This window comes from Mus musculus, chromosome 10 (genome assembly GCF_000001635.26).
Source record: "Mus musculus strain C57BL/6J chromosome 10, GRCm38.p6 C57BL/6J".
NCBI classification, from domain to species: Eukaryota; Metazoa; Chordata; class Mammalia; order Rodentia; family Muridae; genus Mus; species Mus musculus.
This window is the reverse complement of record NC_000076.6, coordinates 115,289,371-115,360,528: the sequence shown is the minus strand read 5'-3', so window position 1 is coordinate 115,360,528 and position 71,158 is coordinate 115,289,371. Positions and strand designations below refer to the sequence as shown.

The window sequence follows — 71,158 nt, the reverse complement described above, 5'->3', positions numbered from 1 at the left end:
GCACACACATCACACATAAACATGCACACACACTGGTTTTTTTGTTTTGTTTTTGTTTTTCTGAGACAGACTGTCACTACATAGACAAGGCTGGCCTAGAACTTAAAGAGATCTGCTGGGATTAAAGGGCGTGAATGCACCACAACACTTGACACACACACAGATTTTAAGTTTTGAAGTTGTCTTAGAAGTTGCCTATGCACACAAGAGCATTCTGATATAAGTAAGTGGAACAAACTAGGATTTCTAAGCTCATCTCTTCCACTAGGACCAGACACCCAATGTAAATGAGTGAGCTATAGCTTCACTTCCCCAAATAAGGCTTTTTTTTTTCCAATCTTCTGTGGCTCAGTTGGCCCTATTAGCTCTTCGTAGTGTATGAAAATAATTTTAAGAATATTTAATAAACCAAGTTGTGGTGGTGGCACACGCTTTTAACCCCAGCACTTGGAAGATAGAGGGGCAGGCAGATCTCTGAGTTCGAAGTCAGCCTGGTTTACAGAGCAAGTTCCAAGACAGCCAGGGCTACACAGAGAAACCCCGTCTCTCGATAGATAGATAGATATATAGATAGATAGATAGATAGATAGATAGATAGATAGATAGATACATACATACATACACACACATATATACTTACATACATATACATACATAGATCCAAAACCTTTTTAGATGACCAAGCCTTCACACTGTTCTCCATGTCTGTATCTCTCCAGTGGCCACTTACAGCCTGTTTCTCTATACTTATAACTTCCTAGGTAACTTTCGGCCTGTTTCTCCGTGGCGCTGGCTGTTCTCCGTCGTCGTTCCTGTTGTGATCGCCTGTAATGGCTTTAAAAAGAAAAGTCTAGATCACAGTGGGGCTTTAGGAGGTATGTTTTCATTTTGAGTGTTTAAAATAATTTAAAATTTTTTTATTTAATCTTATGTTTTATGAATTCTGAGTATAACTGAATTTGTTTATTTATTTAAAAAAAAAAAAAAAACTTTAAGACAGCATCTCGCTATATAGTCCTGGCTGGCTTGGAACTCACTATGTACACAAGGCTGGCCTGTATTCAACTCAACTGTGTTCCTTGGAGAGATCAGCCTGTCTTTGCCTCCCTAGTACTGGGAGGAAAGACGCGTGCCACCAGGGCTATCAGTGACTGAATTTCGACTTTATGCTACTCAGTGATTCAGCATTTCCTTCTGTGGAATTGAAGGAGCAAATGCCTTTCCAGTAACAAACACATTGGACTTTGTAATTGAGGTGATTAGGTTAACCGGATTGGACCTTGACCTTGGCTCTTCTGTACTTGGGCTGGCCTCCTGCTGGCAGAATTACTGAAATACCCTTTTTAAGGTGTAAAATGGAAGAGTAAGAAAAAGAATTCTTGGAAATTGATTGCTACCAGCGGTCTCAAACCGCTCAATTCCAACCAGTTCTGGGTTACTTTTTAGGACTGAACGGGACACAGGCTTTATGTCGTTATTCTGTTTATTTGGAAATTAGTGATGGTAGAGTTTCATAAACTAGAGTAGACCTGCCCATAGGTAAGAGAGCGTGATTGCTAAAATGGGGAACCAGGAAAGCAGGCAAGGTCCATTTGAGTAATAATGGCGCCTTCTCCCTGTTTCTCGGGAGGGTTTTCAGTGTGTAACCTGGAGGATTTATCAGAAAACAAATGAAACATAAACATCAGGCATAGTCACTGGCAAAAGCGCCTTCCTGGAGCCCCGGGAAGAACCTGAGCATGTGCTGACTTGGTCCTCTAGTTTGGTAAAAATAAAAGCCTTTGATTGTCCCTACCCCTCTGCCCCGCCCCGCCCCGGGCTGACCATGAACTTCTGGGCACAGCCTTAGCTTCCCTGGTACTGGGATTACAGGCTACAGACTTGGCTACCACAAGAAGATACTTTCAGACTACTTTAATATCTATTTTTATTTTTTTTATAATTAGAAATAGAGGGAAGTGTATGTCTGTGTCCCTCTGCCAGTATGTGCAGGGCCCTGCTGAGCCCAGGGATGTAGGCGCACTATATCTCCTGGATCCAGAGTTGTCGCTGGCTGAGAGTTGCCGGATGTGGGTGCCAGGGACTGAACTCTGATCTGCTGGAAATTTTTTTTATTTGAGACCATGCCTCACGTAGCTCAAGCGGGTGTCAATAATAAACTGGACATGGTTGAAGATAATCTTCAACTTTGAAGTTCTTGCTGCCTCCACCTCTGGGATATGCCATCACAACCCGTTTATGGGACACTGGCGCGAAAACCCAGGACTCTGCCCATTCGAGGCGAACACTCGACCAACTGAGCTCTGCCCCCAGCCCCAGATTCTTTTGGTTTTAACCCCACTACTTTGGAGACTGGGGCTGATGGATCTCTTATGAGTTTCAAGACAACCTGCTCTACTTAGCAATCCAGGCCAGCCAGAGCTGCATAGTGAGACCCATCTCAAAGGAGAGAGAGAAAAAAATGGTTCTAGAGTTTATCTATCCCTGTGAAACCCAGTGACAATTAAATACAATGATAACCTGAGAGGTCTTCGCTTACTAGACAAAGCCAGTGTTTATTGGGTGTTTTCAGTTATTACTGGGTAGTGTTCCTTAACATCATACTTCTTCTCATAGTTGAGAAATATTATTTTCAGTCTGTTGGCTGCTTTCCTTCTCTAGTACTTGAGAAAGAAAGGTAACTGGGTGTGTTGACATTTTTATAAATGTTTTTATAAATATGCAATCAGTATTAGGGATGGCTATGCACTATTTGTTTAACAAAGGCAATGTCACCCTTACTATGTGGTGGGCATTTAGCACTTTGGACTACTTTTAGTGAGTAATTTAAGCAAACAGAGTTTGACGATAATACCAGTTATGTTTTGCCTTGGTATATATTATTCTTGACTTACAGCCACAAGGGTCAATTATCTTCCCCAGTCATTCATTCATTCACTCGTTCATTCATTGGTGGAGGGCATGGTGAGCACACCCATGTGGAGTTCAGAGGACAGCCTTGGAGAGTCAGTTCTCTTCCCACCAGTTCTACAGGGGTCGAGCTCAGGGCCTCAAGTGCCTGTGCCCACTGAACCACCTCGTCAGCTCTCAAGGCCTTTAAAAGTGTTTTTAACCTGCTTCCAGCAGAAGCCTTGCTGGGTCTAACGGGTCTTCCTCAGGGTGCCCTCTGAGAGTCCCCTGTCTGGCCTGACATACCCCACTGCTGGGCATCAAGGGCTGCTCACCTCTCGGTGCAACTCCGGGAGGAAGAGGCAGCCCCCAGGGCACGGCCAGCGGAGATTGCTTTCTCCTGCTTGCCTTGAGGGAATTTTGAGAATTGTATTGAATCACTGACTGACTGGCACCATTGGAGGTAAGTTCTCAGAAACATCTAACGTGGGACAGGTGGAATGGACTCCAAGCCGATTTCTTCTTCATGCCAGCACATTTTTAGGAAGAGCCCAAAGTACCACCCACCAGGGAAAGAGAAATAGAAGCAAGAGCCTCTGGAGGTTCGGGGAAAGAAGTAAGGGAAAAGAATCCTACAACCACAGGGAGAGATGACAAAGATGGAAAGAAAGACTCCAGCGCTGCCCACCCAGGGAATCAAATGGTCAAATCAGCACCTGGGACTAGGAAAAAACAGAACAAAACAAAACACCATGCCAGGATAGTTGGAGAGCTCATTGAATGCCAAGAGAGCTCTGTGATTGGCGGTATCTGAGACGTCTATACAGAAACTGCCACCAGCAGTCAGAGTTGACTCAACCAACAGACCTTTGTATGGTAACTAACTGTAGTAGCAGAGCTGGGCTGTCTGGCCAGCTTCATGATGCTGACTATCGCTGCTTGCGGGTGCTTCCTTATGGCATAAACTGAGAAATGTTTTCGGGGTATACAGACTGGATCCCTTCACCACCGTGTCCCTTCATTTTTATCATCTAACGACCTCGGGAAAGAACATTGGCAAGACCAATCTGAAAAGGATGAATGACCGTGGTGGCGCACGCCTTTAATCCCAGCACTCGGGAGGCAGAGGCAGGCGGATTTCTGAGTTCGAGGCCAGCCTGGTCTACAGAGTGAGTTCCAGGACAGCCAGGGCTACACAGAGAAACCCTGTCTCGAAAAACAAAAAAAAAAAAAAAAAAAAAAGAAAAGGATGAATGAGGTAACCTCGTTACTGTGACTGTCACTCACCATCAACCTGAACTCCTTCCAAAGGAGGTGGGGACTTCACACAGATCCTCAAGCGTGACTTGCAGCACAGTAAACCCTTCAGGTGCAATAGGAAACTGGTCCAGCTTAAACCTGCTTGGCCTGAGACACAACCGATTGTCAGCAATACCCAGATCATGGCAAATGCCGAAACTCTGTAAGTGTTGATGGGAAAGACTCCCGGACAAAAGTGTTACACCTCTGCTCCAGCTGCAGCAGGGGAAGGTTTCCCCAGAGAAAGTGTAACAGTTCTGTGACAGGGAAAGTTGCTTCTGCCAGGGAAAGTGTTACATCTCTGCTTCTGCCCTGGAAGGTTTTCCCCAGCTTTTCCCCAGCGAAAGCTCTACTCCAGTGAAAGTGACACTGAGAGGTACCCATGTTACAGCTAGGCTCTGAGAGGTACCCTGGCAGTTCGATACCAAGGAATGCCCCAGAGTCACACCTCACACAGAGATTTGTTGGGAGGGAGTGGCTGCCTCTGCTTGGGTGAGGGAACTGAGCTGAAGGCAGGGCTTATATAGGATTTCCTAAGGGCAGGGAGAGGGCTTTCCAGGGTGGAGATTTTCAGGATAGAGATTGGTAGGTTTCAATTCCTGAGTTTGAGTGAATCCTTTAGTTTTCCTGTTCAGTGATTGGTGGGTTTTCTTTGCTCTTTTATCCTAAAAACTTGAGGTAATAAAGTTAGAGAATAGTAACATTTCTACTCTACTATAAAAAAAACAGCTTGGAGAATGTACAAATGTTTCCTGTGGTTAGGGTTGCTAGGCTAAGATCACTATGTCAATACCTTTTCTGTAGCAGAGATGTATCCTTTGATAAACAGTGAAACCCACAGGATAACAGATCCAAGAGCCAGATTGACCGGATGTCTGTCTGTCCTGTGGTGGTAATAATTCAGAATGATCATTACGGAGGCTCTAGCTAGTCTTCCATTTATATATCTGATGGGTGTTCCAGCTCAGTTTCTCTCCGTTCACTCCTCAACATGAAGACAATTGAATCAACAAATCCCATATGGAATTCTCTCCAAAGCAAAAGGGTTAAGTATGCTGAGCCTGAAGGACGCAGTTAACATCACTTCCTTTGGATTTTGGACTTGGACCTGTCTGGTAGAATTGATTTTGGCCGCTCCTCTGCTCGTGAAGGTTCCAGAGGATGTGTCGGGTCTTGTTTCCCTTGAGGTTCTAATACTGGCACACAGTCCTCTAAAGGAGCTCCCCATGGTCTGGAATCCTCAGAATTGCGGGAGGTGGATCTGAGGAGACAAATTGAATTGGTTTTTTTTTTTTTTGGAGGGGTTGGGGGTGGGTCAAGATAGGGTTTCTTTATATAGTCCTGGCTGACCTAAAACTCACTCTGTAGTCCAGGCTAGCCTTGAACTCATAGAGATGAGCCTCTGCTTCCCAAGGGCTGGGATTAAAGGCATGCAGGACACTGCCTGGATGAAATCACTTATCTTAAGGACTTACAAAAATCGGTCTAGACAGACAACCAACCGCCCTTTTCCCCCGAGGCACTGGGCCTTTATGAGTCTCACACACTTGGTCTCGCTAAAGCACTAGAACTGTACTTGAGTCACACCCCAGCCTGGACAGACCTCCCTTTGAACTGGCTCTCGGCAGCAAACTGTCAGTCATGAGTATGGCATTGTTCACTCTGTCCCCTTTGTACTGTTGCCAGAGGGCCTTCCTTCTTTATTCAGGCCTTAAGATGCTGAACTCATATGCCATGAACGATTCAAACTGCTAGCTCCAAATACTGTTCAGAAATAGATTGCCATTAATGTCTTATATCTATATTATGTAGGTATTGATATAGAGCAGATTTATAAAGACTACATTATCTACTAAAGAAGAATCATAGTCATTTATATATATTTTTTATTTTATTGACAGTAGATTTTTCTTCTTACATAAATATCCTGATTATGGTTTCCCTTCCCTCTACTCCTCTAATTCCCCCCCTCCCATCCACCCCCTTCTGTCCCTTATTAGAAAAAAAACAGGCTTCTAAGACTCAAGTATAATATTAAAATATTAAATGTATTATTTTAATTTTAGTATTTAATATATCAACTCTTTAATTCTATAAAAATAAGGCTTATATAAGTTTTCTTTGTTAAATTAACCTTAATAATATTAAAATTTTAATATTTAATATATCAGCTCTTTAATTCTATAAAAATAAGGCTTATGTAAGTTTTCTTTTTAAATTAATGGCTATTTTTCTGTTATAAAATATGCCAGTTTATTTAAGGTTTTGCCAATAAATTTTGGAGTTATTCATTAATTTAAGGAACAAAGTAGAATAATTCGATAAATGTTTCTCTTAGAAAAATGTAGACCAGCCGGGCGTGGTGGCACACACCTTTAATCCCAGCACTCAGGAGGCAGATTCTGAGTTCGAGGCCAGCCTGGTCTACAAAGTGAGCTCCAGGACAGCCAGGGCTATACAGAGAAATCCTGTCTCGAAAAAAACCAAAAAAAAAAAAAAAAAAAAGAAAAGGAAAATGTAGGCCAACACTTCTGTTGTCGGGTGTTTCTAGTAGCATAGACCCTGAAGGCAGAATTTTTCTTTTATTTTGAAATTTAAGGGCTGGCAAGATAGCTCAGCAGGTAAGAGCACTGACTGCTCTTCCGAAGGTCCTGAGTTCAAATCCCAGCCACCACATGGTGGCTCATAACCATCTATAATGAGATCTGATGCCCTCTTCTTATGTGTCTGAAGTCAGTTACAGTGTACAGTGTAATAAATCTTTTTTAAAAAGAAATTTAAATTTTATATATTGTTTTTACTCAGTAAATATGATTTTTTTTGTTTGGATTTGCTCTGTTTTAATCAGTCCAATTCGGAGTTTATACCCTCCAATTTTCATCAGCTAGTTTAACTGTTTAAAGATAAGTTGATTCAAATAACAAGCTGAAAATACATCCAGAAATGTAAAATCCTATTAATTTTATTTCTCTGATGAACTGTGAAGCTAAATAGCTGACATGAATCTTTGGGTTTGGGGATATTGAGCCCTATCCTAGAGTAAATATGTTTTCTTAACTTTGGGCGGTGACTGAAACATGGTGGTAGGTTTTTGGGGTTTTTTGTGTGATAGGTTTTTGTTGTTGTTGTTGTGTGTGTGTGTTTGTTTTTCATTTCTCAAAGTTGCAGATCCACAAAAATTTGACAGAAAAATCTGGCAAATAATTTACACATGAAGACATACACACACATACACACTCATGCTATGTGTATTCATTATATCATAAACTACAGTAGGTAACTTTAAAGACATCTCCCTATTTTTGTACAATGAGACGACTGTCTTTTTCTAAAGACCCCAGTACACATATATCTTCTGGAGACTCTTCACACTGGGCTGTATTGCTGAACTAAATGCACTTTCCCCATAGGTGGGGCACGGGGCTGGAACAGTTCAGTTCAGTACTGTTGTCTTTAACTTCATCCTTTGCTGGTAGGTGGTAGTGCAGTTACAGGAAAGTGACCCGTTTTATGGACACCATTGGGAGTTCCATGCACATTATGTAAAATGTTGTCAATAATATTTAGTCTCAATCAGGGCTTCTACCCCTTCTTAGATCATTCAGTTTCCTGGGATAAAAGACAACTTTTATATTTACAATAAGCGTTAGTCAGCACTAGAGCTGGGTAGGTGTCTACCCTCTATGCTATTATAATCTATCTTCACGGATAACTCCATTTTATAATTTGCCATGTCCCCTTTGGGCAGCTCTTAACTTTAATTGGCCAGCCCTTATGGCCATATTTTCATGACTCACCTACCTTCATTGTGGCTTGCTCTTATCTCCACCCTTTTCTCTCTTCGTGGTTCTCCTCTACCCCAAGCCCAAGTCTTCTTGGGGAAGACCCGCCCATTTCAATTATGTCTTACTGTAGGCATCTTTTATTTAACTAATAGTTTTAAGGTAAGGAGCAAGGTCACATTGTACATACAGATTCTCCCATTCCTGAAGCAACCAGGCCTTGGGGACCAGTGTTTTTAGCATTACAATATATCGCAAAAGACCAAACCTCAGCAGTAAGATGTACATGTACTATTTAATAACACTTTCTTTTGCTTTACTGTCTTTTTTTTTAAAGATTTTTTTTTATTTTATGTATATGAGTACATGTAGCTGTCTTCAGACACACCAGAAGATGGGATCAGATCCCATCATAGATGGATGTGAACCACCATGTGGTTGCTGGGAATTGAACTCAGGACCTCTGGAAGAGCAGTCAGTGCTCTTAACCATTGAGCCTTCTCTCCAGCCTTACTTTACAGTCTTTACAAATAGCAAAGTGGTAAATGTGTGCCCCTTATATAGTACTTGTATCTTTCGTAGTTTGGGCCTGGGTCAGTTTAATTATTGAGGAGACTCACAGAGCAAGTACATGCTAGATAGCATCCTTAAGCACGCCTCCCACAGAGTGAATAACTGTGTATTACTATGGATATGCTTTGCTGCTTGGTTTCTTGTGTTGTCCCTGCCCCTTTGCATTTTGTGCTACACACCTCTTTTGTTTTAATTAAAACTATAATATCAAGATTTAAAAAAAAAAATGGGACCTTTGCTTTTCCTGGCACTCAAACTGAAGCTTGGGTTTGGGATAAAATCTGTTCATGACTGGCAAATTTGGAAGGAACAATTAAGAGAGGAAGACAGATAAAGATATAAAGACCCCAGAATGTTCAAATATGCTGTAAAACTACTGTCGATTTTACCAAGTAGTAGCCTTTCATGGTGTCTTTTCAGTTAAGTTTTGTTTATTAAAGGAATTTGTTACAATTCTACCTAGGTGTGTTTTTAAAAAAGTAACTCTCATATCCATGTATTTCTGTATTAAAATTACACTTGAGAGGTAACACCCTAGTATCTTTTCTTGAAAAAAAAAAAACATAGTTTCTCAACAACAACAACAAAATCTTTTGGATTCCCTCCATCTGACCTTGATAGCTTTCTTTGACATTATTCTTGCTTTCCTCAGTGAAATCAAAAGGGAAAGTGAAATGTCCCTAACTGTTATCAGATGTCCAGCATTTAGGAGAAGAAGCAGGCTGAGAACCCACTGTCAGGCCACCCTGAGGCAGCTGTGTAATACACACCACAGCATGCCAGGAGAGGGGGAAGCTCCTGTGTACTGAATGTGTCGCTCCTAAGTAGTCATTGCTTTGGCACCAGCCACTGTCAAACACAGTTACAGTGGTTTGAATGAAAATGGCCCCCATAGATCCATAGGGAGTGGCACTATTAGGAGGTGTGATCTTGTTGGAGTGGGTGTGGTCTTGTTGGAGTGGGTGTGGTCTTGTTGGGGTGGGTGTGGCTTTGTTGGAGGAAGTGCATTGTGGGGGTGAGGGGTGCTTTGAGGTTTCAAATGCTCTAGCCAGTCCCAGTATGGCACTCTGTCTTGCTGCTGTCTGCCTGCCTAGCCGGGTATAGAGCCCTCAGCTGCCTCTTCAGCACCATGTCTGTCTGTGTGCAGCCACACTTCCCAAGCCCTGAGTTTAATCTTCTCCTTTATAAGAGTTGCTATGGTCATGATCTTCGCAGCAATAGAAACCCTAACTACGACCAAAGTTGAAGGGAACCCATTCTTATTGTCTTTCTTTTTCTATCTTCTTTCTTTTTTTCTTTCCTTTTGAGATTGGATTTTATATATAGCCCAGGGAAACTTGCTGTATAGCGGAGGGTGACCTTGAACTGCTGATCCTCCATCTCCATCTCTCTAATGCTGGGATTACAGGCATGCGTGACCATGCTCAGCTTTCTATTGGAGATTGAACCCAAGACTTCATACACTTGAAGGCTGTCTTCAGCCCCATTAACTTACTTTCTTTTCAGGAGTATCTGATATTTCTAAAGTAGGGCTACAAAAGTCCGTCCATTTCTGTAGAACATTCTGGTCCTGTTGATGTGTTCCCTGGTCTGCTTGGGATAACCTTAGAAGATGATACATCCCTTGGGAGCTAACAGTTGATATCCATGACTCTTTGGATAGTGACTAGTGCAATGTAGGTGCTTAGGAAATAAGTGTCCATCGGTTTAAAAACCTTGGCTCTTTCCCTAATCTTTTTACCCCCCCTTCCCACCCCCCAGATGTTTCTGTTTGGAGCTTTCTTTCTCTAAGGATTAAAATGTAACACCAATGTGAAGTGTATCGTAATAGTTGGAAATACTTTCCTAGCGGGTGACTGTCAGTCACTTAAACTTTCCATGTTACAATTTTTCTGTCAATGGAAAGGAATAATGGTTATATCTAGCACTGAGTTACAAGGAGTTCCCTGTGTAAAATGCTTCTGGTGCCTGCCACGTTTTCATTCAGGCTGGGCAATATCATACTTTTAGTATATGCCTGAGATTAAGAGGGAAGCGTTACAGAAGATATTTAGCTATTTAGAGCCCTTGCAACCCAGAAGTACTTTAGTGTGTGGAGATGACAGAGCATAAGGTACACACTGAAAAGAAGCCTTGGTGGTGGGGAGAGAGGGACTTCAAGGAATTACTGGCCAGTCATCGTTAGCGTAGTCGTGTTCTGTCTAGCTATGGAGAGTTTATTCGGCCTTTGACTTGGTGAGTTTCAATTTAATTTCTTTGGCCTAGATAATTAGACTTAATGATTAACCATTTCTGCCTCCACTTTCAGTAACTGAGCAGTGAGGGACCATGTGCAGCAGGCACTGTTCTGGGCACGCAGGACATTGTGATATTAGGGACAGTAAACACAACGGGTTCAAATGCTATCATAGAACTTCCATTTCTACTCATGGAAGATAGATAAAGTCAAACGTGATCCCATCAGAGCCCTGCCTCTCTGGAGATATTGTGAGCAGAAGAAAAGGGCACTGGCAGGACGAGGTGCCAGGAGAGGCCAGAGGCAGTAGAATCATCCCCCAAGCTTGGCCTTACCAACTCGTCGCTATACTCAGCTCTGACTTGTCTTCCTGAGGGACAAGCCTCCATTCTGAATTGCTTAGAGCTGAGAAAAGCTGGATGCTGTCTGTCGTCATGGAGATTAATTACCACTTTATTAATCAGCCGACAGGCAGAACTACTGGGTGGATGGGAATACGTGTCACCTGTTCAGGCATGCCCGAATCTTGCAGTTAGTGGATGGGAGAAGTCGGTTAGCATGAGAAGGTGTTGGGGCACAATGAGCACAATGCCTGGGAAACATTAACATAAGTCGAGCATAAGTCTACAGGTCAGGAGTCCTCTCCCTTGGGCAGGGTTTATCGAGTATGACACCCTCCCTCCCCAGCACAACAAAAATACTAATATCACGGCTACTAGTGAGGAGAGGACGGCCATCAGATACTTTGTGATGCTCTGAGGAAACGGGTCACCCCTATGGCGTCTGGGCCAGTAGGAATATGTAACTTCAGACAGACCATCCTGATCCAGCAAACTCCTCAAGGTGAGGGGCATCTTGCATGGTTTGACTGCCTGCTTGCTTACATGAGGTCCTGGGTTACACAGACTGGTGTCAGACTCCTAGGCTCCTGACATCCTCCTTCTCCAGTCTTCTGGATAGCCAGGACAATGGGCACATGCCTAATCATCATGCCCTTTTAAAAAGTGGAGTGACTGTAATCAAGAGTGACAATGTCAAGAAAGGAAAACGTCTTCAGGAATGATTCATTGTAAGAGATACCCGTCTATTGGTGCAGGCTCTCTTCGGATCGAAGGTAGTTCTCCTTTGAACTTAGCATGTGCTTAGAGCCAGTACACCCTGATTTAGCTTCATTTGCTCACTTTGGGTGACTGTTAGCCTCATAGCTAATACCTCTTTTGGTTTTTTTTGTCTTTGTTGCTATTTTGTAGATGCCTATTTTACTCATTTACTCAAAAAAAAAAAAAAAAAAAAAGTCAACTCTCATTTTTGTAGGATTAGCTAACTGTCCTGATACAAATGAAGCTCTCTTGTTCCTTCCACCACCGGGTTCGTTTGAACCAAAATATTCTCAAAATCAATAAGCCAAACGTTTTATTATCAGGTTTTTAAAAGCCCCGTCCTGGATTTGTTTGCACTTTCCTGTGATTCCCTGGACAGACTTTGACGCCTGCCCACGCTGGGATCAGACCCTGGGTCCTGAGCTCTGCACCCTAGACAAGCATGCTTATCTGCTTTTGAATTTTCATTTTAAAAGAAAATCCCAAGGTGTAAGGGAGGAAAGGCAAAAGAAAATATAAACCTATAAAACTATAATCTCTTCTCCCCAGAAAGAGCTACTGACATGAAAAAAAAAAATCTTCAGATTAGCCTACCGTTCTGATTGCATGTGGAATGTTTATGACCTAATAATTCAATCATTCTCTTTTTCAAATTGAATATAAAAAGTTTGCCTTACATGATCTTACGTCAGTATTTGAAAGGAGATGGAAATACATTTGAAAGTTATCAGTTCAAATGGTCTTCAGTTTCCTGCTGGGGAGGGGGGGCACCTGAGTTGGCAGGGTGGCCATGTGTCAGCAGGGTCCGTCAGACCGTAACGCCGCCGCACCAAGTCTAAGTCTGTGTTTATGTTTGTCGCTTCCAGGGTTGGTGGTCGGATTCATCTTAACCATCGCAAATTTCAGCTTTTTTACTTCTTTGATGACGTTTTTCCTTTCATCTTCAAAACTCACAAAATGGAGAGGAAACATAAAGAAGCAACTGGACTCAGAGTATAAGGAAGGTAATATTGCTTACCTCTGACGTCACTCCACACCCAGGGACTGTTTCATCCTAACCCAGCTCTGATCAGAACGTGGCAGGCTGACCAGAACCGATGAATTTTATTTAAAAATTACTTCTGGAGCCTAATTCAATTCATTATTCCTTTTACCCCATTAACAAGTAATTTCAGAATTTTAGTGCAAGTCTATTGTTCATTATTCAGGTTTTACTAATAACAGTGTGTAATGTGGACAAAGATGCCTTACTGCTTTTTTAAAGCTACTGATCTTTTGTGAAACTTAAAATATATATATATATATATGTTCCTCTAACTGAATCTTTGTTCTTTCTATTTCCCATCTGCTTACCTGTGTCCAGGAGGACAGAGGAATTGGGTCCAGGTGTTCTGTAATGGCGCCGTGCCCACAGAGCTGGCCCTGCTCTACATGATAGAGAACGGCCCCGGGGAAATGCCCATAGATTTTTCCAAGCAACACACTGCTTCCTGGATGTGTTTGTCTCTCTTGGCTGCGCTGGCCAGCTCGGCTGGAGACACCTGGGCTTCTGAAGTTGCTCCAGTTCTGAGCAAAAGCTCACCTCGGCTAATAACAACCTGGGAGAAAGTTCCAGTTGGTGAGTGAGTGTGTGTGTGTGTGTCTGTGTGTGAGTGTGTGTATGAGAGAGAGAGAGTGTGTGTGTGTGTGTGTGTGTGTGTGTGTGTGTGTGTGTGAGTGTGTGTGTGTGTGTGTGTGTGTGTGTGAGAGAGAGAGAGAGAGAGAGAGAGAGTGTGTGTGTGTGTGTGTGTGTGTGTGTGTGTGTGTGTATTGCAAAGGTCAGCCTCTGGGTGTCATTTCTTAGGAAGCCATCCACTCTGTTCTTTGAGACAGTGTCTCTTGTTGGCCTAGAGCCCACCAAGTAGGTTTACTGGCTGGACAACAAGGACAAGCCTGTCTTTAACCAGTATTGGGGTTAAAGGCTTGTGTTATCACACCCAGGTTTTGACTTGGGTTCTGAGAATTGAGCCCAGGTCCTTATGCTTGCATGGCTGTTGCCTTGCTGATAGGGCCATCTTCCCAGCCCCAGCTGCTGAGTATTGACTTGAGTTTGCTAGTTACAAACTAGAAATAAACCCTCTTGAATTAATGTTTTCTTCAAGAGCCTTGTGAAGTTTGCATTTGGTCTTCTAAAGTGTAAAATTGCAATAGCTTATTAAATTGGTGATAATAAATAGTATCTATAGAGAATATTAATGAGACTTAGATACATAATTAAGGAGCATAGAGATTGACCCACAGAGCAATGGGGAGAAAAGTGGGGGGTGCAATAAAGTATTGAGGACCAACTTTGTTTTTTGGGAGGGTTTTTTTGTTTTTTGTTTTTGTTTGGTTGGGGTTTTTTTTGTTTTGTTTTTCGGGACAGGGTTTCTCTATATAGCCCTGGCTATTCTGGAACTCACTCTGTAGACCAGGCTGGCCTCGAACTCAGAAATCCGCCTGCCTCTGCCTCCCGAGTGCTGGGATTAAAGGCGTGTGCCACCACGCCCGGCCCAATTTTGTTTTTAACACAGTTTGCTCTCCAAATCTACAGATTCAGTCAACATTGGGTTAAACATATCTAAAGAAAACAGTTTTAGGGGGTTTGAGAGCAAACTCAGCAGTTAAGGGTGCTTGTTCTTGCAGAGGACTTGTTTCAGTTCCCAGCACCAACATGATGGCTCACAACCATCTGTACCTCCAATTCCAGGGGTACCTGAGCCCCACTTCTAACCTCACAGCGCCAGGTGCACACACAGTGCACAGACAGACATGCAAACAAAACACTCATAAACAAAGAATGAGTGTAAATGGAGGGGTGCTGGAGAAATAACTGAGCGCACTGGTTATTGTCCCAGAGGACTCAGGTTCAATTCCCAGCACCCACCTGCCAGCTCGCAACCGTCTATAACTCCAGTTCCAGGACATCTGATGCCCTTTCCTGGCCTCTTGGACCATCAAGCACAGGGTGGTGCACAGAAGTGCATGTAGGCAAAACACTCAAACAGAATATAACTCTTAAAAAAAAGAGAAGAATTTTGTCTCTACTGAGCTCTAACCGTCCTTTTTTTCTTATGATTGGCTGCTAAACAATATTGTATATTTCTTCCTCAACTTTCTTTTTGGCTATGGTGTTTTGCAGCAATTGAAACCCTAACTAAGACACATTGTATTAGTAATTTTCCCCACTGGACACAAGGTTTCTCTTTGTAATCTGGTAGACCAGACTCAGCTTTGAAGTCAGAAATCCACTTGCCTTTACCTCCTGAGCACTGGTATTCAAGTTGTACACCACCATGCCCAGTGTGGTGATTATTATATTGAAAGTATGTGGAAAGAAGGCTGTTAACAGGTTACATGAAATAGAATTGTCTTTTTATTTTACTCCTGTGATACCAGGGATCAAAATCCTGTACATGTTAGTGCCATAGTTTCACTTCCTATTGCCATGAAAAAATCCCTCACAAAAGAAACATAAAAGAGAAAGGGTTTGTTTGGCTGGTAGTCCCTTATTATAGTCCATCAATGCAGGGAAGAAGGGCAGCAAAGCTGCTGGTTCTGTCACATGCATAGTCTAGAACAAAGAACCAGACAGTAACACATGCCTTTGGTGTTCAGTTGGCTTTCTCTACTCTTCGACAATCCAGGGTCCCTGCCCAGGGCATTGCGCAGGCCTCTCTGCCTCAGTTACTTTATCCGAGATAAGATAATCCCAACAGATGTGCCCATGGGCCAGCCTGATCTAGATACTGTTTTATCCAGGCACTTCCCATGTGACTCTAAATATTGTTAAGTTGATAATTAAAATTAGCCATCACTCCTACCAAGTCCTACCTCCCAGCCTAGAGACGTCTTCCTAGCAGTTACAGCATCTCACTGTACACTGTCTGGTAAACTAGTTGGTCTCACAGATAGATGTTCAGGGCAGAATGGTGGTGACCTGAGGCTAGGAAGACGATTGAAAGAAGAGGAAGGGTTGACAGTGGGGACTCTGAGCAAGAGCGAGTTCTGGGAGTGTCGGCCGGAGTAGGGGGACTACTTGGGATAATGTATAAGGTTTTTTTTTTTTAAGATTTATTTAATTATTTTATGTATGTGAATACACTGATGCTGTCTTCAGACACACCAGAAGAGTGCATTAGATCCCATAACAGATAGTTGTGAGCCACCACGTGGTTGCTGGGAATTGAACCCAGGGCCTCTGGAAGAGCAGTCAGTGCTCTTAACCACTGAGCCATCTCTCCAGCCCTAATGTATAGTCTTTAACAGCTAGAAAATGGGCTTTTTAGTGCCTTCACCATGAAGAATGATGAGACTTTGAGGAGAAAAGTATGGGCTCCATGATATGGATATTAAGCAGTGTATTCAAATACCAGTGTCCTGTGTGGGAAACTTCCATGAATCAGGGTTTTGATTCTTATTTCTTAGCAGCAGAAGGTCGGGGTTGTATGGTGTATGGAGTGGGAGGTGGGGGGCCTGGAATTTGAACTCCAGACCTCATACATGCTATACACAACCTATGTTTCCAGCCCCTATGCATCAGTTGGGTTTTGTGTGTTTGATCGGTTTTTGGTTTGTTTGTTTTAAGAGAGAGTGCTCTTTAAATTTATTTGAACGAGGCATGTACCAGTGTGGGTTTTGTTTTCTTCTGTTTGCTTTCCTCGGTATCCCTCATTTGCTGCTTGACTACTAACCAGATGACTTGGCACGCCTTTCTCCTTCAGGAACCAACGGAGGAGTCACAGCAGTGGGACTTGCCTCCAGTCTCCTCGGCGGTACCTTTGTGGGCCTGGCCTACTTCCTTACACAGTTGGTGTTTGTGAACGACTTAGACATCTCTGCTCCGCAGTGGCCCATTATTGCATTTGGTGGTGTGGCTGGGTTATTTGGATCACTCGTGGACTCGTTCTTAGGGGCGACGATGCAGTTCTCTGGTAAGACAGTGTCTTATTATAACTTCCATTTTCTTTCCAGAAATGGGAAAGAAATCTGAAAAAAATGTTTTTTTTTTTTTTAAATGTACTGATGAAACCAATCCCAAGGGCTGGAAGTGACAGGAAGTCACTGCTGTAATTTTGATTTTTTTTTTTTAACTCTTTGTTGGTAAACCAATCTGGAGAGATTTCCAAGTCTTAAGAAGCAGGATTCATAATGCAAGAAACAGGCTTTGATTTTTGAACTGTCACCTAATCCTAGGAGAGCAGGAACCTTGGATCAGATCATTGAGTGGCTCTCCGACCATTGGTTTGTCAAGTGCATTTGATAATTGGTATACTAGTCTGACCACATGAATGGCCTGCTTCCCCACGGGGATTATGCAGGGTCTATTGGTGGCTTACTGTTGGCTTCCAAACCAGCACATGTCCTCCTGTGGGTAAAGAGCCCAGCAGCTTCCTCTTTTTAGAAGGTCATCAGCCCTGTTCATGAGAGAGCAGCTCCCAGGCTCTCAATACTGAACATTGATCCTTCCACTTGAGCAGATACACACACAAGGAGTCTTAACAGCCTCTTTTGCAACAACACTGAGCCAGACCCTGACATCCAGTTCTGAGACCAGATGTGATCCCAGCTGTCAGACCTCACGTGTTTGTCTCAGAGAGGGAACCACTGGGAAGCCAGGCCTTCCATTCCTAAAGGGACTCCAGAGACATGAGAAACTGCCATTGAGCTGTTATAAAGTCCACCTATGTGGGGTTGGGGGATGGGAGTGGGGGATGGGAGTGGGGGATGGGGGTGGGGGATGGGAGTGGGGGTTGGGGGATGGGGGTGGGGGATGGGAGTGGGGGTTGGGGGGGTTGTCTTTTAAAATGAAAAATTATAAACATAACACCGTATCAGTTATCCCCCAAGTCTTTGTACAAGGCACTGAGAATCTCGCAAAGATTGTCTCGTTGGAGAAGAGTGTGTACTTCGTACCAGTTACTTGTGTCTTCTACATTGTGGGGCTGCTCCTCTGTTTCAGGTCTGGATGAACGCACAGGCCTGGTGGTGAGTAGCCCGACGCAGGAGACGAAGCACATAGCGGGGAAACCGATCCTGGATAACAACGCCGTGAATCTCTTCTCCTCCGTCTTGGTGGCCCTCCTGCTCCCCACAGCCGCGTCGGGGTTTTGGCCCCGAGAGTGAACTTTCTTTTCCTTCCCAAGCAGTCGATACTGGTAAGGCCAGCCAGACTTGCAATGTGAAAGGTTTTTTTTCAGTGAATAATAAATTCAGGGACCTTGGGAATACCAGCTCCTCCCGTGTTCCATTGTGGCGGCTGCTTTCAGCTCCCTTAGCAGCTGCCGCCTTCCTGGTGGAGCGGGAAGTGCGTACAAGTTGTCCACATTTATCCACTGTGGATGAAGCTTCATGAACAACGGAGCCGCTCTTTCCCTCTGTGGCCGAACTGTAATATCAGATGTTCTCTGTAAAATATTATTGTTCAGCTTCTCAAAGCAGTGTGTTGACAATTTAGAATGGTTCCCATTTGTACAGAGACTTACCGCTATGACAGTGGCCCAAAAGTTAGACCTGCTTTAAATGACTTAACCCATACACATGGAAGCCCAAAGAAGTAACTAACTGTCTTGAACGTCACTCATTATCTTCTTAGTCACAACTGTGAAAAATGTAGGCATTGCTTCTCCACGCTCCTCGTCCTTTCTCCCAGTTAATGACGTCATTGTTTGGGTACATTTCTTATTCATCACGTTAGAAAATATATGAAAAAAATATTTTTACGAAAAGAAATCATATAAATTTGCACCATTGGGATGAAGGCATAGCTCAGTGATAGCACTTGCCTCGGGTGCACGGTACCCTGGTTTAGATGCCCTGCACTGAAAGAAAATCGCCTTACTCATTTATATCTTTGAAATACACACATATCTTTGGAATCTGGATTCCTTACTGCCGTGTGGAAGTTAATGAGTCACTGGAAAAATAATGTAATTTTTTTTTTAAATTTACTTTCGTCAACCTTTGACCTTAATTTTGTAAGTGCCTAGAAGTGCTGTGATTTCCCAGTTGTGAGCCTTCTTGGTCCTACGTTCCTCTCCTTTGGAGCCTAAGTTGGCGGTTATATCACCAGAGGACTGCCCAGTAAGACTGTTGCCTGCCCGCTGTTAGGATTCTGTGAGACAGGGGAGGAGCAGTGTGCATAGAGCATGGACGGCTCAGCTCCTGATGGAGCCCTCAAGGGTTGGCATCGGGGAAGCAGGGCAGCTGAAACCATTGGGAAAGCAGTTGATGGGAACAGAACAGCAAGTCTTGTTTTCAGCCTTTCTGATTTCTTTTGCTGTTTCTGGCAGCCATCTGTGTATGTAGGGTCCTGGCTAGAGAAATGGCAACCCCCACCTCTACTGTCGTGAAAGTCTGGAGAGCTGCCATCTTCTGACCATGCAGATTCTAGGGTCTGTTCATCTGTCTTCCTTATGTTTGACTTCATGAGCGGGTGTCATCACCATGAGAATGAACTGTCCTGGCAACCACGTCCCAGACAAATAACAACATGCCCTAAAAACCCCAAACACAGTGTGCAGCTTAATCAGCTCACCCGCTCACAGGGTATCTGGTACCTTAACTCCTGCCGGGTCTGAGTATTGTAAATACTCAAAGTAATTGTTGAATCAGTTCGGTTGACCTGGGAGTATATTCTGGGGGAAGCGCTTAAAGATGCCAGGTGGCTACCTGAATTTCTGAGTACTGTAATGATCCCAGCATTTCTCAATTGTGTGAAACAACATTCATGAGTTTGAAACCAATGAGTCAGGTACTTACTGTAGCAGGAGTGGCAGACTGGCCAAGCAGGACCCCTACCCTGTTCTCTTTTCCAGTGCAAAAGGGCCATTCTCTTCTGTTTGCCCTAGTTGTTCTCTAAAATGTTATAAATGTGGACACTTCTATTTTAAAGACTTGTTTTGTTTTTATTTATGTACCTGTGTGCACATTTCTGTGCACTTAATTGGAGACGGCAGACGAGGGCGCCTGAGTCCCGGGAGCTGGAGTTACAGGCGTGAGGAGGCGCCCTATGTGGCTGCTGGAAACTGAACTTGAGTCCTCTAGCACATTAGCAAATGCTCTTTATCACTGAGCCATTTCTCGGCCCCCTGATAGAGTCTTTTAACTGTTTTTAAAACATTGGTCTTAGAACTAAGAGGCCAGGCATGGTGGTTCACACCTTTAGTATCAGCACCCTGGAGGCAGAGGTATGTAGAACGCTCAAGTTCTAGGCCAGCTTGGTCTACCATACTGAGTGTCAGGCCAGCCAGGACTACATGGTGAGACCCTGACTCAGACAAAACAAAACAAAAAAATTCCCAAAAGATTCTTCTTTAAATAACATATTATTTTAGAGTTGTGTGCACACAGTATGTGCAGGATATGTGCTTAGAATGTTGCATTCAAACACCTTGTTATGGGTCAACATTTTCAATATATTGTCATGCCATTCTGGAAGCCAGAATTTGAATCTCATGTGCCCATTACCCAGATAGATATGTAGCTAAGCCAGTCATGTGCCGCTCACAAGTGAGGCTAATCTTTTCTCATGGGTTCACGCTCTCTCTCCTTTGCTACAGTGCTCACTGTGCCTGAATGCTTTCTTCCTCATTTCTTATCTTATGGAAATCATCTCAGTGGCACTTCTGTGGCTGAAGAGGCATCCTCAGGTCCCCCGTGTAGAATCACTGGCTCATACATTCTGCACTTTAGCTGCACAAGCGCTGACACACTTGGCTTTCATCTCCCCGTGTCCTGATGCAGATGCAGCGAGACCAGCTCCTTCAAGCTTCCGCTGCCCTGCCTGTCCCACTATGGAACTGTCCCCTCAAACAACCACGTGGTAGAAGGAGAGAACAGATTCTGGCAGGTTGTATTCTGACCTCTATGACGTTCACACTTATGAACACACACACACTCGCACACACGTACTAAATGTAAACAATAATTTTAAGACTAAAGAAACAACTAAATGCTAAATGACAGTCTTTTCCTACCAATTCTTGCCTTAAATGTAAATTTCTATTTTATTTTATTTTATTGTTTTTGTTTGTTTGTTTTGTTTTTTGTTTTTTTTTTTTTGTTTTTTTGTTTTGTTTTTTTTTTTTTTTTTTAAGACAGGGTTTCTCTGTGTAGTCCTGGCTGTCCTGGAACTCACTCTGTAGACCAGACTGGCCTCGAACTCATAAATCTGCCTGCCTCTGCCTCTCATGTGTTGAATTAATAGATTTTTTTAAAATTTTAATCATATATTTTCCATAAGAGGCTTGGTTTATCTAAGGGCTCACACAAGCTGAAAGAAAAAAGATGAAAGAAGACAATCCATATAAAGGAACAGCTGTATCAGGCAGGAGAATTTGTGTGTGTGTGTGTCTGTCTGTCTGTCTGTCTGTCTGTCCGTCTGTCTGCATCTCTGTGAACTCCCCAGAAAAAAGGACATCATGTACATGCAGCGATCAGGAGAGCTCCTAAATATAGAAGGCAAACAGCAACAGAACTGCGGGTAGAAACAGACAACACAGTAGCAGGTCTCACATCCACTTTTAATAAAATGTAACTCAGAAAGGGGGTTGAACACACACACACACACACACACACACACACACACACCCGTGGGCAAGTGCAACCTAACAGCCGTACTGAGTACTCCAGCCCAACGAAAGCAGAATACACTTTTCTCTAATGCTTTCCTGGGGAGAAACCAAGTTAGGCCACAAAATAAGTGTTGAAGGGTACACAAAGTTGAAATAGTACAAAGTATCTTTACCAAGTACAGTGGGCTAAATATCAGCCACAAAGAAATGGGGAACCAGCTGGGGTTGTACCTGGGGTAACACACTTTTAGTCTCAGCACTTGGTCTACATAATGAGATGCCTGTCTCAAAAACACAAGCTTGGGAGTACATCAATATGTAGAAACTAAGCAACACATCTTAAAAATAACTAATAGGATAAGGAGGTAAGAAAACCTGGGACAAATGGAAATAGAAAGAATGTAACCAAATCTATGGAAGTCAACAAATGTAGCCCTAAGGAAACACAAAGCTGTCAAATAGATACGAAATGCATGCAAGTGGATATAGTACCAGAGGCTACAAAATCAGACCAACAACCTACTTCTACAAAGTAGGAAAAGAACAGAAGAAGCCTAAAACAAAAGAAACCACCGGTAGTCTTTGAGGATATCAGCAAGACCAACAATGCCTCTACCTAAAGGAAAAAAAAAATGGAGAAAATACAAGTAACTAAAAATCACATTGAGAGGCAACTCACAATAAAGAGCAGCTGGAAAGATGGCTCAGTGGTTAAGAAGTGAGCACTGCTCTTCCAGAGGACCCAGGTTCAATTTCTCCCACACCTGAATTGGCCCCCAGCCACATGTAACTCCAGCTTCCGGGGACCGGACACCTCTGGCATCCGTGGGCACCACCCTCATGTGCACATATAGACACAAAAATAAAATCTAAATTCAATAGCAGTAAGTTAGAGAAATTAAAAAACATCGGAAGAGTCCTGGGGAGCATATAACAGACCAAGATTGGAATTATGAAGTGGGAAATGTCAACATTAGTAGGGAGAAGACAGAATCACTAATCACAGCCCCTCCTCCCAACCCAAGACCCCATGGTTTCACTAAAGATGTCTATCAGATGCTTACATAAAAGTTTAACATGGAGTTTTCTTAAGGTCTATCAAAAAAAAAAAAGTTGCAACTCTTCCAAGCTCAGTTTCTAAGAACTTCATCATCCTAATAGCAAATAAGAGAGATGCTGGGGGGCGGGGGGCGGGGGACACAAAACAAAACAAACAACAAAACCCAAAAAGCTATGCATCCATATTCCTGATGAACGTTGATGCAAAACAAAAACAAACAAGCAAAACCCTTCAAAACCATTAAGCAAACAAAATTCAGCAGTAGAGCAAGAGGAGCAGTCAGCGTGATCAAGCGGAATCCCTCTTGCAACGCTAGGGTGAGTTAGTGTATGAAAATCTGTCAGCACAGATTTAATAATGAAACACCCACAGGGTTATCTCGATTGCTTCAGAGAAAGCATTTGACACGTAACACTATGATAATAGGACACTCAGTCAATCAGAAAAACAAAGGTTTAACCCAAGCCAATGAGATCGATGGCTCAGTGGGCAAAGGAACTTGCTGCCAAGACTAATAGCCTGAGTTTGATCCGTGGGACTCAGACCGTGGAAGGAGAGGAACAGTCCCTCTCCCTCAGGTTGTCCTCTGACCGAGACGTAAGTACACACATACACAAATGTCCACATACACACACACACATTTGTATACACAAATGTGTGTACAAATATAGATGTACATTAATTATTTTGTGTATGTATATAAATTATTAATTAATGTACATATATATTTAAAGACGATAAGACTTCTTGTGCTCATGGATAAGAAGATTAAATATGCTTAAAGGATACTTCAGTTACATTTTGGAGGCCAATAAGGTGGCTCAGCAGATAAACGTGCTTGGCTCGCATGCATGGCAACCTGGGTTTGAGCCCTGGAGTGAGTGTGAAGGTGGAAGGAGAGAGCCACGTCCACAAGCTGTTCACTGACATCACACATGCATTGGCAGATCTCTCTCAGTCTCTGTCTCTCTCTGTGTCTCTCTCTGTCTCTCTTTCTCTCATGTACACACACTCAAACAAATGCACATACTCTCTCATACAGTGTACACAGACTCATACAATGATAATGACATTTTAAAACTTTAAATTTCTATGACACCTTTTTTTAAACAACCAAAACAGTAACATTATATGGAATCTCAACAGACTCCAAATAGTTAAAAGGATTTTTTTTTAAATGATCAAACTCAAAGAGCTTAGTGCTTCTTTATTTTGGAACACATTACAGAGCTAAGTAATCAAAGTAGGGTTGCTCTGGCACAAAGAGGCAAGCGAATCAGAGAACGAGAACAGAGGGCAGAGACAAGCGCTCACATGTGATCACATGAAGCCTCGGGAAGACGGTGGAGAATACACAAGATACACAGATAGTCTCTCCAACAAAGGGTGTTAGGGAACATGAGCATCAGCATAGATAACAAGGAAATTGGACCCCAGACTCCCATCATTTACAAAAACTAAGAAAGTAAGTCCATAGTTTCAATGGAAGTTAGATCTACAACGGTTCCTTGAATAACACTACAACCAAAGGTAACTTGTACAAACAGGAAGTTTTCCTCCTGTTGCTATGTAAAAATACCATGACCAAGAAGCAACGAAGAGGGGGGGAAATGTTTATTTAGTTTAAACTTCCACATCGCAGCCCATGGCTGATGGAAGCCAAAGTGGGACCCCGGAATCAGGAACTGAAGCAGACTATGGAGGAATGCTACTACTGTGTAGCAAAACCCTGTCTCACTTGTCTCAAAACAACTAAAATAGGATCTGGGGGTGTCGTTCAGTGGGTAGAGTGCTTGCCTGGTATGTATGAAGCACTGGAGTCGATCCTAGTACCCCATAAACCAGGCATGTGGTACATACCTGTAACCTCAGCACTCAGGAGACTGAAACAAAAGACATCCCAGGTTCAAAGTCATCCCTGGCTGCAAATTTGAGGCCAACCTGGACTCATGAGACTCCATGTTAATACTAATATCTGAGATAAAGTTCACAGAAACAAGACATTAAAATGGCAGATACCAGAGAGCTGCAGAGATGTGTCAGTTGTTAAAAATTACTTACTGCCCTTGCAAAGGCTCCAGATTCTGTTCCCAGGACCCACAAGGCAGCTCACGACTGCCTGTAACTCCAGTTCCAGGGGATCTGACACCTGGTCTGGTCTTTATGGTATGCATACATGCAGGTAAAACACTCATACACACAAAATAAAAATGACATTTTTTTTTGAGGGGCTGGAGAGATGGCTCAGCAGTTAAGTGCACTGACTGTCCTTCCAGAGGTCCTGAGTTCAATTCCTAGTAACCACATGGTGTCTCACACTCTGCTGTAATGGGATCCAATGCCCTCTTCTGGTGTGTCTGAAGACAGCGACAGTGTACTGACATAACATAAAATAAATAAACCTTACAATAGAACAACCCATTTTTTAAAAATGAAAATGATAGACACTGGTGGGGAGGAATTGCTTACTGGGTGTAGACCTCAGATGCACAAGAGGGCAAAATGTACTGAGGCCTTGCCCCAGGGGAGTGTGAATATACTAAACACTACTAAAATATAAATGGTAAATTTTATGGTTTTTTTTCTTTTAACTAAAATTCAAGTTAGTAAATGAATCAGTTAACTTATCCCTCGCTATGGTCAAAGAAAAAGACATGCAACAACAGGAGAGCCGGTAAGATGCTGGCTTTGAAGATGAAGGAGGGAGAGTGGCCTCTAGGAGCTGGAACGGATTCCTACCTGTAAGCCCTAGAGATGTAGGAAAACAGCCACACTGACACACCAATTTTTTTTTTGGCTTGGCTTATGGATCTGTAAGATACTCATTTTGTGTTGTTCTAAACCACTTGAGTTTGTGTTGCTTTGTTATAGCAGCAGCTGAGAGCTAGCTAATCCACCAAGGCACATTTGAGAAGCCGCACGATCCTAGACTACAGTTTTAAACCCTATGCCTGCCACTCCAGCTTTCTGGCCCTGTTTACTTAGCTTCTCTGTGGCTGGGACTGTTCATCCATATAAACTAGGGCTATGAATAGCACCTATCTCTTAAAGGAGGAAGCACGTTAATAGTGTCTTCTTTAATGTAAGCCACCGGTAAGTTAGTATTTGTTAGCATTTAGCAACTAAGTCTATGAAACCTCGAAATGCTCCTGCTCTTTTTATATTGATTATTCTTGCTCTGGGAAAGGAAGATGGCCTGGCCTCTTCGGTCTTTGGTTGCCCCCTCCCTCTAGCCATAGATGAGGAAACACATCTGCAAGGGAGTATGATCTTGGGAGAAACATGGACCATGGACAGACCCTCATTTCATAATAAGAACAAAGAGATTCAGATGAGCCAAGGCAGTGCAGTTTCACAACCTTGCAAAGTCAGGCATCGTTCTAGAATGGAGGTGCACTGATGGAGGACAGGTTATACACACTAACCCAAGCCCCTTGGTCCCTTTCCTCCTTGGCTTAGTAATCAGGGGAGTGCCATTCACTCTACACAGCATGCGGGGCTTCTCTTTTCTGCTGTCGTTTACACTTGTCATTTTTTGCCTGAGCTCCACGTCTTGTTTCATGAGCCACAAGTCCAGTTAGTGGTGAGCATAAATATCTGTGCATGGGTATGGGACAAAGGAACACTGGAATCCTGTCGATGGCCACATCCTCATCAAAGAAGGACTCGTCCTTCCCCAGACACTGAGCAGTCCTGATGGCACCCTTGGCACTGTTGGCTGGTTCTGAGTTAACTCTCCAGCCCCTGCCTGCAGAAGCATTACTCTGTTAATATCAGCAGACAGCAATTGGACTCAGCACTCCAAGTCCAGCCTGGGCTCAGATGTGCAGAGACTAAAAGAAGGGTGTAAGGATGACGAGAGAAACAGAGATGCTACAGGTCGCAGAGGCATGGCAAGCCTGGGCTTGGGGATGGTGAACTACCTTTGTTCTCCTTCCTTGAGGAGTCTGCCAGCTGGAGAGGAGATGTAATGTCACCTTGGAGTGATGTGCACAGATTTCTCAGCTCAGCCACTCTCTAAAGAGAGCATGAGTTAAAGACCCCACTCCTGCCTCTGCTGTTGGCATCAGCTCCAGGATCCCAGTTACAAGAATTCCAGAATCTCTGTGGAATCCCAGCCGGGTCTGAATAAGGACTTCAGTTCGGTTGCTTTGGTTTGGTTTCGGGCTTTGGTATGTGCGTGGGCTGGCTGGGCACAAAATCGTGATACATTGTCCCAGTTCCCAAGCTGGCCTGGAGCTCTTGATCTTCCTGCCAATACTTCCCAAGTAGCTAAGACTGTCAGGACTTACCACCATGCCACGCCATGTCTATGTCTCGTTTTGCTTTGTGTGTGTGTGTGTGTGTGTGTGTGTGTGTGTGTGGTCAGACTGGTTTTTTTTTTTTTCTTTTGCATAGCAAATCCTGGCGGTTTTCCACGTATCAGGCCACTGGGACCTTAGGTAGATTAGCCTCTGTGCTGTATGTTTATCTGAGGCATAAAGTGTACGTTTTCGCTTTGCTGTTGTGTCGGAGGCTCAAATTTCCCTCCATGTGTCTGTTTCTATCTTCCCTACCACTTTGCCATCTTCCTAAAGTAGGAATTAAAGCACAAAATCTAAGGCTTGCAGGTCCTTTTAGCCATAGTCTTCTGTTGTTAGGCAGAGGCCCGGTGATCTGGTTGCAAGCTATGAGAGAGGTGTCCTGTGAGTCTATAATTAGGTCTCGGGCTTAGAGTGAAACACGGTTGGGTATTTCCACACCGAAATGGCTAGAGGGTAGCTGAGCCTGGGTAATTCCCTTTCTTCTGGTCAGGTAAAATTTGGTAAAACACTAAGTGCTTAAGCATTAGGAAAAGAATTTCTTTTGAGGAAAACAAAAGTTTCAGAGCCTGTTCTCAAAAGTCCCATAGAGGGGCTTTTCTCTGTCCTCACAGAGAATGTGTGATATGGGTGCTGAAGGTGAATTTTGAGGAAATGTAGGTGTTTTCTTAATCATGGGCCCTCTCAAGAGGGTAATTCTACACTGAGGCTCAGAATGGGTCAGTTACAGTGACTTCTGCCCAGAGTTTCTCCCTGAAAACTATAATTCTATCACGTCTCTTTCCAATTTTCCGGGCAGTAATTTGTTCCATGACATCAGCTTTTGGACAGATCTAAAAAAAAGAGTCTTCAGTTTAAACTTTTGCTTTGTGTGGTTTGGGTTGGGATGGGTTTGTCTGTTTGAGACAGGATCTCATGTAATTCGGTCTGATCTCAGACTACTTATGTAGCATGGGGGTGACCCTGAACTCTGATCCAGTTCCCAAATTCTGGGATTACAGGCATGTGCCACATGCGCAGATAAATTTTCAGTGTGTCTGGCTTTATCCTCGTTCCAAGGATGGAAGTGATGACTTCTAAGTCACATGTCAGACAGGGAGTCATCAGGGTGGTTTTAATGCTGATGTTACCATTTATGAACTTTGTGGTAGTGTGAGCCTCAGGGTTGGTGTGAGTCAGACTCTTAGTCTAGCGTAGGAACCAGGGTGGAGGCGGCTGTGTTTCTTTGGTGAGGACCTGGGCATGTTACAAACCGTAGTGTAACCTAGAGCAGGCATGAGCAACCCTTCTCAGGAAAGTTAACCCGAACCTGTGCTTCCTTGGTCCTTTGCCACTTGAAAGCTAACTCAGTTCAGTTTCTAATATCTTCTGTGCTCGGCCATTTCCTGTTACTAATAGCACAACAACACACTGGCTGGATTCTAAGCAAGAGGAGTTTATTTGGCTCATGCTTCTATTTTGGTTCATTGTTCTGGATTGGTCACATCTGCCTTCTTGCTGGCAGAGTCCTGAGGAAGAGGCCTAGGTGGAAAGAGTTTGAGCGAGCTGTGTATGTATATGTGTATGCATATGTATATGTGTATGTGTATGTGTATGTGTAGTGTATGTGTATGTGTATGTGTATGTGTATGTGTATGTGTATGTGTATGTGTATGTGTATGTATATGTATATGTATATGTGTATCTTTCTGTCTCTCCTCTGTTTTATCAGCCACCAGGATCGTTTGTTTTTCTCCCTCTTCTGCACCTCCCAAAGGGCGTTCTTAACTAAACAGTCTAGTCAGACTAAGTTCCCTAGTACCTCACAATAGGGATTATATTTTACCTGATAAAGTCCTGGGCGACAAACTTCTACTATAGCCAAAGCTTCCAACTCCTAATGTTCATTTTATATAACTATGCAGTTAAAGTCATTGGTCCCTGTGATAATTGTATTAAACCTTTGTTTCTCTTACATATCGGTATTACCTTCTTTACCTTCTTGTTTTATATCTATGGTAGCAAAGAATTTAATACTAGAAAGTTCACTGGGCTGGAAAATGGAAGAAATTAGTCTAAACTCTTTCTCACCCCATTATTAATTACGTGGATAATTTTAAGCAAAGCAGTCAGCTACCAATTTCCTTATCAATAGCACAACAATCTGGACCAGATATCAAAAACTCTTTGTTATATATATATATATATATATATATATATATATGTATGTATGTATGTATGTATGTATGTATGTATGTATATATTTGTCTTGTTTTTGAAACCATTTCACTATGTAGCCCAGGCTGAACTAGAACTCCCTCTGCATCCTGAGTGCTGAGACTAAAGGTGTTGTGTGCTATCATGCCCAGCTAAATTTCAATCTCTTAATCTCTAGTCAAAATTAATGCTTAACAGTTTTTGTAATCTGGATGTAGGTCATAATTAGACATACGACATGGAGACAAGAAAAATAAAGGAAGTTTGTAAATTAGTAGGAGCTATCACACAATTAAGTAACGACATGTTTTGATAGAAACCCTGGGGTTAGCTATGATGGTCTGGATGGGAATGCCCCATCCATAGACTCCAGGATTTGAATGCTCTGCTCCTAGCTGATGGCCCTGTTGAGAAGGGTTGGGAGACACAGCCTTTGGCAGAAGTGTGTCAGTGAAAGTGGGCTCGGAGATGCTTTCTCTGCTTTCTGTTTTGGCTCAAGGTGTGAACCAGTTCCTGCAGCAACGCTTCCTGCTCCGTGCCAGGCAGCCCAGCTACGACAGACTCTTAGCCCTCTGGAACCCAAAGCCGAATAAACTCTTCATCCCATGAGTCGCTTTGATCATGGGATCTGATGCTATTTGAAAGTTATGAGTGAGAGAGAGTAGGCAAAAGGCAAGTGTGGGCTTGGGAATAGAGAAGAACGGGCAACCAAGATCCCCATCCTGTTAGGGGAACACTGAGTCTACAAAGCAGGAGAGAAGGTGGGGCACAAAGGCCAGAGTCCCAGGAGGCAAAGACCAGGTCCCCAATGAGCCTTCCTTGACTATCAGGCTTTCCAGGTCTATCTCAGAGCAACAGGAATTTACTGGAAGTTTTTTTTTTTTAATCAATTTCCTTGAACCTGAGATATAGCTCCCCTCTTTAGTATTCTCTTTAATATCTGTTCTGCAGAAGAGTGTGCCTGGGGGTGGGGTCGGGAGATCAAAGGGCAGTGGCTAATGTAGCACTAGACCAATCTGCAGGGTCATGATCAGGTTGGGGCTGCAGCAATGGCCTTCAGGACTGCCAAGGGAGTTTGGAGCTCTTACCGCCTGTTCTTCCCATTGAGAGGTTTGACCTCACTGGTGGAATAGAATGTGTGTGTGTGTGTGTGTGTGTGTGTGTGTGTGTGAGTGTGTGTAGAGAGATTCAGACGGGCAGCTGTGGTGGAGTTAGAGGCAAGCTAAACTCAGGTTGTAACAGGTATCAATCCACTACATAGACTTCCATTTTTTAGAAAAAGATTTATCTGTTTATTTTATGTATATGAGTAAGTACACTGTAGTTGTAAGGATGGTTCTGAGCCTTCATGTGGTTGTTAGGAATTGAATTTAGGACCTCTGCTCACTCCAGTGGGCCCTGCTCGCTCCAGTCAACCCCGGTCCCTCAGTCCCTGCTTGATCCGGCCCAAAGATATATTTATTATTATAAATAAGTACACTGTTGCTGCCTTCAGATGCACCAGAAGAGGGCGTCAGATCTCATTACGGGTGATTGTGAGCCACCATGTGGTTGCTGGGATTTGAGCTCAGGACCTTCAGAAGAGCAGTCAGTGCTCTTACTCCCCTGAGGCATCTCACCAGTCCTAGACTTCCATTTTTAAGAGGGAATTTTAAGAAGCAAATACAATTCCTAGGAAGTGTTTTCTATATGTAATTACTATATAACCTACAATGATCCTTGGGAAGGAAACTGATATGGGACTTTGGTTTGCTCAAGGCTCACATCACTATTTTTTTTAAAGATTTATTTATTTTATGTATATGAGTACACACTGTAGTTGTACAGATGGTTGTGAGCCTTCATGTGATTGTTGGGAATTGAATTTAGGACCTCTGCTTGCTCTGGCCAACCCCACTTGCTCCGGCCCAAAGATTTATTTATTATTATAAGTTCACTGTAGCTGTCTTCAAATGCACCAGAAGAGGGCATCAGATCTCATTATGGGTGGTTGTGAGCCACCATGTGGTTGCTGGGATTTGAACTCAGTATCTTTGGAAGAGCAGTCAGTGCTCTTACCCCCCCTGAGCCATCTCACCAGCCCTCACCTCACTATTGAACAGAAGAGCTGGAGTTTGAACTCTGGGGATCAGGCTCCAAGGCCATCCTCCTCAGACGCTTCAGTGCAAACCCTCTGCTTGTACCATTAGAGGGATGCAACAACCAGAACATTGACAAAAAAAAAAAAAAAAAAAAAAAAAAAAAAAAAAAAAAAAAAAAAAAAAAAGCAAAACAAAACTAAAACAAAACAAAATAAAAAGCAAAACAAAAAGCAAAACAAAACCAAAAACTTATTGCACTCTCCAGGACCTTCAAAAAGACAAACCTGAATCCTAATTTAAGACGAGAAAGAGGAGGAGGAGGAAGAAGAAGAAGAAAAAGATTCCAATAATTGAAGATAATCCGTATAGTAAGAGCAGGAAGAAAAATTATAAACAAAATAACCCTTCCTCAATAAGAATAACTTGAAGATCTTTGATTAAAATGTTATTAAAACCCAAAGTTCTATAAAGACAAATTGCTAGAAACATAAAAAACAATCCTCAGCTTAATGTGGGGATTGGCCAAAATGACAAAGCCGTTGATCACTGTTGTGGCTTCAGAAGAACTTTCCAGAACAGACTGTTTTTTGTTCCTCCTTCCTCAGAAAACATGATGTCCCTCAAAAATGTTCCTCAGTGAGTCAGAAATGTGGACCGCAGAGCTGGCTTCCTTTCAGGGTTCTCCAGTGGCAGCCCAGCTGGGACACACAGAAGTGAGACTCTGCTCGCCCCAGGGCAGCTTTTCTGGGCCACAGGAAACCATTTTACAGTATTTCCTATGCTTTCGTCTGCAGCTGCCTATGGTGTGAGCAGTGAATCTGTTTCTTCTAACTTGCCACGTTGATGTGTTCTCTCACCAGACTAAGGTCATTGATAAAAGCACAGCCAAGGGTGCGGTACTCAGAGGGTTTCTGAGCGCTGTTTGAAGGGGTTACGTAGCTATGATCTTGGTTATCCCTAGCCAGTGGGAGCCCCGCTTTGGATTAGTTATTAGTGACTCTGCTTCATAAAAGTGGTACAAAGAACAGGATGTAATCTGACAGTACCCTGGTACCTGTGTGAAGCAGGAAGGCGGGATTATCGCAGGGTGGAGACATCAGGGACAGGAGTCCTGGAGATATTTGATGGGGAAGAAAGAGTGGTAAGTGGACCATAGTTAACACACCCATGACTTCTACAGGTTTGTGTCTTCTGCTTACACAGGTGGAGCAACAAGAGTGAAGTGTAGAGCAGAGGAACGGTCCTCTTTGTTGGGAATGTACACGGGCAACTCCCTCACCAGGGTAGAGAGCTCAAGAAGGGGCCATTCAAGTGGAACGTCCCGCATAGACGAAGAAAAAGAGATTCTCAAGTGGTACCTGCGCATCTAGGAGGGAAACAGAGGTACAATGTGAGCCTGCACCGAAAGGGATGCTTAAGATCTAAGGACAGGAGCCGGGCGTGGTGGCACACGCCTTTAATCCCAGCACTTGGGAGACAGAGGCAGGGGGATTTTTGAGTTCGAGGCCAGCCTGGTCTACAAAGTGAGTTCCAGGACAGCCAGGGCTATACAGAGAAACCATGTCTCGAAAAAAAAAAAAAATCTAAGGACAGATATAAGCCAATACCAGGAAATAGCACGCCCGCTATTCTGGGTATCTCGGAGAGTTTAGGAGGAAGGGCAGGATATTTTGCTGTCCTGAAAGGAATGGCGCAGTTAAGGATGGGACCAACATCTCCCAGTTCCCACAGACCGCCCCAGCACTGTGCTTCTGTCACAATGAATGAAGAAAAGTAAGCCAGCGGTGTCTGGAAGCACGATGGGCCATAGTGCTTCTGAGGTTTATCAGCCTGGGAGGGGGAGGGGCTGTGGGGGCTGGCTAGGAGGAATTGGGGGGCTGCCGGGGTAGCTAGGGGGTGCTTGAGAGGTGGCTGGGGGTCTGGGGAGGCTTTTAGTTATTTCTGGTGCTGTCGACAGTGCTTCCCACCGCTGACTATTAAACATGTTGATCTCTTGGCTTCTCTGTCCTATTGCTTTACCATCCGTTTGTTTTGTTTTGTTTTGTTTTGTTTTCCTAAATGTGTGTATATGTTAGGTTATTTTATTTTTGTGTGTGTACATGGTTTTTTGTTTTGTTTTGTTTTGTTTTGAGGGTCTTTTTGTTTGTTTGTTTGTTTGTTTGTTTGTTTGATTTGTGTGTACATGTGTGGGTGCCTGGCGCCTGCAGGTGTTAGAAGAAAGTGTCAGATCCCCTAGAGCTAGTGTTTCAAGTGGTGGTGAGGCACCATGTGAGTGCTGGAAACCCAGTTCCTCTGCAAGAACGGCAAATGCTCGACCTCTGAGCCATCTCCCCAGCCCTAAACTTACTTCAGTTTTTATTACTCGTGTGTGTGTGTGTGTGTGTGTGTGTGTGTGTGTGTGTGTGTGTGTGTGTGAGGAGTTGTGAGGTGGGAGAGGGAGAAGAGAGAGTCACACACTGCAGTTTGACTTTCCAGAATTAGCTCTCTTTCCACAGTGGGTTCCAGGAACTGAGTTCAGGGCATCAGGCTGTCGAAGCTTGTGCTTTTACGTCCTGAGCCATCTCTCCAGTTTCCTGGTTCTGATCTTTTAACGAGACTTTTCATTGACTTTTAGGTCTGTGTGTCTGTATCCCAGTGGGGTCAGAAATCGTTCTCTCCTTCTGCTATGTGAGTCCTGGGGAACTCAGGTCATTAGGCTTGGTGGCAAGTACCTTCACCTACTGAGCCATATTACTGTCCCCAGAATATTCTTTTATTTCTTTAAATCAATACTGTTAAAGCCAGGTGGTGGTGGTGGGCCATAATCTCAGCACTTGGGAGGCAGAGGCAGGTGGATTTCTGAGTTCGAGGCCAGCCTGGTCTACAGAGTGAGTTCCAGGACAGCCAGGGCTACACAGAGAAACCCTGTCTCAAAAAACAAACAAACAAAAAAAAACAAAAACAAAAACAAAAACAAAATTGTCCGTATGGGTTGGGGAGATGGCTCAGCCGTTAAGAGGACCAACCGCTCTTCCAGAGGTCCTGAGTTCAATTCCCAGCAACCACATGGTGGCTCACAACTATCTGTAATGGACGGAAAGTTTGCCTTGATTGAACTTGATCTGAAGCCCCTTCAGAGGCTGGGTTGTTTTTTAGTGTTTGTAGTTGGGGGCAGGGGTAGGGGTGGGAGCTAGGGGTGGAAATGGGGGTGGGAGCTAATGCCCAGGGTTAGTCATTACCCTTCATGTGTAAAATCAACAGCTCCCGGATTCTTTTATCAGGTTGATTCGGGGTCGCAGTCTCTGATACTCTTGACCTTGGGGAGCAGCGTCTGAAAACAGGCGAGGAACGCCTCCTTCAGGAGTGTGAAGGCAGTAAGACTGTCCTGATGCTGTCAGGCCCGGCGTTGAATGATGCTCTCCTAATGGAAACCACACTGGGGATAGTTTTATAAGGCCATAAAGAAGGCAAGTTAGCTCGTTTCCTCCCCTGACTCCCGAACACAGAGCATCCCGAGGGGCTCCACTGGAGAAGAGAAGGATGGTGTAGTTTTTAGCTGAGCTTAATTTCGTTTTCATTCAGCTACAATAAATAACATAGCACATAAAACTCTGTGTCTTTGGGAGCGTATTTGTCTGAAAAAACAACAACAAATAATACGGCCATTATCAGTAAATGGCTCTCAATTATTTATTGGTTTAACGAGCTATTTTTGATGCCTACAGTATGCAGAAGGTACTATCGTAGATGCTAGTTATCAAGAATAAGGAAGAATCCACCTCTTGGTGCTGTTTAGGATGTGCAAGCAGACATACCTCTTACCTTGGTCCATTTCTACAGCTCTAATGAATGACTTTCTCTTCATGGCCTAAGGCACAGATTGTCTGTTTTACAGTGGCTGAAGCTGCAGTATAGGAAGACTGCATGCCATTCTGGGAAACCCACAGAAACATCATTTTTCTGGCTCCGAGGGGCTATCCACACACCTTGCTTCATGGTTCCCCTCCTATAGCATCCATACCTGCTGCGATGGACCACACTGCCTTCGCCTTTCCCTCGCTTTCGTCCCTGACATCTCCGGTTCTCACCTCCTCCTCCCGGAGCGGGTCGGGCACTCAGGAGGCAGAGGTAGGCAGATGTGTGAGTTCAAGGCCAGCCTGGTCTACAGAGTGAGTTCCAGGACCACCAGGGCTACCCAGAGAAACTCTGTCTCGAAAAACCAACAAGAAACCAGCAAGCCCGAGTGGTAGCATGTCCCCATAATTCCAGCATGGGGAAGCCAGGGACAGGAGGACGTCCCCCTCCCCCCAGAACTCATGGGGAGCTTCAGGTTCAGTCAGAGACATAGCCTCAGAAATAGGAGACACCCAGTGTCAACCTCTGGACTCCACGTGAATGGACCTGTACATGCACACACATGAGTGTCCACAAGCACACACACTCACACAGAGGGAAAAAATCAGAGATGCTGCGAAGAGTTTTTTGGTTGTTCAATAAGCTTCTCCAGCTACTAGTAGAGAAATGTGGATGTGGGAACGCAACGAGCTGGAAGTGGGGGAAGAGAGACAGAGACAGAGACAGACAGAGATACAGAGACAGAGGGAGAGAGACAGAGAGACAGAGAGGCAATAGATGGACTGAGGAAGACCATGCTTCATAGTTTAAGGAAAGTTTGTACAAACGTTTAAGTGCAGCTGGGCAGTGGTGACACACGCCTTTAATCCCAGCACTTGGGAGGCAGAGGCAGGTGGATTTCTGAGTTCAAGGCCAGCCTGGTCTACAAAGTGAGTTCCAGGACAGCCAGGGCTGCACAGAGAAACCCTGTCTCAAAAAACAAACAAACAAACAAACAAACAAAAAAGTTTAAGTGCATATACATTGAAAATTACTTCATGAGAAAACTGGCACTTAGAAAGTTTGGTCATTTTGGTATCTATAATATTCCAGTCATCCTGGATATAGGCTGTGAGGATGAGCCAGGTAGAGGTCTGGTCCATTGTGTCCGCTGTCAGGAATCAGAGCGAAGTGAAATCTACCCCTCAGCTCCTTTTGTCCCTCTCAGCCAGTCTGGGACCCTAGCCCGGAGAATGGTACCCAGCGCATTTAGGGTGGCTCTTCCTACCCCTGTAAAGCCAGTTTAGAAAACCCCTCCTCACAGATGTGTCCAGAGGTTGGCTCAGATGTGAGTCTAGATCTTTCGGGTTGCCAACCAATATTAACCACCATAATAGTCATTTAGGTCTAGTTTACATAGATCTCTTTAGGATTTCTAGTGTCTTATAACTACAGGAAACGGCCATGCTGCAGACTTCAGACTGACTCAGTGAGATTGTCTGAGTTCTGAACTGACTTTAGTCATTCGGAAACAGCCTGTTTGCAACACTATTACCAATAATTTGGTTACAGAATAGGCAATCCAATGTTTCTATCTAATATAACCAGATAGTTTTGATGCTCTGGTTATTTAAAAATCAATTTATTTTATTCTGTGTGTTTGTGTGTGTGTGTGTGTGTGTGTGTGTGTGTGTGTGTGTGTTTGTAAGCGCAGGTGTCCAAGGAAGCCAAGGTCAATGGGTGTCTTGGAACTGGAGTTACAAGCAGTTATTTAAAACAAACATTTTGATAGCTTTCTTTGTCTTCTCTTTTTAGCTCCTGACATATTTCATTAGAAATTGGCAAGATCTGAGAATTCTAACATTGAATACAATTCTTTCTTCGAGAAGAAATAGTTTTAAGTTTCTTGGAACATTTGCAGTGAACATCCGTCACCTTATGAACTGTAGTTTCTCCCTTCTTACGTTCCCCATGTCTCTTAGAATATTCCTGTTTTTTAAAACTCAGGGGAGAATCTTTGCCGGTAACCTTATTTTTATTGAAGAACACAGCTAACAGTCTTGGAAGGATTTGCCCTTACCTGGTAAATTTCATCGAGCTGCTGGTGCCCTCTCGTGGTCACTGCCCACACTTGCAGGTTATTTATTTTTGCTAGTGAGCCGGGAAGAGCCTCAGAGATTTAAAAAGACTAGAAACTGTAGGTTCTGAGCTTGCTCCAGAAAGGAAAGATACAGACAGGTGCTTGATTCTGTTTGGATGACCAAAGGATGTGAATTCTGGGTTGACATTGAACACCTCTACTACACCTTGTTCTAATTCTTTACCTGTTGCCTCCTACACGGGGAGAAAAATAGTCTCAAGGTCAACACAAGTTGCTGAGTAGGTGCACAAAGAAAGGAAAAACAATGTTTCCTATGGGGAGTTCGTGTTCCTTGCAGCTGCTGCCGCCTGTTGTTAATCACCCTTGCTAGGCGCATCTAATGGGGAATGCTTTAAGAAATTTTTATCTGTCAAAATCCCGTATGCCCAATCGAGTTTCTGAAATCTCATGTCCAATACACATCTTTTATACACTGGTCCTCCACTCATTGTCTTTAAATAGTGCGTACAAATGAAGCACTGCATTGCAGGACTCATAGGTCCAAACATTTGTTAGATGTGGTTCTAGCCCTGTGTCATAGTTCAGATTTCTATCGCTGCAATGAAACACTGTGACCGAAAACCAAGTTGGGGAGGGAAGGGTTTATTCAACTTACACTTCCAGATCTTAGTACTCCCTTCATGGGAGGAATTCAGGTCAGGAACTCAAGCAGGGCTGGAACTTGGAGGCAGAAGTTGATCCAGAGGCTATGGAGGGGTTCTGCTTACAGGCCTGTTTCCCATGGCTTTCTCAGTCTGCTTTCTTATAGAACCCAGGACTACCAATCCAGAGATGGCCCCACTCACAATAGACTGGGCCCCCACTCATTGATCATTAATTGAGAAAGTGCCTTACAGCTGGATCTCATGGAGGCATTTCCTCAACTGAGGATCCTTCTCTGATGACTCTAGCTTTTGCCAAGTTGGCATGCAAAACTATCCTGTACACCTTTGTATATAGCTATTTTCTCCAAATTAACTCCCCCGCCCCCACTGGTCATGGTGGCCCATGCTTTTAATCCCAGCACTCAGGAGGCAAAGGCAGGTGGCTCTGTATGAGTTTGAAGCCAGTATAGTCTACACAGTTAATTCGGGGCAGCCAGAACCACACAGTGAGAACCTGGTTTGAAAAAAAAGAAAGTAAATTTCACTTTAGAGGAGGTAGATGGAGGCTCAGGAGATTAACGGAAGTTATGAAGCTTAGGAAATGTACAGGACAGAGAGTATTCAGAAAGTTCCAAGAGTCATGAAGGGTCTCATTTATAGTAGTGAGTAATTCACAGCGGACAGCATCCATACATCTTCACCCCATGCTGGACTGGTCTTTGCAGAGCTCCACCTGCCTGAGCATCACTGCGCTCCTGCCCGTAACCCCCGCATCCGTGCGGCTGTAGGTAACCTCAGGAAAGTCACCGGCTCACCACGCTAGACTTGGTAGAATCATTCCTTTGTTCTGCTATGAGTGCCCTAGATGGGATGAAAAGACATTTTCCTTGGCTTCCTAGAAGTCAGAAGCTCCTTAAAGAAAAAGGACTGGTTTAAAGTCAAAGTCCTTGCCTTTCTGGTAACCGCCAACCTTCAGTGTGCCCTCCCCAGCCCCCTGCCAGTTGTAGAAGTGGACAGCTGTAGATGTTACGTTTCCTTTGGTTGTGGTTTTGTTCAGGTTCCTTTTTCTCCTATTGTACCCCTGTTTTAAATTCCCCTTTACCTCCTAATATTCAATTTTATCTCCCAGATGATTGCATATTAAAGTTTGTTACCCTAACTTCTTGAATTTGAAGAACTCCACAGAAACAGCCCATCTGTAAGTACTATCTCTCTAAGGAATTACAGAAATGTTTTTGAAGTCTCCTTGAGAAGAAGCCTAGTTAGAATAAAAAGGTATTGTGACACTCGCTGAAAGGACTCAATGCAGGATTAAGAAATGTCTTGGGTAGAGACTGAAGAGGCAAGCATGGGGCCTGCGTGGGTCTGTACCAGGTCCTCTGCATGTATTATGGCTGCTAGCTTGGTGCTTTTGTGGACTCCTAACAGTGGGAGTAGGTGTTTCTCTGACTCTTTGTCCTGCTGTGGGGGCTCTTCGCCTCCTATTGGGTTGCTGTGTCCAGTATCCAGATAAGGGCTTTGCCTTGTCTTACTTCTTGTTTTGTCCTGTTTGGTTGTCCTCACCTGGAGGCCTGCTCTTTCCTGAAGAGGAAATGAAGGGGGTGGGGTAGATGTGGGGGAGAAGGGAGGTGGGGGAGGGAGCTAGGAGGAGGAGAACGGTGGTATAGATATTGTATGAGATAATTAATTTTCTTTTTTTTAATGATTTATTTATTATTATATCTAAGTACACTGTAGCTGTCTTCAGACACACCAGAAGAGGGCGTCAGATCTCATTACAGATGGTTGTGAGCCACCATGTGTTTGCTGAGATTTGAACTCAGGACCTTTGGAAGAGCAGTCAGTGCTCTTAACCACTGAGCCATCTCGCCAGCCCGAGATAATTAATTTTCAATTTCAAAAAGTACCTTGAGGGCTGGTGAGATGGCTCAGCAGGTAAGAGCACTGACTGCTCTTCCAAAAGTCCTGAAGTTCAAATCCCAACAACCATGTGGTTGCTCACAACCACCCTTAATGAGATCTGATGCCCTCTTCTGGTGCATCTGAAGTCAGCTACAGTGTATAATAATAAGTAAATCTTTGGGCTGGAGTAAGCAGGGACTGAGCAAGTGGAGTTGACCAGAGCGAGCAGAGGTCCTAAAAAACATTCAATTTTCAACCACCATATGAAGGCTCACAACCATCCATACAGCTACAGCGTACTCACATACATTAAACAAACAAACAAACAAATAAATAAATCTTAAAAAAGAAAAAAGCCTTGAGGGCACAAGATTCTTCTACAGAGGGAAGCAGAACTGAGAAAGCACCGACCACGTGCATATTAATTAAATTCTTCAATGTCTTGTTCTCTCTACTGGCTGGCCTGGAATTTACTATGTAGACCAGGCTGGCTTTGAACTCACAAAGATGTGCCTGCCTCTCCCTCCTGAGTGCTGGGGTTAAAGACATGCACCACCACACCATCACCACCGTCCAGCTACTGTTTCTTCTTGTTGTCTCTAATATTTCTTTGGGGTTTATAGCTGTGGTGAACTGGAAAACATACGTACTTCCTTGGATAGAAGCAAGGTTTCTTTCTTTCTTCCTTTCTTTCTTTCTTTCTTTCTTTCTTTCTTTCTTTCTTTCTTTCTTTCTGATTTCTTTTTAATTCTTAATTATGGGGAGTTATGTGCTCGGGAGTTCAGGAGTTCAGGAGTTCAGTAGGCCGGGTAAAGGGATCCGACCCTCTGGTGCTGAAGTTGCAGAAGGCCGTGAGCTGCCCACTTGGGTGCTGGGAACGGACCTCGGGTCCTCTGAAAGAGAAGTCTGTCTTCTTAGCCATGGAGCCATCTCTCCAGCCTGAAAGCAGGGTTTCTTAATCTTGCCACTGACATTTTGATTTGAGCTGAATTGATGGCGGGTGGGGGGGAGGGGGATGGGAGGGGGGGAGTGGGGGAAAGTGTGGTGGCAGAGTGTGTCACTATGTAGGAACTCACTATATAGACTACATTGGGCTCCTTGCAGAGATCTACCTGCTTTTGCCTCCTGAGTGCCGGGATTCCTGGCATGTGCCACCATGCCTGACCTCTCTTCTTAAAGCCTTTTTACAAATTCCTTGGCGTTAAACTTCTAGTTTTCAGTTGACCTCTTTTGGAGGTTGGGTGGGGGCGGGGGGGAGGTGCTTCTCCACAGCTCCTCGTCCGTGCTTCTTTCTAACGTCAGTGTATCCTAGGCCCCTCTGAACCCCTCCCACACCATTCCTGTGTGACTTCATCTTTCTTCCTTTTTCATGCTCCTGTGTGTTGTACATGGATCCTGGAATCATCCTGACTTGCTCCTCTACCTCACTCATTGAGGCAAGGCCTCTCAGTCAACTCCAGGTATGGCCTTGTCAGAGTATGTCAGGTGTGTCACTGTGGGTGTGGGCTTTAAGACCCTCATCCTAGCTGTGTGGAAGTCAGCATTCTGCTAGCAGCCTTCAGATGAAGATTAGAACTCTCAGCTCCTCCTGTATCATGTCTGCCTGGATGCTGCCATGCTCCCACCTTGATGACAATGGACTGAACCTCTGAACCTGTAAGCCAGCCCCAATTAAATATTAGCCTTATAAGAGTTGCCTTGGTTGTATTGTCTGTCCACATAGTTTCTGTCACTGGAGAAAAACTGACACTAGTAAGGTTGGGATTACAGACTACTTTTAACATACGTGAGCCCAGCCTTTTAAAATTGTCTCATTCTTTTCTTATCTATATACTAGCCTTGTGTACTAAAACCAAACTTTGTCTCGAGCATGACCATCCAAGAATCCTGACTGTTGAAATTTGAGGGAATGCTAGAGCTGAGGAGTCAGATAGCTATTGTTTTGTTTTGTTTTGCTTTGTTTTGTTTTCAGGAAGGAGGGCTGTCAATGGTTTTTTTGTACATTTGACACTCCCTGGGCCAAGCATATACAATCCACCACAATGTATATTATTCTTCTGTGACAATTTCTCCATTTGACCTACTATGCTTGTCTAGACTTCTCTTCTTCCTCTCCTCTCTCCCTCCTTCTTTCCTTCTCTCTGTCTCCTTATTTCTTCTCTGTGTGGGAAGAGCATTGTTGGGTGCAATGGAGCTGCATGCATTTCTGCATTATTGCCCTGGTCTACTCTCTCCAGCTAGGAATCTATTCCCAGTTATCTGCTCAGGGAGAAACCCTCGAATTTTCACAGCATTTCCTATTTATGGGGGAGCTAGAGTTTCAGTTTCACTCCTTTTTTTTTTTTTTTTAGATTTATTTATTTATTTTATGTATGCTGTCCTCAGACACACCAGAAGAGGGCATCAGATCCCTTTACAGCTGGTCGTGAGCCACCACGTGGTTGCTGGGAATTGAACTCAGGACCTCTGGAAGAGCAGTCAGTGCTCTTAACCACTGAGCCATCTCCCAACCCATATTGGTTTTTCTGAGACAGGGTTTCTCTGTGTAGCCCTGGCTGTCCTGGAACTCACTTTGTAGACCAGGCTGGCCTCGAACTCAGAAATCCGCCTACCTCTGTCTCCCAAGTGCTGGGATTAAAGGCGTGCGCCACCATGCCTAGCTGGGAGCAACTATCTTGACAGTCAATGTTATTTCATTTTACAATAGTGTTTAAATAATTTTGATTAGGTGAATGCAAAGTGCTACATATAAGGTTGTTGTTTTTGTTTTTGTTGTTTTGTTTTTGAGACAGGATTTCTCTGTGTGGTCATGGTTGTCCTGGAACTCACTCTGTAGATCAGGCTGTCCTCGAACTCAGAGATCCACCTGCCTCTGCCTCCCGAATGCTGGGATTGCAGGAATGTGCCTCCACTACCTGACTTACATATAAGGTTTAAAGAAGTCCACACTGCTAAAGAACCTGTGGGATTCTTGTCATTTGAATGGCTATCTAAAGGAGGAGGGAGGAGACTGCTTAAGGAGAGAAGGGATTAACTACAGACTGTATAACCTTACTCTCAAGAACAAGTAAACATAGGCTGAGAAATGCAAATTTCAATCCATTATGAGGAATATTTTTTTAAAAGATGTATTTATTTTATGTATATGAGTACACTGTAGTTGTGAGCCTTCATATGGTTGTTGGAAATTGAATTTAGGATCTCTGCTCACTCTGGTTGGCCCTGCTTGTTTATTATTATAAATAAGACACTGTAGCTGTCTTCAGACACACCAGAAGAGGGCATCAGATCTCATTATGGGTGGTTGTGAGCCACCATGTGGTTGCTGAGATTTGAACTCAGCAGTCGGGGCTCTTACCCACTGAGCCATCTCGCCAGCCCCTATGAGGAAAGATGTAGAATAAGTCTCTTTCCAAAAGAAGGTGCTTTCTAGTTCTAGAAATGATTGTGTAAAGTCCTCGTGGTAGGTATAGAGAGGAGTGTCTTCATTCGGGTTTTAATTGCAGCACTGAAACACCATGAACAGAAAGCAAGTTGGGGAGAAAGGATTTATTTGACTTACATTCTCACATCACTGTTCATCATTGAAGGAAGTCAGGACAGGAACTTAAACAGGGCAGGAACCTGGGGGCAGGAGCTGATGCAGAGACCATGGACAGGTGCTGCTTACTTGCTCGCTCCCCATGGCTTGCTCAGCCTGCTTTCTTATAGAACCCAGGACCACCAGCCCAGGGATGGCCCCACCCACAATGGGCTGGGCCCACCCCCTTGACCACTAATTGAGAAGATGCCTTACAGCCGGATCTTATGGTGGCATTTTCTCATTTGAGGTTCGTTCCCTCCTTTCAGATAACTCTAGTTTGTATGTCAAATTGATGTAAGACTACGCAGCATAAGGAGTAGATAATATAATCTCATTTATAAAAATAATTGACAAGATAATCTTATAAATGATTGATTCTAGAGAGACATACGTAATTTTAGCCTTGTCCAATTTTCTAATTATAATTTTGTAAAAGGACCCGATAACATTCTGTACCAGGTTAAAGACTGTTTTTGAATTGATACCTTGCAAGTTACATCACAAATTCTTTTCCTATTTGCATTATTATTGTAAATATTATCATTATTATTATTACTGAAATGGTGTCTTGCTATGTAGCTCCAATTAGCTTAGAGCTCACAATTCAAAAGAGGCTGGCCTTGAACTTAAAGGTAATGTCTCTGATTTCTTGTCTGACTTCTTGTCACACGTCAATGTCGGATGCTCCTTTCTACTTCACGGCTCTCCTTTTTGCCGAAGATACTCCTAACAAAAGGCAGCTTTCTCCAGGAAGCTCTTCTAGGACGCTAACTCAGCTAGCTTCCCATGTATCTTTGTAAAACATTCTGAATTGCTTCTCCTTAAAAAGCATGCAGTGTGTAAATTGCGCATGCGTTGTTTCCTTGGTTAAAAATGTAAGCTCTCTGAGGACAGAGACATTGTATCTAATGCGACACAGAGAATGGCAAGCATTGGCTACATTCACGCCCTCGTTGAATGAACGAATGAGCTGCCTTTAAGTTGAAGTGTAAAATTAGTCTGATGAGATGAAAGTTTATTTTAAGTGACACCAAACTACAAAATTTCAGAAATACCAGGTTGCTTTCTTGGAAAGTGTATTTCATGAAATAAAATGGAAACACAGGAAGAAAAAATAAGCAATCGTCCAATAAACCAGACCCATCAAAGTGGACTCAGCATAGACAGAAATCCTGGGGAACCAGGAGTGATGACTGATGATGGGACCGCATTTATTCTTAGCCTGGGCTTTTAGGGCTGGAAACGGAGAGAAGTTAAGTCTTCTGCAATCCTTGCTCTTAAACCTACAACCGAATCGGAATTCCACCGAGTGTGGCAAGCAGCGATAAAGAAGGCGCACCATTGTTAGGAAATATCTCGGTGAGGAAGTGAGTAAGAGGGATGGAAGGATGTGGGAAGGTCTGGGTGGTCAGGGAAGCCTTTCCGGTTTAAGCTGAGACCTGGACGATGACTCGAGGACCTGGCCGTGTGGACGAACTGTAAAGTTCATGAGCCCGGATTTGTGCGCCCAGAGAAAGAGACTCAAGGGCACCTTGGCCGGACTTTGCGTGTGATGACCCCTGGTGTGATGGCTATCCGCTTTGGGACCATTCCTCGGGCCGGGCGATCATGTCCTGTATTCTATTCCATCAGAGTGGGGTCAGATCGCAAAGATCAGCTCCTTCCCACCGCAGGATTCCCGGGATGCTGAGCCGGTTCGTGCGGACGCGGAAACAGGCCCAGGCTCGCCCGCCGCCGACTCCGCCCACCGCGGTCACGTGACGAGGGGTGTGACGTAGGAGGAAGGAGACGCCATTAGAGGGAGGAGAGGCAGCTCTCCCCTAGCCTCGGGTCCCTGACGTGGTGGCCGGGGCCCTTCATTCTGGGACTTTCTCTCGGCCCTCGCAGGCCTCGCCCGCGGAAGGACGCGGCGAGCACCGGGCTCGGCGGGGCGTGAAAGAGCCGGGCCCGGGAGGAGCGGGCGCCCCGGCGGCGGCGGTGCGGGGTTCGGCGCGGCGCTGGGCTCGGGCGGCGGGGTAGCGGCGGCGGGATGGCTGCGGCCGGCGGCGGGGCGGCGGCGGCGGCGGGCCGAGCCTACTCCTTCAAGGTGGTGCTGCTCGGGGAAGGCTGCGTGGGGAAGACGTCGCTGGTGCTGCGCTACTGCGAGAACAAGTTCAACGACAAGCACATCACCACCCTGCAGGTGCAGACCCCGGGGAGCCGGGCTGGGGACCCGCGCCCGCTCCTCTGCCTCTGGCCTGTCAAACCCCCTTCCCTGCCTTCCCATTGCCTTTTGCAATCGCTTTGGGGACCCGCGGGCCTCAGCACACGGTAGATGTCAAGACCCACAGTGGGGAGGGAGAGGACCCGGAAAAGTCCCCAGTTGCCGGTGGAGGCTGCGCAGGTCGGGGAGTCCCCCGGTCTGCGTGCTGGTTTTCCCCTCTGATGGGCTTCGGCTGGGGACACCAGGTGTTTTCACTCTGTGGTCTCCGAGACCATCAGCCCTTCTTCTTTCTTCGCCAAGTAGGAACTCGGATACGGATTAGAATTTGCGAACGAGGTGGTTTGTAACTTCCAGAGCGTACTGATGACTAAGTGTTTATGCAAGTTCCATTTTGTCCTGCTTTCAAAGTAAATGGAGTGGTAAAACACCCGTCGTTGGAGGGTTTTTTTGTTTTTGTTTTAAACGACTGTTTGCTGCTTGTCGGTTACCCCGTTTCTTTGCAGCCTTCTTGTGTCCGGACGTGTGGCTTCCTTATTCTTTGGGGTTTGATCTTATCCGCGTTGAAACATCGTGTTGCGTAGTGGCCAGCAATCGGTCTTCAAACTAAAAAAAAAAAATCTAGGCACTGCTGCTACACGTTTTCTTTACTGTCAGGCCATAAAACGCTGGCTTTCTTCTACAGTTCCATTGGAAGTGTGGAAGTGTTACAATGTAATTGAAAGTGAAACCAGGCCATTGAAGGATCTGCGATCTCCCTGGTCTCCTTAAAAAAAAAAATCAGTTTGCATGTGTTCGAAGGAATTTATCTATTAACATGTCTTGATCAGACTGTCCAGAGGCTAAAAAAGCTAGTGATCTTGAGTTTGGGCGTCTGGATCCATATCCTACCCCCATTTATTTCCATAGCCCCGTGATCTTAGGTAAATTGCTTAACCGTGCATCCCTGGGTTTCTACTGCTACTGTACTCATAATGATTATATCTAGTGCACAGAGTTGTCAAGGTAAATAAGGAAACGCACTTAGCACCTGAAGTGGGGGATAAACACTTATTACCCCTCAGACTTGACAATAGATCTTAATTAACACAGATGCTACTGGAATGCATAAGCTAATGAGTGTGACATTTGATGTCGGGTGCAATTATTTAACAACTGAGTGTAGAGTGTGCAAGGATGCTCCAGTTCTGATCCCGTCCCTATTTTTACACCTGTTTTCAATCCCTTATAAAGCCTAACACCGAAAGAAATGTCAGGTGATAATGCCCACATAAACAGTATGGCGGAGCCCGCGCTTGCTCAGGCCTGGCTAGATTTGAGTCGGTATGGTTCACCGCCTCTGGAGATTAATAAACAACCCATTTCACACTTCTCTTTGTTCTACACTGGAAGAGGAAAGAAAAAGGTCTTGCAGTTGAAAGCTTAACTGGAAAATTAATTTAGCTCTTCAGCCTAAAAATGGCACTGTGGAGTCCAGCGGTGGCGGCACCTGTCTGTCCTGAACCCCAGGACTCGGGAGGCAGAGCAAGCAGATCTCTTGAGTTGGAGGCCAACTTGATCTGCAGAATAAGTTCCAGACCAGCTAGTGCTACCCAGTGAGACCCTGTCTCAAAAGAACACACAAAACAATTGTGCTCACATTATATATTTTCTAAGACGCCTCAGTGCTAAAGGTGATGAATGATTTCCAGGTCTGTGGCAAGAAGCCGGTCTGACCCACACTGGGAAGGTGGGCTATGGTGGATCTCAGGACAGGTAACATCACAGCTGAGATTTTTATGTGACTCAGTGTAGACAGTGTAAGGATTCCATTACAGAAGCCAAGGTTTTAACTAACACAAGGAAACTGCACTGGGATTCCTTCCTTGGGGGGGGGGGGGTAGCAGTTCCCCACCTCGTTCTCACCCTCCCCCCCCAGAGAAGTTTGTATCATCTGTAAGCAGATGCTGCATCAGAGGTGGGAGAGAAAATCCTTCACAAACTACTTATCCTTTTAAAGTGCTTTGTGTTCCAAGCACTTTACCGTAGTTCTGTGTTTAAAGTATTCTTTAGAGTGCTTTGTTTTCAAGACACCTCTTCAAAGTGTTCATGAAACATTAAAAGAACGATGCAGGACAGGAACCCTAGCTAGTTAGTGGCTCACTGTCCTCAGTCATGTGTGGATGCACATCCCCCACCTGACCCCTTTTAAACATCTTGGAGGTCACAGACTGGGACTATAGCTGAGTGGCAGCGAGCCTGCTTACCCTGCCAAAGGCGCTGGGTTCACTTGGAGGTGAAATGAGCTGATATCCCTGAAAACAGGAGACTTTGCCTGGAGGAGGTCCATGGCCTCCTATGTCTAGTGTCAAACAAGTTTTTCTCTTTGTAGAGCCAGAATCTGTTTTAGTCTCAGTTCTGCCCTCTGGAACTTTGGTCTCCTATGACATTCCTTGAGATGGCTCTCATGACCTCCTGAGTCTTTGTCGTCTCTTAGGTAAACAGCTCTGCCTCTTTAATTGGCTCTCTAGTGGCATTCACCATGTCTGCACTCCTCCGGTGTCAGGGCACAGCCATCCTTCCTTCTTTTCCTTTCTTTGTTTCCAGTTGTTGCCTAAGACTCTTGATCCTCCTGCCTCAGTCTCCAGAGTGGCTGGGATTACAGGTGCCCGCCCTCCTGCTGCTGCTGGCCTCCTTTGGTAGAGTGGATGCTTTGAGCTGTAGAAATGAGGGTGACTCCAGATGGGCTTGGACTGAGCAGAGAGGTGCAGGTAGTCACTTCCCCTTCTTTTGACACTGAAGTTGTAAAGATTCTGTGAGTTTCTGGGGGAAGTTGTGGCATTCGACACTACAGGGTTTGTTTTCAACGAAGCATTAATTTATCTTAGATCTTCAAGAAACGTGTATCTCCTTAAGTTCTCAATTCTTCGACTTTGTAATAAAGCATTTTTTTTCTCAACATGCTTGACCTGTTAAAGTTGGCTTTGATCTGTACCAGTGTTTAAAGCTTGTCAATTTTATTTTATTTTACTATTTTTTTTTTAAGGATGAAAAGGTTTTAGTTCATATTTTGGTGGTACAGTCATGGCAGGGGACATGGTGACAGGAACGTGAGGAAGCAGCTGGTCACATCGCATCTGCAGCCAGGAAGCTAACAAAAGTGAATTGTTACTATCCCTTTACGTCTTGATTTGGCACCCCCCCCCCAAACATTGGGCCCATTAGGCGTGCTCTGTGCTGGGTTCTGCAAAGAAGAAAGATACGGAACCTCCTGTCTAGATTAGCTGCTTTTTTAATGTCTGTACTTGATTGGTTTAGAAGTCCTTCAGTGTTCTCTTCAGTTCACAAAGACTTTGAAAAGCGATGGGCGGAAGGGGCGGCGGGGAGCAAGCTCCAGTATGCTCTGGTGATGCGTGGCCAGAGATCAGGTTTTCTTTGGCAGTGCAGTGTTTTAGAATGGAATTATATCAACATCCATGATCGCCTCCTCCTCTTGAGTGGAAAACAGTTGCTAATGTAGTTTTCCTTTTTGGGCTGCTACACAGAGTAGACACAAATCCTTTAGTGAAACTTGGCCAGTTATTCCAACTTGATGCTTTCCTACCTCGGTGCACTGGCCTTGCCCATAAGGACTGTCATGGGATGCTTTGTCAGATGTAGATAACAGAATACACTTGTGTGTGAGCAGCACCCAGCTCTACCAGGAAGTCGTGCGGTAATGGTGGAAAGAAGCAATAGGACTCTGAAGCTAGACTGAGTTATGCAATGGTTATAAAGTGGCCCGCCAGTCATGTGGGAGTGCTCTCTTCATAGCTCCTAACGCGATTACACTGCAGGCAGCCATGAAGCTCTCCATGTGTCTTAAATGCTGGTTCTGGGGATTGAACCAGGGCTGTACTAAGTTATAGCCTCATCTCTGATACACGTTTGTTTAATAGATGTCGAATGCTGCATGCTGTCTAATGAGTATCACAGTACTTAATGTATGTTTCTTTAATGATAACTCAGTCAGAAAAGTGAATGGATACCCGGAAAGTGAGTTGACTTGGATTGTGTTGAGAAGTTGTCTTTGAGTGGTCACTACATTTATAGGGTCTGGGAGGGGTGTCAGTGGGGCATGAGATTCTGCGCTTGGATCCTAACTAACACTTTCATGGTACATGCCGATCATCCCAGAGCTGGGGAGCCAGACACTAGAGGTCTTGGGCTTGCTGGACAGTCAGGCTAGCTGAATTAGTAGTCTCCAGGCTCAGTGAGAGACCAAGGTAAGGGGGAGGGGAGCAAAGGAGAGCTCTGGTGTTAAGAGCACTTTCTGACTTTGCAAGAGGGTGGGAGTTCAGTCCCGGCACCCATCAGGTGTCTCACACCTGCCTGTAACCCAGCTCCAAGGCATCTATACCCTTTTCTGGCCTCATAGCTGATTACACATCTGGGTCTCAGCATTCCAGAGGCCGAGGCAGGAAGATTATGAGTTCTAAGCCAGCCTGGGCATTAAATGAGAATCAATATCTGTCTCCCTGTGTGTGTGTTTCTATGTCTCTGTCTTTCTGTCTGTCTGTCTTTCTGTCTGTCTGCCTCTCCCCCCCCCCCCCCCCCCCAGGTTAGGACTATAGCTCCGTTGGTGTAAACCAATTGCTTTGTACACTCAAGTTCTGGCTTTCACCCCCACATAAACCAGGCATGCTATCACATGCTTGCAATCCCAGCACTGGGAAGGGTGGAGATGAGAAATTCAAGGCCATCCTCAACTACACAAGAAGATTGAGGCCAAGCCAGACTAGAGACTGTTTCTCAACTTGATTGAAAAGAAATATATGTTTTACATTTTAAAATTATTTTCATTCTGAAATTTTGACTGGGATTGACATACCTGGGATTCAGGGACTTGCTTGCTTGTGCTGTTTTTAATCGTGGTATGAGCCATGCTTCAGTGTCTTAGTGTTGCTGTCCGAGATCTGCTTCTTGGTTACTTAGCGTTGTCAAGTAATTATGTACATTCTCTGGAGCACTTGAATTCATGGAGTCTCCAAGCTTTCCTGTGTGTGTGTCTGTCTGTCTGTGTCTGTCTGTCTGTCTGTGTCTGTTTAAATGATTTGAGTCTTCAGTGAAGTTGGCATAGACTTTGGGTAAAAGAGAAAAATTATCTTTTTTTTTTTTTCCCCTATGGACTATATTAAGATAATGCCATTGACTCTGAGGAATTAAATTTAGGAATTTAAAAGGTGCGTGCGCGTGCGCGCGCATGCCTGTGCCCTTCTGGAGAGTACAACTTTCTGGAATCAGTTTTCTCATTCCACAGTGTGGATTCTGGGAGTCAGACTCGGGTCATCAGACTTGGCAGCAAGCACCTTTACTCCTGAGCCGTCTTAGCAGCTCAAGAACTGTTCTTATTTTGTACCTACTGTGTGTTAAACATTGTACTAACTGGGGATATGAAGCTGAGAAGGTACTGTACTGGCAGCCAGCTTTCTCTTCTTTTTACAGGACTCTGTCATTTCCACGGTACTCACCCGTTCCCGTGGCAATTACTTCTGCCTTGTGTGTGTCTTTGTGTCTGCACTCCTGGGTAACTCTTTTCCTTTTTTAGTTGTACCCTATGTGTCCTCACTGAAGGAACTTGGATTGTGCACCTTAAGTGACATCTATCACTCTTAACTAATCTCTAGAAAGGAGCAGTGCTTTTATTTATCATCATTTTCCCTTTTGGGTTGTTACTGTGGGATCCCACCTGTCTACCCGGACAAGTCTGGAGTGGGTGCCTGGCTTTTGACTGGCAAAGCAATGCTTAGGTTGGCTTTTCAGAGACTGACCCTGACAGGTTAGCAACTGAGACAACCAGCATCCCGCAGACGGAAATCGTGTGCTACTCTTGTTAGGCCAAGGCTGTGTCTTTGTGGTCCCTTCACCTCTGCAGTAAGCTCTGCACCTGGGCTCTGCAGCTTCATGCTTTGAATCACAGTCTCTTCTCTAGGAATCTTGTTCTTCTTGTTTCTGAGAGTGTTTAGAATGTGTGAATTGATTTTTAACTAGCTCTGAATGTCACATTAGGCTAGGTTTTAGCCAATCTGCTATAGTATCTACAGAATAGTTATACAGAATAGTTACTACCTCTTTACTGTTTTACCAGCTACATGGAGGCCATAGAAGATGGGCATTAATTAACTTATTTATTTGTTGGTGAGATGGTATTTCGCCTCATAGCCTATACCTGCCTGTAACTCACACTTGTCCTGGTTCTGCCTCTGAGTGCTGGGATTATTAAAGGTGTGCCACCAAGCCCGGGCTGGTGTCTGTGTGTTTTGTTTTTAATAAATAAGTTGGGGGCCACAGAGAAGGCTCTGCAGTGAAGAACACTGCTGTTGTCACAGGACTGTGAGCTACTCCTGGCTCCCACCTGATGGCTCACAACCGCCTATAACTTGTTCTAGGGGCCTCCCACTCCTGTGGAGTCCGTCCGTCTGTGCAGGCAAAACACTCATAAAAGAAATGACTGCTTTCTGTCTTGTGGTCAGACAATCCTAGCACATAAGGGCTTTACATCTGTCCTCCTCTGCTTTCTCTGCTTCTTAGGCACTACTGGCTTTCAGATTTTCTTCTGTTTTGAACCAGGTCCTGCTGTGTAATGAAAGTCGGCCTCAAATTTGCAGTCCTGCTTCAGTTTTAGTGCCAGGATTCTAGGTATGCGCCATGGTATCCCATAGAAGTGACTGACTTCCTACTTACCTGTGAACGTTCGCTCAGCACTCTCCTTTTGCTGTATGTGATTTGTCCTGGGTGTCTGAGACCTAACGGGTACCAAAATCTATTATCTATATATCCTATCAATCTATATCTTTCCTTCCTTTTTAAGAAAGAAAATCAAGAATGTAAAAATACTGAAGAACCCAGGTCTCTTTTCTGGTCATTTTTATTCTCTTACTACAGAAAAGTAATTATATAATTTACTTGCTTGAATTCTATCCTATCTTAAGATTGGGAGTGAGATAGTTTACACTAAGGTTTACAACCGTATTAGGGATAACAAAATAGTGCAATTAGTTCTGTGTTCAGTTCATAGTCAGCAGATAGAAACAGGATCATATTTCTTAACTCAGTACCATGCTTTCAGAAAGAAGCCTGTTCATGCTTATTGGAAAGACGTCTAGAAGTCAGTAGACAGTAAAGAACGAACGAACAGCGACTGACAGGTTGTGGAAAGATCCGCATTGGCATTTTATTTGTCCCTGTGACTTCCCGCCTACATTTGATGTTTTTTTCCTTCATCGACTAGGTTTTGGGTAGGATGTGGGGTGATAGGCGCCAGGTAAAAGTAACAACTCGAACTAATGAGATCGCTCATTTTTTGTTGTTTGCTGAGACATGGTTTCTCTGTATAGCTCTGACTGTCCTTGAACTCCCTCTATAGACTAGACTAGCCTTAAACTCAGAGATCCACCTACCTCTGCCTCCCAAGTGCTGGGATTAAAGCTGTGTGCCACCACCACCCAGCTAGAGATCTCTGATTTTTAATACCTCTAAAGTTTGGAAGACGAAATACTTGGGATTTCATGGAATATGGAGCGAGAGGGTGGGAAATATGCCATTACTTTGATCTTTGCTATGTTGTTCCTACCGTGAGATTTAGGGAGGTGACTTGGTGTCCAGGAACACTTACTGTCCAAATGGAGAGTTGCCAGGTTAAGAAACGTCTGCTTTCTTGGCTAGACAGCTCTGTGCAGTGGGAAAGGCGTTCTGGAGTCAGACAGGGTTCTGCCCACCACACCCACCCTAATTATCTGACCTGAGTCACTGTAGTTCTGTAAATCTCAAATTTATAACTATAAAATAAGGCTCATTATCTACCTCACGAGGTTGATGCAAGTATTAAAGGAGAACTGGAAAGCACAGAGCTTGACGTCCGTAACCCCACCTAGAACCTAGAACCTTCCAAGTTACTACTGTTGAATCCCCCACCCCTCCCGTCTAGCAGATGGTGCTGGCGGTTTACTGAAGAGTTACCAGCGATGTGTAATTCCCTGCAAATGTTGACATTGTTTTCAGCATAAGCATGGCTCTTTTTTTAAAAAAAAAGACTTATTTATAGGAGTACACTGTAGCTGTCTTCAGACACACCAGAAGAGGGCATCAGATCTCATTACAGATGGCTGTGAGCCACCATGTGGTTGCTGGGATTTGAACTCAGGACCTCTGGAGGAGCAGTCAATGCTCTTAACCGCTGAGCCATCTCTCCAGCCCATAAGCATGGTTCTTAAATCTGTGATTGTCTCCCCTTAGCTTTGCTACCATATAACAAACAGAATTAAGAAATACACTGACCAGATCGGAATTTTACAACCACAAAGGGTAATTTAATAATCTGGCCAAATTAAGTGCATAGTTTTGTAGAGCTGATTTAAACAGACAAATATCAGGACTTTGACTGTGTGCTACTGATGTACATCGAACCTATAATTGTATTTTAAAAACAGCGTTTGCTCTTAAAAATACTCACAACATATTGAAAATGTAAGAGTGTGGTTGAAGTGAGATAACTTATGTTACAGAGAGAAGCTTGCCACACGTGGGGGCTGACTGAAAGGGAAAACAGATCACTTGGGTACTTGTCTTAGAAGTGCGTCTCTTATTTGAATTAAGATAGTTTAGTCCATGGGTCAGTGAGGTGACCCACAGTTCAGAGCCCTGCAACCTGAATTTGCCCTCAAGAACCTAAGTAAAGGGCAGACTCTTTTGAATGAGGGCCTTGTAAAGGTACTGCTTGCCCCCCCCCCACTTCCTGTATATGCAAGTAAAAATTAATTAAAAAAAAAACTAAAGTTTTGTTTATAATGAAATTTTTCGGAGCACATTTCTTCTATGAACTCTGTTTTACCTCTTCCAGTGTCCGTAGGCATATTTATAGAGGTGTTTATCTACAGTAACGCCGTTTGTTAAGAGCCTCCTCCAATCCCTATACTAGAGCAGTTTCAGTTCAGATGTTAGTCTAGGAGGCACTGAAGTCTCATAGCCGTAAATTGTTCTTAGACGTCTGGACCATAGATCCTGCTTTGCGACTTGTGGTATGACCTTGGGCAAGACACTCTCCTTGAGTCTCGATCTCCATGCCTAAGATATTTGGGTGATAATTATTTCTGACTCACAGAGTGTTCTGAGAATTAAATAATATTTGGAAAGCTATTAAATATTGCCTATTTTATTTTAGTCTAAAAAGACTGAATAATAATAATAATAATAATAATAATAGTAAATGGAATCTAGCGTGCAGAAATTCTTATATCCTGAAAAGATACACTATAGTGCAAGACAGTCTATTTCACTTGTTGCAAGTTAGGTTTCCAGAAAGTATAGAACAGAGAAATTCAGTATAGAATGTGTGCATCATATAGGGAGGCATGGGGAAGATAACACAGTGCGGTCAGGGCAATGTCAGCTTGTAAAGAGAGACCAAGGACTGACTATCATAGAAGGCAAGGCTATCCTAGAACCCCATAGAAAATAGGAAGACTGGACTTGCCTGCGAGGCTAGTGTTTTGGGGAGGGATATTGGCTGGCAGCGAGGATGATAATTCTGAGACTCTAAACCTTGGAGAAAGCCAGGCAGTGTGGTGTGAGCCTGTAGTCATGGCCTCTGAGGACACTGAGGCAGGGGCAGCAGTTAATCACGGAGATCAATGCCAACCTGTGCCACACAGTGAGACCCTGTCCTTAAACACAATCTATGTCTCACTCAGCCACCTGCAGTAGTACGTGTCCCTGGGAGGCAGCTCTCCCGGCTTGTCTCAGCTCTGCGGTTCATCCTCCCTGTGGACACCTCAGTCCAAGGGCCGATGCCACTCTTATTGTCCTCAGTGTGCCACAGCACACTTGGGATCCACGTTTCTTCTCCTTTCCAGAAGTTATCTGTGCTCACCTTTGTGCCGCCCCGTGTTTCCTCTGTAGACGCACTGTCCCGTGACTCCTTTGCCACAGCTCCAAACTCGGGTCTTCTCCTTTTTAGAAGCATACGGATTCCGGACTCTGGGTGTATTTTCTGTTTTTAAGTTGTTTTGTTAGAGGCAGGCTCTCACTGTGTAGCCCCTGCTAATTTTGAATTTATCCTCCTGCCTTCCCAGGAACTGAGATTTCAGACACGCTCCCCCTACACTCTGTTCGTCTTGATTAGTTCTTGTCGGCCCTGTTCTCACGTTGTAGTAGAGTTCTGTTTTGCAGTCTGGTCCCATCCTTAATACAAGCTCCAACCCCACAGTCATTCTCTTAAAAGAGAAGTGTGTTTCCAGTGCTTACACCCATTAGTGATGCTCCATACCCTCACATCTCAGGGAGGAGGTTGCTTAGTTCTGTAGAGCGGAGACCCAGGAGTGAGAGAAGGTCTCAGGTGACTTAGGGGAGTGCTTGTGTAAATGCGTCTAGCCAGCCATCCTTTGACACAACTGTAGTATGTTCATGTGTATTATGGATATGTAGAAAGCAGTATGTATGATTTTCCAAATACACCTGACGTGTGGGGGGGGGGCGGGGGGTAGGTCTCGTAATTTTGGATCAGGTTTTTTTAAGACTTACAAGGAGGGTGGGGGTAGGATGCTTGAAGTCAGGGGTTTGTTAATCAGCACTAAGTCAGGGTGATTGTTGCATATATGTAATCGCAGCGCGTGGGAGATAGCGGTGGGAATCCCAGGTCATCCTTGTCTCCGTGGTAAGTTGGAGCCAGCCTGGAATACTGGAGACTCTGGTCTCAGAAGAGAAGCAGGGAAAAGTAACGGTCAGAAGATAAAGCTCATACTCTAAGATGTATTTTATTTTTAAGATTTTTTAAAAAAGTTTTATGTGTATGGGTGTTTTACTCCCATGTAAATCTGAGTACCACTTGCATGCCTGATGCCCATGGAGGTGAGAGGAAGATGCCGTATCCCTTACCGTAGGAGTTACAGGTGGGTGTGATCTGCTTTGTGGGTGCCGGGAGTAGAACCCAGGTCCTCTGTCAGAACAAACTGCTCTTAACCACTAAGCCATCTTTCCAGCCCCTTCATAGGATCTTAAAACAAATTACATGTGGGCCTTAGGGATTGACCTCAGGCTGACAGACTCTATGGTGAGCATTTTTATTTGCCGAGCTGTCTCTGAGCCACAATCCCAGGGTCTTTTAATTTAGCCTTAGCTTCTTTATGTGGTCTCACGGAGTTCCTGTGGGCAGCCTCCTGGGCTGCAGGCTCCAGCGGCTTTGTTTCTGCCTAGGAGAAACTCTACCTACTCCTAAGGGAGGGATTGTCCATCACCTTCCTCCTAGCCAGACAAGCGTTGAACTTCCTTCCTCAGCAGTTCCTTAGCGTGTCCTCGGCCAGACACCGTTCGCTGTACCTCAGTCTCCAAGCAGCTATAAGCTCCCTTGAAAGACTGGGGACTGGCCTTTCATTTCTGTGACAGAGTTACTTGTTAAACAGTTGGACTATAGGCACAGAACCATTTTCAGCAATGTGGGTATCTTAGGGATCGTCTAGATACTAATTTTAATCAGAAGTAAGGAAGATCTCATTAAATTAAATGCTCTAGGAAAAAAATCATTGCATATATGGAAAGGGAAAGGCATAAGGAAAAGCCGGGCCCATTTTCTAATGTGTTTCTATGCGTATTTTATTAGTTTTTAAGTGTGTGTGTGCACACATGACTGGGCACATGTCTTAAATTTCAGCATTTGGGAGGCAGAGGCAGGAGGATCTCTGAGTTAAATGCTAGCCTGGTCCACATGATGAGTTCTAGGTGAGCTAGGCTACACAGTGAGACCCTGTCTCAAATTCTTTCCTCTTTAGAATGCACGTTGTGTGTGTGTGTGTGTTGCACAGTGTATGTGTGGGAGTTAGAGGACAATTTAGATGTTATCCTTGACTTCTCCCTCACAGTGAGACGGTCTCTTTGTTGGTACGTACTGTGTAGCTCAGGCTAGCTAGCCAGAGAGGCCAGAATTTCCCTGTTTCTGCATCCCATCTTGCCTTAGGTGTGCTTTGACTGTAGACCCACGTGCTTCTGCTTGTGCATATGTGTAAGTGGGTTCTGGGATCAAGAATTCAGGTCATCATGCCATGTCCTCCCTCATTTACCACCGAGCCCTCTCCCAGGGTTTTACGGTGCCCTCGACCACCAAGCTCAGCCCTCAGCACTTCTTACGTTCCCTTAGAGTTTCCATAGCTTGTGTTCATAAAACAGGATAGGTTTTTCTTAGAGTATGAGTAATACTTTGTCTTTAGTGAAAATAATAGTTGACCATGAAATAAAAACTTTGTGATTGTCTTTTCTTTCAGACAGTAAGTTTGACATGGAGATCTTCACTCATTCATGTATGGTCAGGGGGGAGGACATGATTTCATTATTTTATAGGAAACATTGTTTAACACATGTTTATTTCCTTTTTTTTAGGCATCTTTCTTAACAAAGAAGTTAAATATTGGTGGAAAAAGAGTAAACCTTGCCATATGGGTAAGTGTTCAGAAATCTGTCTGTCTGTCTTTCTGTCTGTTTTGAGACAGGGTCTCACTGTATAGTTTTGGCTGTTCTGAACTCATTCTGTAAACCAGGCTGATCTGGAACTCAGAGATCCAATCTGCCCCCTCCCAGCTCGTGCTGGGATTAAAGGCGTGACTAACTCACTTGAGGAAGAGGGATTTGGATTTCATTTTTTTTTTTAAAGTAAATAAATTATTTACCCAAAACCATTTCCTTAATTAAAAAGTTCCGGGGCTGGCGAGATGGCTCAGCGAGTAAGAGCACTGACTGTTCTTTCAAAGATCCTGAGTTCAAATCCCAGCAACCATATGGTGGCTCACAACCATCCACAATGAGATCTGACGCCCTCTTCTAGTGTGTCTGAAGACAGCTACAGTATACTTACATATAATAAATAAATAAAATTAAAAAAAAAGTTCCTAAAATCTAATTGAAAAATCTATTTGGGGGAGCTGGAGAGATGATTCAGCGGTTAAGAGCACTGACTGCTCTTCCGGAGGTCCTGAGTTCAATTCCCAGCAATTCAATTCCCACATGGTGGCTCACAGCCATCTGTAATGGGATCCGCTGCCCTCTTCTGATGTATCTGAAGACAGCGACAGTGTATTCATATGTATAAAATAAATAAATAAATCTTTAAAGAAGAAAGGTGAAAGAGAAATCTATTTAGAGCACAATTTTACATCTGATATTGATGTGATAATTTTTCAGTTGCAGAAGGGTCAGGGTTGATGGGCTGTCTGGCCTGTGCTCACTTTCCTCCAAGCACCTGGGGTAGCTCGTGGAGATCAAGAAGGGTTAGCAGGTTGTCCTGATGCACTCCTCCGCTGCATTCCTAAGATCCTCAGTGTAGGGCCGAGAGTGTTGTGAGCACTGAGCACCTGAACGGGCCTGCTAGTGTGCATAGGAGACTGCCAAGGGGGGGGGGGGGGTTTATCATGTGTAGCAGTAAAGCATCAGGCGAAGCTGCTTCTCCCCCGTGCTGTGTCTTTTTGTACTGTCTTTTGGGTTCTCTGTTTAGCAGCCATGTCCTTTCCCCTTTGACCTACTAAGTAAGCATTTGTTCTTTCTTAGGACACAGCAGGTCAGGAGAGATTCCACGCACTGGGCCCAATTTACTACCGAGATTCGAACGGAGCTATTTTAGTTTATGATGTAACGGATGAAGATTCCTTTCAGAAGGTACCCTCTTCATTCTCATCGTGACTTAACTGGAAGGGCCGGGCTCACTGATTGGTTGGTTGGTTGGTTGATCTCTCATTTATGTGTCTGCATTACTAAACAGGAAGCCATACAGATTGAGCATACATGGTGACCATTATTTATCAAAATAATTAGTTCATATCGGAGTATTAATGGTTTGTTATGGCTTTCTCAAATACTAGAAAAAGGAATAAAATTGAAGTTAAGCTTCAGAAAAATGTAGAGACTTTGATTTTTATCTTTAAATTAAAACTACTTAATTTGATTCCATACATTCTGGGATCCTAAAGCTTGGTGTGTGTCTGCATGGGAGGGCTACCTCCTCCTAAGGGCCATGGAAGAGCAGTCTGAAACCTGACCCCCAGCCCAAGGGAACCCCCTGGAGGAGGAGCGAACTTTAGAAAAGTAGTGTTGAGTTTTTAAATTCTTTCCTAAGTTTTTAAATTCCCTCTTCAGATTTATACTGTAAATGTCGAATATTTCTCCTCAAGACAGGGTCTCACTATCTAGGCCCGGCTGGCTTGGAACTTGCTATGCAGACCAGCCTGGGCTCTCACAGAGAGCCCCTGCCTCTGCCTCCCAAGAACTGGGGTTAAAGGAGCAAGCCCTTCGTCAAATATAGGATTTTAAGCTTATTTGGAACCAAAAATAAGTCACCTGTGAACTTTCCCCACAGTCAGGATGAGTTCCTGTGTGACCTTCCTCGGGTCAGTAGTGGGTTGGCATGTGTGAGGGAACAGGTAATTTGCAAGTCAGAGCTTCTCTTGTCCTGAGTTACAAGACAATGCTTATTGAAATGACTTCTGATTTAGTTTTGTTTCTGTTTTTTTCTATTTACCTCTTCTTCCCCCACACCTGTCTATTTAATGACAAAAATACAAATATATAGTTTCCTTGTTAGGTTACAGCCCAGGGAATTACAATGCAGCAAGTGCTCGCTGAGCTAAGGTTTGCTTGCTCTTTAGCTATTTTGAGGCTGCTGTTTGATGCTGCCTGTTACCATTTCTGGTTTTTGTGTGTGTGTAAAGTACAGGGGCTTAAGCATTTCATGGATTGAGAGCAAGTTGAGAAAGTGGCCAGTTAGTGATACCGAGCAGAACCCCTGAAGCAGGCTGGCTAAGCACAGTAACTTACTACTTCTCATGGTTCTGGGGCTTGGCCAGCAGGTCCTCTGCTCTTTGTCATGGTGTCAGAGTCGCTCGGAGCTGTACTGAAGGGGGAATTGGATGGAGGCTGGAATGCTCAACCAGCCTGCTTCTTGTTCACAGGCCCTTTGTCCATATGCACTTGCTGGTTTCACACTGTAGCCTAAGCTTTCTGTAGGAATGTTAGATTCCTATAAAATTAGAATCCACAGGCCTGTTAACCTTGAGTCTGGAGCAGGCATAGTGTTCCCTCTGTCACATTGTTCCTGTCACATATTCTCGATCAAATGAGTTACAGCACCAGCCAAGATTTCACCTGGTAAAGGAAGGGAATGAAGGTCCAGCTTTACCTCATCTTGAAATCCACGAGGACAGAGATTAGGATATCCATGGAGAGCGGTTTGGTCCGTGACATTAATGTGCTTTAAGACATGAATTGGCAGATGGTTATGTTATCTGTGTGGGAGAAACGCTGTGGTGATGAAGATGCACGTTTCCACTCTCTCATATACGTCTCATGCGATAGCAACCTGTGCTTTATTATAGATGATAATAGTCATCTTTGCCTTTATAAAGATTTATAAAGACGGTTCCTCTGCATTTTGTAGAGAATAGCCACAGTCATAGGTACAGACGCACAGTAAATGTTTACCACCTAGTAGTGGGTTTTTTCCAACTCACAGATGTGTATTTTTTAAAGGTGGGTATATAGGTTTTGTGAGATGTGATTGCATATATATTAAATTTTACTGTAAGAATTGAAAGCAGATGTCCTGGCTTGTTCTTTGTCATGCTGTCTGATTATGATTTCATCATTATACTATTTAAGGTTAGTATTGTTGATTCTAGCTTATGTCCAGCTGGTCCATAGCTGAGCTGCTTCCTTAATGTGTGTGTGTGTGTGTGTGTGTGTGTGTGTGTGTGTGTACTGTAGTTGTCATTGCTACTGTAGTTGTCCTCTACCTGAGGTTCTCACCAGGGGATGACAGAAATCTGTAGACATCTTTAGCTGATATCATGAGAGAATGATGGTGGAGGCCAGGCGTTCCACTAGCCAGTCACATCTATCAAAGGGCTGTACCAGACACTGTGGCAGTAGTGCCAAGGGAAAACTTTTGTCAGACACTAAGGAATGAAATCTTATCTTGTCATGTACACTTTTTTTTCCTCTTCTAAAGGCCATAATATAGAAGTCTAAAGGCTATAACATAGGAATCAATTAAGGCTTGATCAAAATGACTATGGTCATACCCTCCTAAGTCCAAAGTGACTCTGTTACAAATGCCTTAATACCAGGTGCTGGACTTCACAATGTTTGTTCTGGCAAATAGCTTTGCTTGAATGTATGAAAAAAATGTATAAAACCTTGTAATTAGAGTTGTGTTTTTACATAAACACGGGGTTAGGTGTTGTGGAACTAATTCCCCTAAGATCTGTTTTCATGTTTGCTCTGTTGTGTACACAGGTAAAAAACTGGGTCAAAGAATTACGAAAAATGTTGGGAAATGAGATCTGTTTGTGTATAGTTGGTGAGTATTAGTACTGGTTTACGTTTACTGTCCTTTGTTTCTGTGATTATATTTTGGGATCTTTCTAAGTGGCTTGGATGTAAGGGTGTAATCCCAGAACCACCGTTTGACAAACCAACAGTTATAACTGCAGCATCAAACTGTACAAGATATAAAAATATGTATAAAAGTCCACTGCTATTTCAGCAGTAACCATAGACCAGAAAATAAGAAAATTAATGTAAGAGTGTGCTAGTGTAAGCAAAAGGAAAAGGAGAAAAATATAATGTCAGGAAAGAGAAAAGAGCAAGAGGTTAGGAAAGGTAGGAACCATGAAAAGTTCCAATAATGAAAAAGTGTGAAACAGCTGTAAGTTACTGTACGAAGGGAGTGCAAATGAGCCAGCCCATCAGTGGCTCAGCAGACACAAGTCCTCACCGTGGAAGTGCAACCCTGGGGACCCGTCTAAGTGGCGAGAGAACCAACTCTGCAGAGCTGTCCTCCGGCCTCCACACGTGTGCTGGAGCACGCTCCTTCCCTTGCACGTGTGCATCATGCATGTATGATAGTCATTTGTTATCTAGGTAAAAGCATTAGTTTTTCTATAAGGCAAAACCCAACACCAAAATCAAACCTCCAGTAAGATGAAGCCAGAAGTACAGCTGTAGATGTGTGTGTGGAGCAGAGAGGGTTGGGCAATATTGCCAATAATGATAATGTATGAACCAAAACAGATGTCATGTGTAGAGGGGAGTAAACAGGAAAAGCTTTTAGAAATATGATAGTAGAAAATCCTACCGGGCGTGGTGGCGTACGCCTTTAGTCCCAGCACTCGGGAGGCAGAGGCAGGAGGATTTCTGAGTTTGAGGCCAGCCTGGTCTACAGAGTGAGTTCCAGGACAGCCAGGGCTACACAGAGAAACCCTGTCTCGGAAAACCTAAAAAAAAAAAAAAAGAAAATCCTGCTTGTGATGTAGTAAGAGAGGAGCTGGAGAGATGGCTCAGTGTTGAGAGCACTTGAGCACTGTTGCAGATGCGCAGTTCAGAGGATCCAGCCCCTGACCCCCATGGGTACCTGCCACCTCCATACACTGTACACTGTGCACATAAATTAATGCAGGCATACGTATATACACATGATAAATTATTAAATTTTTCCCAAAGACGTAATGAAAAGGAAAAAAAGATATGAAAGGCCAAAAAAAGTGTTGGATCTGGTCCTTCTGCTCTCTACACTGCCTTCAGGGCTCTCCGGCCACCAGGCTGCTGCAGATTAAGTTGAGCCTCCCTGTCCTGTGGCGGTTCTCATTATTAAGTTCTCCAGGTAGCTCATCCACAGACAGGTTCTCTCAAAACGGTGCCTAGCTCTTGCCCTCCCAGTCATGCACTCTGATAGATGGGGTCCTCTCCATGCTGTCCACCTCTCCAGAGGAGTTACTGTCTGACCAAAATCCACAGCTGTTGTGAGCTAGTGAGGGCTGTCGGCTCATCATGAGGTGCAATGCTAGACTCCCAGGGGGGCTGGAGTCCTAGGGATCATTGTGCTAAATGCAGTGTCCCAGCTCAGGGTTTGTGTAGTTAACAGTCGTGTCACCTCATTGCTTTTATATAGAGATAGTTAATAAAAGCTTCATCTCCCTTTTAGAAGTATTGGTTGGTCACATTTTCCCATGTTCTAATATAATGTACGTACATATATATTGTATACATAATACATGTGCATGTGTGAATGTGTGTGAGAGAGAGACAGAGAAGCAAAAGATGATCATTATGAGCTTTGCCTAGCCTGGAACTCCCAGAGATCTCCTGCCTCTGCCATCCAGGTTCTGGGATTAAAGGCATATGCCACCACATCTGGCTTGATTTATTTTTATTATTTTTAGTTATATGTGTGTGAAGGGGTATGTATATGTGAGTGCACGTTCCCACGAAAGTCTGAGGCCCTTTCTTCTTGGAGCTGGAGTTACAGTTAGCTATGAGCTGACCAACATGGGTCAAGAACTGAATTCTCTGTGTCCTCTGGAAGAACACAGTATGCTCTCCCAACCACTGAGCCCAGCCCCGCAATGAAGTTTTGTGGAAGACCTGCCACCAGGTGGCTTCTTGTATTTATAGAGTAAGACAGCTTGCTCGCTCTCTGATTACCGTCCAGTGTACTGACTATAACATGTATTGGATTGAGTTTTTATTGACAGACTGTAATGTAGACTGTGAAATTACTGTGGTTCTTGTAGCGTTGTGGCTCTGTTCAGAGCATAGTGTCTCTGCTGACGTGCTTGGCGCACACTGGCCACACTGACTTTAGTGTCCCCTGCTCACACTCATCCTTTTGCATTTGTTGCAGCTCAGAGTTAAGTACTCAGATTATCCGAGGTCTTCAGTAGAGACCTCTGCACTTGGGCTTCTCAGTGATAAATGTTTCATCTCTCATTGGGTGCTGTGTTTATTCCGTTATAAAGTTTATTTTATTCTGAGAGTTAAAACGGAAGAAAGGAAACTATTTGTTTCTAGTGTGTTTTCTTACATTGCTTCTCCCCTGTTCTTATCTGTTTGTGGTTTCTGTGACCTTCACCCTCTATCCAGCCAGTTCAGCTTCTGTCCACTGCTCTAAAATAAGACCCTTTTTGTTTTTGTGTTGTTTTCTTTTTCGTATCTAAATTTTGGTTCTACTTGGTTGTTTTGTTTGTTTGATTTTTTTTTTCTTCAACAAAATCTTGGCTTAGATCCATTGTTTAAGGAAAACTAAGCAAACTCTCAGTAACTTTAAATCTATATGGCATGTATATATTACCTGGTAAAACAGCACTAAAATTGTTTGTCAACAATATCCTTAAAGCCGCTATGGTGGAGGAGTACTTAAAAATTCACACATTAAAATTTTTTACTTAAACTTAAAGTTTATGTTATCAAATAAAAGAGTTTCATTTTAGAACCCAAGATGGAAGCATACTATAGTTTAGTAAACCAATATTTATACTTAATTATTGATTGGCTTTAAGTTGATTGGAAATAAAGAATTTTAAAAAACATGTATATATACTTTAATAAAAACAAACAAACAAACAAAAAAACCGACTCTTCTTTCTCATGAATCTTAGCCCCTGCTGTGCCTTATGGTCTCTGAGGAAGAGCGATTGTTTGCCTCTGTCAGGCTGAAAGTTCAGGTCATAGCCACACTGACCCATGTGCAGGAGGAGGTGGGACTGTGAACGGCTCTCATCTTTGTGATGAGACATTTGGAAGGCTGATGGGGATTACTGTTATTTTTTTTTTTCAAATAATTAGTCACAATTATATATTTACGATTATCTGATTTTATTAAAAATAAATCAATATTAAAGATAGTGTTTCCTTTTTTCACATTAGGTAATAAAATAGACTTGGAAAAGGAGAGGCACGTCTCTATTCAAGAAGCAGAATCGTAAGTGTCATGCTCCCCCATGGTGGTGCTCCCCAGTGGGTGTTCCCCCATGGCAGTGCTCCCCAGTGGGTGCTCCCTTACTGTGCCCATGGATGGTTCACTTTCACAAACCCTCAGGGAGGGCTGAGCACTTGTTCTCAGGAAGCAATGTTTGTCCTTCAGAGTGGTGGGCAGCTGGCAAGAGTAAGGTATTTCTCCTGATTTCATTAAAAATGAGGACTATGTGGAGGAGTTATCAAGGGATTACAAAGACTTGTAAGGTATTTTGCGTTCCAAATAAGTGTATAAAAATTTTAATCATTTTTTTCTAAATTTGATTCAATATATAGAGAAATTAAATAGCTAAATAACCTTAGTGTAACTAAAATTGGATAAGTTAGTAGTCAATAAAGGTGACTTTAGTCACTAAATTTGCTATTGTAGAAAGCTTTATGCCAATGACTCTTTTCTTCTTGTTTTCTTTGTTAAGGTATGCAGAGTCTGTGGGAGCCAAGCATTACCATACTTCCGCTAAACAGAACAAAGGCATTGAGGAGCTCTTTCTCGACCTTTGTAAAAGTACGTATACGCATGTCAGTACATTTAAAAGTGGCTTTAAAACTGTTACTAATGTTTCCATCCAGGAATAGTGGTGCACATCTTTATCCCAGCGATCCGAGGGCCGAGGTAGGAGCAGCTCTGAGTCTGAGGTTAGCTTGGTCTACAGAGTGAGATCCAGACCCTGCCTCAAAGAAAAAAGCATTGTTCATTTTTCTAAAGTGATAGTTTGCCAATTTCTGTTAATGAAAGCAGGAGAAAAATTTAGGATGTGTCTGTACTGTCACTACTTGGTGACACCCTTCAATTCATGTTTTACAATCTTGGGACTTTTGTCTTTTTAAGCAGTAACTTCTGGGTTGGAAGTCGCTTGTTTGATGTGTATTTAAAATGTCTGTGTGACTGTTTTAAAAAGCAAGCAAAACTTGTGTATTAAAGGACATTCAAGGGCTGAGGGGATCGCACAGTTGGCAAGGTGCTTACTTTGTTAGTACGAGTGCGGACAGGACACCCGCACACGGTGGCGAGAATTCATAAGACCCTCCCTCACCACCCAGGCCGGGGAGGTGCAGCCCTGAGGCCAGCCTCTAACTGGATTCAATAGCAAGCTCTCAGTCCTAGTGAGAGAGAAACCCTTTTCAGAGAATAAGGTGGGTGCCTCCGGCCCACACACACTTTTTAGATGAAAAAGAAGAGCACACATTTGAGAGCCATAACAGTTGGTTCCAGTGGGTGGATCTTACTGCATCTGGGTTGACAGATGAGTGAAGAAAAGGTGGCGAGGACAGTCAGTGCATGACCGCACGGAAGGCTCCTTACTAAGTCTTTGCAGGGGGTGGCGATGTGCCTTGAAAAGCATGGCTTTCTCAGATGCACAGTAAAGCACTTCATGAGTAAAATGATTCAAAATTATTGTAGAGACTCGGGAGTAAAATGAGGGGTTGGCTTGACTAGGCTCTTTTTCTCTACTTTAACATGTTTGAAGTTTTCATGCCAAAAGGTTTCCTAGGAGAAAGAAAAGCAAATTTCTTAGTAAGTATGGCTTTATTAAGAAGTCCGTTTCTCTTGTTGTCAACACAGCGCTTATATTTAGGAGAATGCTAGTCTGTGGAGTAATAAATACTGAGTGGTTGTCAGATTGTAGCTGGTGCTTACGGACCTCGTTCCCATGGAAACTGGATGAAACTAGTTTTGCACTCTAGGAAAAAAAACTATGCGTACACCAACTTTGGGGTAAATTTTACTTTTAAGACTCCAAAGTTACGCATAATTCCTTCAGGAAAATGAGGTCTTGCATTAATCAGCATTAGCATTAATTGATATTATTAGAAGCGCAGCTTCTTGGTTCGGTCCCAACCCTATTGAATCAGAAGGTCTGATCAGGAGGTCTGAATCAGGAGGGCAGGTGCTGCTCTGTGCAGCATCCATGTGATGCTGGTGTGCCAGGCTGAGAACCAGTGCCGTGTCCGGCCGCACAAGGATCTGCTGAGGCACACTCGCATGTAGGTGTGTTGTGTCCTGAAGGTCGGATTTCCCCAAGTACTCAAGTGTCAGGCTTCCAGTTCTCAGACGTACGGAGACTGTAGATCATAGCTTCTAACCAGTGTGATGAGTACCATGCCTTAAGAATACTTACAGTATTATCCATCTGCTCATTTAAAAGTCCTGTAGCATACAAGTGCTAATATAAACCCGTTTCACACATACTAAAACACACCCAGAAGCAGAAGCTCTAAAAGGCCTAGTGAATGCGGAGAAGCTCTATACTCTATAGTGGTCCCGCATTCCTCTCATGTGGCGTCGGGCATGTCCAGCTTGAGAGCTCTCCATGAGCTACAGCCTGGATCCAGACTGCAGACCTCTTAGGTTTTAAAGACTCCCGCTCTTGCCTTCCTCCATCTTGTTGACCGCCTGTTGCTTCCTCCCAGTCAGTCTTGACTTTTCATTCTTGTAAATTGTTTCTCATAAAGGAGGCGCTTTACATAGCAGGAAGGTTTGTCAGGGTTTTTGTTCTTGTTTAATTGGTTAGTTGGGGTTTTTGGGGTTGGTTGGTTGGTGGTTTTTGGTTTTGTTGTTGTTGTTTGTTTTTTGTTTGAGACAGTTTCTCTGTATAACAACAGCTCTGGCTCTCCTGTAACTATCTAGACCAGGCTGGCCTGGTAGTCTGGAACTCAGAGATCTGCTTGCCTCTGCCTCCTGTGTGAAGGGATCAAAGGCTACACTACCACCTGGCAGGGTTTTTGTTTTCATTTTTTTAATATATATTTATTTATTAATGGATTTGTGACTTTTGTCTTAATGTAAGAAATCTTGCCTGGCAGTGGTGGCACACACCTTTAACCTCAGCATTTAGAAGGCAGAGACAGAGATAGAGCCAGATGGAGCTGTGGGTTACAGGCTAGCCTGGTCTTACAGAATGAATTACAGGACAGCTCTATCTGGAAAAGCCAGAGACAAAGAAAAGGCCAAAGAGAAAGACACACAGAGAAAAATCTTCAAGCCAAAATCACAAAATTCTCTCTCCATCTTCCTCTGTTCCACTTGTGTAAGATAGAATTTCACTTAACCCAGGTTAGCCTTGAGCTCTGTATGTAGCAGAGGCTGTCTTTGAACTCGATCCTACTGTCTCCACCTCCAAGTAATGGGATTGCAGGCACCTGCTACAGGTATCCAGCTGCTTATTGTCACGGTTCGTGGGGGCTTGATGTGCTATTTCATTTTGTTTGGTTTTCACCATGGTACTCTGGCTGGCCCGGAACTCATGGAAATCCTCCTGCCTTTGCCTCCTGGGTGCTTGGAACACAGTACCCAATTCATGCAATTATGCTGTATACCACACACATGGATATTTCTCTCTCTTTTTTTTTTACCTTTTTTTTAAGATTTATTTTTGTGTGTATCTGTGTATGTGTGTGCACAGGAAGCCAGAGGAGGCCAATGGATGGCAATGGATGGCTCTCCTACCATTCTTCACCCTTCCTATCCACTTCTGAAGATTCAGAGTCTCTGAATCTGAAGCTGTGTTTGCTTGGCTGGGCTACACTCCAGCAAGCCTGAGTCATCCTCCTGTCTCCATCCTCTCTGAAGCCAAGGGGGCTCTGTTGGGGTATCACCTTTTCACGTGGGGTCCAAACTCCAGTCCTGCACTGTGACTGATGAACCGTTTCTCCACCTCTGAAGTTCTTTTTACTCTGATTCCAGAGACCATTGGCTTTATACACATATTACCTTAATTACACACGTTTGCGTGTGCGTCTGTATGGGGATGTGCACATGAGTGTATGTGGTGGAGGAAGCCAGGGCAGTTATTAGCTTCCAGATGTGGGTGCTGGTTCTGCTGTAGGAGCAATATACACTGATTATCACTGAACCACCTCTCCAGCTCTGCAAATACCTTTTTTCTATTTATTTATTTATTTATTTATTTATTTATTTATTTATCTATCTATTTATTTATTTACTTATTTTATATGAGTCCACTGTAGCTGTCTTCAGACACACCAGAAGAGGGCATCAGATTGCATTACAGGTGGTTGTGAGCCACCTTGGGATTCCCAGGAATTGGAACTCAGGACCTCTGAAAGAGCAGTCAGTGCTCTTAACCACTAAACCATCTCTCTAGCCCCCATTTTCTTAAATAAGTCTTGTGCCCTAAATTTAATCTCCTTGCACTAGGAATAAGTTGAACTTTAGCTACTTCCGATAGTTTTGGAAAATCTGGATTATACTTAGTGTGCACTGTTTATTCAAACATAAGCAAGTGTTCTCCTCTATTACTTTCTTTGTGGCTATTAAAGCACTGTGTGTTATACTTTGTACATTCTAGTTTTTAAAGCTGTTTTCTTGAGTTGTCGTAGCATTCAGTGTGTGCCCTTGAGAGACTGTTGATGGGAAGTCACTTCTCTCAGCCAACTTGAAATTGCAGAGCCAGAGAGAAAGCTCCCAGAGTGTGGTGTGCTCAACTTTGCTTTCTGTTTCAGGAATGATAGAGACAGCCCAGGTGGATGAGAGAGCAAAAGGCAATGGCTCGAGTCAAGCCGGGGCTGCAAGGCGAGGTGTGCAGATCATCGACGACGAGCCTCAAGCTCAGAGCAGCGGAGGGTGCTGTTCCTCCGGCTAACTGCTCAGCCTGTGACCCTCAAAACATAAGAGAACTGTGGATCATTGCCCTCAACATGAAGACTGCCATATTCCAAGTCACATCATTTTACCAATGGAGTTATAGAATTAACAGTATTTTCAATTACGTTTATAACACTGCAGAGACCTTAAGTGCTAAACTTAGTGGAGTTTGTGACCAGAGAATTGGCATTTTCTACAAATGTTAACAAAGCAATTACCAATGGCCTTTTTACATATTTTTTCTTTAATGAGGAATAATATGCATGTAGAAAAGACCTACTTAAAGGCTTCATTTATATTCTTTTAAATCAGATCTTTATTTAATAACTTATATATGATGTTGGAATGGTATACATTTTTGCAGTCCTTTGTATTTTGTGGTAGTTTGAATTGTATCACTTCTAAACAGCATACTGTTTTTGTTTTTGTTTTTTGATTAGCAGATACGTGAAGTTCTATTTTTGCAGGGTTTGCACAGGCCCCTAACTGTCTACTACTTTGATATAATCTATAAACATCCTGTATGCTGAGCTGGTAAAATACATTGTAAATTACATATTAAATATTTTATCTGCTTTTACAAGCGCAAGGTGCAAAAATATATACAATTGTCATCTTGATGACTGTGAGGTGAATTAACCGTTGGTGATAACACCTAAGCTTTTGACTCTGTTATAGCGCTCACCACCCCTTCCCTTGTCTTAACGTGGAAGTGCGCACTTACGTGTTCACAGACTTACCTGACTCGCTTACTTACCGGCTGCTGTCACCTTCCCCTTCCCCTTTTTCTGTTTCTTTTTTCCTTTCTTTTTCTTTTTTCTTTTCTTTTTTTTTGGCCTCTGTATGTCCCAGTGATCCAAAAGCAGCGTTTGCCTTTTTATTGTTATTAAACAAGTTTCCTTCTGCCAGTGTTGTTTTAGAATGGTTACCTTATAAGAATTTGAGTGCCGCTTGCCAAGTTTTATTTCTGCAACGACTCAAGTTTTCTGTAGGCCTTTCCAGGAGATGGGCTCTGTGGCCTGAGAAGAGGGCTCCTGTAGTAGCCACTGGCCAAGGCGTCTTTATGCAGAGCATGAGTGGTGATGTACGTTCCCAAGGCAGCATTCTTGGGTCCCTTGTGGGTTATTGCTTGTCAGAAATGAATATACAAAGTTGTATATCACTTTATAAGAGTTTTCCTGAGTTTCTATAGGAAGAAGCATTTTGTAATGTTGTTACAGCAGACTCTGGGAAGATTCTATTATAAAATCATATTCTTGTTTATTTTGTAATTAGTCCCACCTTAGTTTTTTTTTTTTTTCTTTAGCATTGTACTGAAATTTGTTCATTTAGAAAAGAATCAGGCACTGCTCACAGAAAAAAACAGATTGTGGAAATTAACATAAATTGTTCTTGTTCT

The 71,158-nt window shown here is 43.8% G+C and overlaps 2 protein-coding genes and 1 pseudogene across 9 annotated transcripts in view; all 3 read left to right on the top strand.

Moving 5' to 3' along the window:
- The window catches only part of Tmem19 (transmembrane protein 19), a 21,784-nt gene extending 1,994 nt beyond the window's left edge, over positions 1 to 19,790 (top strand). For all 7 annotated transcript variants that reach the window (XM_030245231.1, NM_001359472.1, XM_006513978.3 and 4 more), the window contains 5 exons: positions 762 to 875; positions 12,746 to 12,883; positions 13,243 to 13,497; positions 16,622 to 16,831; positions 17,860 to 19,790. In XM_030245231.1, coding sequence (XP_030101091.1) covers positions 12,802 to 12,883; positions 13,243 to 13,497; positions 16,622 to 16,831; positions 17,860 to 18,023 — 711 coding nt within the window. In that variant the 5' untranslated portion in view covers positions 762 to 875; positions 12,746 to 12,801 and the 3' untranslated portion in view covers positions 18,024 to 19,790. The remainder of the gene's footprint in view (positions 1 to 761; positions 876 to 12,745; positions 12,884 to 13,242; positions 13,498 to 16,621; positions 16,832 to 17,859) is intronic.
- Gm19006 (predicted gene, 19006) lies at positions 5,130 to 5,896 on the top strand (annotated as a pseudogene).
- Positions 19,791 to 43,109: 23,319 nt separating the features above from the next.
- Rab21 (RAB21, member RAS oncogene family) lies at positions 43,110 to 70,667 on the top strand. 2 transcript variants are annotated; one of them, NM_024454.1, is made up of 7 exons: positions 44,938 to 45,335; positions 57,738 to 57,797; positions 58,899 to 59,006; positions 61,638 to 61,701; positions 65,046 to 65,100; positions 65,570 to 65,658; positions 69,618 to 70,667. In NM_024454.1, exons 1-7 carry the CDS (start codon positions 45,183 to 45,185, stop codon positions 69,755 to 69,757), a joined length of 669 nt encoding a protein of 222 aa, NP_077774.1. In that variant the 5' UTR covers positions 44,938 to 45,182; the 3' UTR covers positions 69,758 to 70,667. The 2 variants fall into 2 exon arrangements, with proteins under 2 accessions (XP_006513600.1, NP_077774.1); XM_006513537.4 differs by lacking the exons at positions 65,046 to 65,100; positions 65,570 to 65,658; positions 69,618 to 70,667 and having other exon boundaries at positions 43,110 to 45,335; positions 58,899 to 59,009; positions 61,640 to 61,703.
- The last annotated feature ends 491 nt before the right edge of the window (positions 70,668 to 71,158 follow it).

Bases quoted from the DNA above. Each gene is read 5' to 3' on its own strand.
- Rab21 (NM_024454.1), top strand. From the start codon at position 45,183: ATGGCTGCGGCCGGCGGCGGGGCGGCGGCGGCGGCGGGCCGAGCCTAC. The intron at 59,007-61,637 runs GTACCCTCTTCA...TTGTGTACACAG, and splicing joins ATGAAGATTCCTTTCAGAAG to GTAAAAAACTGGGTCAAAGA. The intron at 65,101-65,569 runs GTAAGTGTCATG...TTCTTTGTTAAG, and splicing joins TCTATTCAAGAAGCAGAATC to GTATGCAGAGTCTGTGGGAG.